General features: G+C 48.3%; 2 protein-coding genes across 5 annotated transcripts in view; both read right to left on the bottom strand.

Moving 5' to 3' along the window:
* Nucleotides 1-10,093: 10,093 nt before the first annotated feature.
* ACTN4 (actinin alpha 4) lies at nucleotides 10,094-46,451 on the bottom strand. 4 transcript variants are annotated; one of them, XM_029913218.1, is made up of 21 exons: nucleotides 46,328-46,442; nucleotides 44,761-44,880; nucleotides 39,727-39,813; nucleotides 38,775-38,862; nucleotides 38,158-38,236; nucleotides 37,639-37,720; nucleotides 36,596-36,681; nucleotides 30,021-30,113; nucleotides 29,530-29,760; nucleotides 27,770-27,917; nucleotides 23,414-23,564; nucleotides 21,094-21,202; nucleotides 20,809-20,949; nucleotides 20,179-20,361; nucleotides 19,077-19,211; nucleotides 17,746-17,925; nucleotides 17,085-17,231; nucleotides 15,774-15,854; nucleotides 15,374-15,439; nucleotides 13,911-14,069; nucleotides 10,094-12,838 (listed from the first exon to the last, which is right to left on the bottom strand). In XM_029913218.1, exons 1-21 carry the CDS (start codon nucleotides 46,350-46,352, stop codon nucleotides 12,680-12,682), a joined length of 2,550 nt encoding a protein of 849 aa, XP_029769078.1. In that variant the 5' UTR covers nucleotides 46,353-46,442; the 3' UTR covers nucleotides 10,094-12,679. The 4 variants fall into 4 exon arrangements, with proteins under 4 accessions (XP_029769078.1, XP_029769076.1, XP_029769077.1 ...); XM_029913216.1 differs by lacking the exons at nucleotides 15,374-15,439; nucleotides 36,596-36,681 and adding an exon at nucleotides 35,934-36,019 and having other exon boundaries at nucleotides 46,328-46,451; XM_029913217.1 differs by lacking the exon at nucleotides 15,374-15,439.
* Nucleotides 46,452-70,216: 23,765 nt separating this feature from the next.
* RYR1 (ryanodine receptor 1) overlaps nucleotides 70,217-70,373 on the bottom strand; it is a 187,254-nt gene continuing 187,097 nt past the window's right edge. Inside the window, 1 exon segment of the mRNA XM_029913199.1 lies at nucleotides 70,217-70,279. Coding sequence (XP_029769059.1) covers nucleotides 70,217-70,279 — 63 coding nt within the window.

Here is a 70,373-nt window from a genome sequence, read left to right as displayed (position 1 = left end):
GGGGAAAGGAATCCTCATGGTAATCTGTGCAAGCAGTTCCCTGCAACTGAAGGGTGTGAGAGTGATTTAATCAAGGAAGTTTCAGTTCCTAGCAGCCAAAAATTGTCTGTTGTGAATGGATCCACTGACTTTCCTTTCGAAAGATCCAGTGTGGGTAGCTTTGAGAAAGTCTCAGGTGGAGTAAGAGCTGTTAAGAAAGTTGAGCAGCCCTATAACCAAGTGGCTGTGTGTGGCCAGCTTGTTGGGAAGACAATGGTGTTGGGACAGGACTGTCTCCATGCTAATTCGTTAAGTGAGCAGTCTGTGCTTCAGGGTCTGAGGACAGATTTGGTTACTGGTGTTTCAAAGCAGAACAGTTTTATGGCCGAATGCTTGAGGATGCAGGGGAGAGCAAGCAAACGCTCACCCTCAGACTCTTTAGATTTGTGTGGTATCTCTGTAAGACAGAGTCCAGCCTTGGAAATGATAGCAGTTAAGGATATGAAAACTGGTGGACTGGCTCTGGTCTGGGGTAGTGCAAATTACTTGCCTGGCTGGGAGAGGAAGGACTTGCTAATAGCTGTTAGCACAGAGAGCCCACCCCATCAGCCAGTAAATTCTGTTAAGCAAGAGAAATCCGGGTTTGATCCTGCAGGACAAGGAGGAAAGAGAAAACTGAATTTTGCAAAGGGAAGCCACAGATTAACCCTAAAATGCCCAAATTCCAATGGTATTGAGCCAAAGCTGTGGCATGACAAACATGATTGTAGATGGACACTTGCAATGAATTTGTTGTTAATGCTAATGGTGATTTTTGTAACAAATGTGTTGCTATTACCACAAACTGTAAAAATGTACAATGTGCCTAATCTTTTGGAGAATCCCTTGAACATGTTCAAACGACTACATGAGAACACACTTTATGTTAAAAGGCCTGGTTATACTGATGTTTCACAGTTAATGCCTGTAAACAATATTGGAACTTTTCACAGGGGAAAAGACATTCCAGACCTAATGTGCTGTGTGAAAAGGAAGACTGAGGCACACTACCATATTGCTTTCATGGCTAAAGGCCAAGATTCCTGTACTGTAAACAACCTTAATATCTGCATTTATTTGATGATAATTAGGTTCCAAACATTTGCCCAAGCTTGTGTGGATAAAGTAGCTGTTTGCTTTAGCTCTTGGCAAGATCACGTGAGACATACAGAAATCCTGCTGCAAGAGCAGATCCAATCCACTATTGTTCTAACTAAGTTTTACCTTGAGTTTGTAAAGAGATTCAATCATGTTATTGAACATGACTTTGATAAACCATTTCTGTTGTACATTGGTATGGCTTCTAACCCAATACTAGATGTAGTGAGACAGACCCAAGGATGGGGAGCTCTTGGGATGCAGTCAGTGATGTTTGTGTCATCCCTTCCTGCATCAATTTTGCATTGGGGGTGTGACGTTATTGATATAATTTGGGACCATATAGATCATTGTTGCAACCAAGGTCCTGTAGTGGCACCCAAATCTTGTATAAAGGGGGTCAAATGGGGTGTCTAAGACAAGGTTATGGTTTACTGGTTATGATTATGCTGTCTATATGTGTGTATCAGTTTTATAGTTGAAGTTATGAATATTGGCTCTATACTGTCTGTATTGCAAACTTATGCTATGCTTCTGGGTGACATCCCAGACAAGCTGGTGTTAGCTCTGCCTAGCCTGCTTGATGGCCCATTAAGGACCATCAGCTATACAATTGACCCATGGAGACAAGGCAAATATGCCTTGAGACTCAGCAAAGTATGCAGGGACTGGCCCATGTGACTCCAGACTCCATTTTGCTGTAATTTTCCACAGTAAGAACAAAGAGGTGTTCTTACACCTGGAAAAGACTATATAAGGCTGATGCCTCATCTCCATTTGGTCTTCAATCCTGCTTCATACCTCTGGAGGGACTTTGCTACAAGCTGAAGCTTTGAACAAAGGACTGAGGACCCATCCCAGCGGGGGATGTATTCCAGAGACTTGATTTGAACCTGCAGTTTATTCTATCGCAGCTGCAAGCCTGAACCAAGAACTTTGCCATTACTGTATGGAATTGATTCCATTTAACCAATTCTAACTCTCATCTCTATCTTTTTCCTTTTATGAATAAACCTTTAGATTTTAGATTCTAAAGGATTGGCAAGAGTGAGATTTGTGGGTAAGATCTGATTTGTATATTGACCTGGGTCTGGGGCTTGGTCCTTTGGGATCAGGAGAACCTTTTTCTTCTACTTGGGTATTGGTTTTCATAACCATTCGTCCCCATAATGAGTGGCACTGGTGGTGATACTGGGAAACTGGAGTGTCTAAGGAGATTGCTTGTGAGACTTGCGGTTAGCCAGTGGGGTGAGACCGAAGTGCTCTTAGTCTGGCTGGTTTGGTTTGCCTTAGAGGTGGAAAAACCCCAGCCTTGGGCTGTAACTGCCCTGTTTGAGCAATTTGTCCTGAGTTGGCGCTCTCAGTTGGGTTCCGCCAGAACCGCATTGTCACGTAAGGAGACAGGCCTTGCACGATGTCTTTGGCGCTGGCTGTTCTCCACAAGCCTGGTCCCCAAACATCTCCCCCTGAATAGGACTCTCGCATGATTTGTCCTGGGCCCTGTCCCCGAGGAGCGCTGTTTTCTCTGGGTTGCGGATGGCAAGCCCGTCCCTAATATATCTGGGGGCTGAAACGTTAATGGCTCTGGAATTCAGGACCAAGGCCTTGCACAGGCATCAGATCAGAACTTGGAGCCAGGGCAGAGCGCAGGAGGGATGTGCTCTTGGCTGTTCATCCCACTGAGGAACTGGAGACTTGTTGGCTACCCTCTTCAATCACCTTAAGCCACGTGGCACAAACACCTCCCATCTCCTGTTCTGAAATGTCACCATTTCAGGGGCAGAGAGCCTGGAGCCCAGCGGGGCATATGACATCATAGATCCCTGGACAGCAAGGGTGGGCCAGCAATTAGGGCACTAGCCAGAGACTTGGGTTTAAGTCCCAGCTCTGCCACAGACTCCCTGTATGTCCTCAATCTAGTCCCTTAAACTCTCTGTGCCTCAGTACAATGGGGACGATAGCCCTGCCCTGCCTCTTAGGGTGGTTGTGAGGAAAAAGGCACTAAATATCGCAAAGGGCTCAGAGACTAAAGTGATGGGCACCATGCAAGTCCCATAGAGAGCTCCACAGAACCAGCTGTTGGAACAGGGCATTGATCAGACAGTGCAACAGCCCAGGCAAGCATCAGACTGTCAAACCCGCAGGGTTTGTGGGGATTCCAACAGTGAATAGTAACTCCACCCACCTCAGAGCCAACTAGCTGAAGGACAAAGGGCTACAAGGGGAGAAGGAGCTGCCTGGGTCTGAATCTTCTTCCCCGTCAGTCCAAGAGGAGCTGCAGCAGGAGTGGGGCTGTGGCTCCCTATGCAGCGTGGAGCCTGACCGTTCAGTGCCATGAGGAAACCCTACTGGCCACTGCTTTCGGGGAGCTCTGGCCTTGCATCTCAGGAGCCTCCAGCGTCTCTGCTGTCGAGTTAACATTTGGTACCGGGTCCTTGGGGTGAAAGGTGCTCGGGGTGCGGATGAGTGAATTATTAACATGGCCCAGATTTTTGAAAGTATCTACGCGTTGCTGCACTCCGCTTTGCACCACTTAAACAGTTTAGAAGCCTGAGGCCAGGCCTACCCCAAGAAATTACGTCTCTACCACTACGTTGCTCAGCAATGTGAAAAATCCACACCCCTGAGCAATGGAGTTAAACTGACCTAACTCCCGGTGTAGACATGGTATGTCAGTGGGAGGGCTTCTCCTGTCCACATAGCTTTCGTCTCTTGTGGAGGTGGAGTACCTACGCTGATGGGAGAAGGACTCCCATCAGCATAGGTAGCATTCTAAGTGTAGACCTGCCTTAAGTCTCATTTTCAAAAGGGATTTAGATACTAGGAACCAAAATCCCACTGGAAGCTCTAGCCTGGCCATTGGCAGCTGGTTATGGGAGGGTGGGAATGTACCTTAGGCAGAAACACCTCACTGAGGGTATGTCTACACTAAAGTGAAGGTTTGGTTGTAGCATGGGTAGGTGTACCTGTGCTAGCTTCAATCTAGCTAGCGCTGGTAACAACAGTAGTGTAGACACGGCAGCATGGGCGTCAGCACAGGCTAGCAACCAGAGTACAAGCCTTTTGGGGAGCAAGGGCACATACTCTATTTGCTAGCCTATGCCACCACGTCTACACTGCTACTGTCACCTGTGCAAGTGAGATTACATGCCAACCTGTGCTACAGTCACATCTTCACTTGCAGTGTAGACGTACCCCGAGTCAGAGCTCGATTAATCTCTCTGCAGTTCCTGGAGCAGAAGCACGTGACCCAGAGGAGGAGGCGGCTCACTTCTCCATCATGTAGCCCCTTTCCAATATGAGAAGAAGAAGGACATTACAAAGTGATTTAAACTCCATGGGGACTAGCTCATCATTCTCACCACATACCATCCGGCTGAAGAAGCTGAATTCATCCTCCGGGTGTTCATAGAGAAGACTCATCCCTTTCAGTGAGTTCTGCTTTCCTACAATTAGCATGTATATCGCCCTCTGAAATAGAGCCAGGTTGCTTTACAAACAGGAATTGATCCTTGAATCCTAAAAACTACAAGCCAAAAGCTAAAATTTTCCAATTTAGCTATCTCAAGGTCAGATCCTAAACCCCAAATATAGGCACCTAAATAAAAATGGCCTGGTTTGATCTGTGGGTGTTCAGCACCTCTCAAAAGCCAGCCACTTTTATTGATGCCTAAATATGGTTTGGAAATTTGGGCCACGGAGCTTTCGCACGCTCCCTTGTGATTATTTCTCTGTGAAGTCAGTCCGGTGTGGCCGAGTGCCTTGAGAGCTCACATCCAGCAGTGGGATGCACTGTAATTCTTCTTCTTCACTAGCAGGTACAGAGCTAGTTGATTTTTTGGAGGGATTTGAGGCCTGGAGAAAAACTTAGTGTTCCAGCAGCTGTGATTGAATATTGATCCCCTTGGAGCTGAACTCACCTCGTGAGTTTGTGAATCCCTGGCACCCATAATGCCAGAGGATCTGAAAAAAATGTAGCAAGCAAAAGGACATTGTAGCCTGCTCCTCTTGCTTCTCACCGGTGCTCAGACAACTTTATCTGTTCTAGTCTAGCTGAGGTATTTTTAGTGTGTCTAAGAGCCAAATACAAGCCTAGAATTGCTCTGAAAATGTCCAGAAAGGAGTCTCCTCTCCTCTATGACTTGCTTTGGCCATTGTTACTTAGAGTGTTTGTTTCTCCTTTTCTTGTTCTTCTCCCCTTCTTACTTCTTCACTGCATCCTTTTCATTATCTGTCCATTTGAAACAATACCAGTTCCTTTTAAGCCTCTGTTATCAGGGAAGGCTTCTGACAAAAGCTGGTTCTGGTACCTTATTTTGAAAGTGGCCAGGATAAAGTTCACCCCAATTCTCATCTTATTTCATTTTAAATACTTGGCTACATCTGGTGCCTATCCTAGACTCTAAACATCTCACATTAATTTAAACAAAACGATCCCACAACCATCCAGTAATTCATCAGATTTCCAGCCACACAATACCACTAGCAGACTCTTCTTCCCCCCACCCAACCACGAAAACAAAACAAAACAAACTCTCCTAAAGCCTAAGACTCCAACAACTTGATCATCTGTAAACTTATTAGTGACTTTTGTGCCTCTCGCCGCATTTCTCTTCTCTTGTTCAGTAATAGATTTTAACATTTCCAGCTTCACTCTTGCTGTCTGTGCAGGTGGAAAGCAGACACTGCCCTATGCAACAGCACCATCTGCTAAAAACCCAGGGAACTGCATCAGCATCAATGTCCAATTAAGATGCCCAGATACACTGTGGATCTCTGTAACTAACTTATTTCAGAAATTGATTTTTTTTAATTGACAAGAGAAATGATAAATAAAGGTGGTGTGTGTGTGGGGGGGGGAATTAAGGGTAAGGAAAGGGTAGACCGAATGCCCCAGGAATAGTCAGTTTTTAAAATTACTCTGCAATTTCCTTCTGTCTTCTAGTGAAATTGACAATGAAATCAGCGCAGATCTGGAAGCCCTTCAGGTAACAGTTCTGTAACAAATGTATATTGTAGGAGTGTCCATTTCACCCTCTTTGGAAGGGAGCAGCTGGCAGTGCATCTAGGCAGGACAAAGCTTTGGAGAACCGGCTGTAGGGAACAATTTTGGACTGGCCACAGTTGGAGAGATGGTCTAGATTAGCTGATAGGTCTCCAGCATTGATTTCTAGAATTCCTTCCCTATGATCTGTATCTGTCAGATTCCTGACACGCTTCACTGCAAAGTCCACTATAGGCAGGGGCACAATCCTGAATTCCAGTGGAGTTCGGGTGTTTCATTTTTATGTTTTTAGAGCTCTTGGTATCTAATTGCTGCAGAGGGCTGTTTCCCTAGTCAAGCTAATGTAGGGACAACATCTGGAATGTGAAGTGTTGGAAGTGTTCCAGCTACAGAACCGCTGAAGTAGCAAAATAGACTCCTGCTACTGGAGGAGACAAACACTTGAATGCCCCAGAAGCCGCCATATTCATTCTACAACCACGTCAGGCTGCAATTCCGCCTGCTACAGCCTGTGTGAATGTGACAGTGGAGCAAAGGGACACGCCCTAGGCCACGCAATCCTCTTGAAACAGGAGAGGACTCTAATCCAGGGAGCACTTATCGCACCTGTTAGTCAAGGATCTCAAAGCACGTTACGAAGGTGGGGCGGTGTTATCGTCATCCCCGTTTGACAGCCAGGGATCACAGCAGAGCAGAAGAGCCAAGAACAGAACACGGATGCTGAAAGTAAAGGGTGACCCGAAGCAGAACACCGGATCGGAACGTTAGGGAAGTTCAGATCTAATCCAGAGTGTGTGACTGTCCAGCTAGACGAAACGAGTAAACCACAGCTGAAAGGCCGACGGCTGTGGGATGGGAGAGAGGCGGTGAATCACAGCTTCCGCCGCCTCTCAAAAAAGCCAACAATGTTGGGAATCATTAGGAAAGGGATAGATAATAGGACATTTGGGGCCACAATCATCAAGAGCTCAGCACCCAGGATGCACTCAACATGCTGAGCTGTGCCTGACTGGGGGGTGCTGAGCTCCTTGGACATTTCTTACCTTGGAGTTGAGCTGACCTGGACTGTAAAAGGCGCAGGATGGACCCCTCCTTTGGACACCTCAGACTGTTTGACTCTGACAGGTCTGTGCAGTCATTGAAACAACGATGGGATCATAAATATGACCCGTAAGGAGATGAGCAATGGGATTCGTTTCTCCCCCTGAGAATGCTGCTTAGGGTGACCAGATGTCCCGATTTTATAGGGACAGCGCCGATTTTTGGGTCTTTTTCCTATATAGGCTCCTATTATCCCCCACCCCGTCCCGACTTTTCACACTTGCTGTCTGGTCACCCTAACGCTGCTCTAAAGCCTCAGCTCCAGCCACAAGTAGGAAACTCCCTCCACTGAGGGCAACTTGCGCTCTCGCTTCAGCGGGTCGGACTCTGCTGCTGTCAGTTACGCTGTGAGCAGGGAGCGACCCCGCCGCAGGCAGTGGAGTTACACCGGGACAGGAGCAGCCTGGCCCAAAGCACTGGCCACCCACTGACCTGGTTAACTCTTTGCTTTTGAGTGGCTGGAACTCATCACCGTCACTTAATGGGAGGAAGCTGCATCGTCCCCAGAGCGAGGCCTGACGCATAGAGCACACACCAATCCAGCCCTATGGCACAGAATCAGAGCGAAGAGCAGGGACAGCTCCTTAGGAGCTCCCCTGGATGTTTAGTCAGCACTGATTATTTGTGAAAATAGCTTGTTTTGACCACTGCACTGCTCTGGTTTGCACTTGCACCAGGGCAGAATGTTCAGGATGGGGTGTTGAGATCACAGTGGATATATGCAGTAGCTCCAATTTCAAATAATGGAAACCATAGATCTAGTCTTGGCCTTGACAGCCCTGGAGCCTGAAGCCTTTGTGATCGGGAGCGCGTTGAGCCCAGGAGGCAGCAGAGTACGCGTCCTACACTCACTCCACCAATACTTTCAACCCTGTCCCAGAGGGACCCTCTTCTCTCAGGCTCCACGGCCCATTCAGGGCCTCCTCGCTGAGGAGCTGTAATTGCATTAGAACAGTCACTTGGCCAACCTGGGTTTGGCTCATACCAACCCCCTGGAGCATCAAGACTCCATGACAGGCCCCTTAGAAGGAAACTGGGCTGAAGAGGCTGAGGGCCACGGGGAGGCTGTGAACAGTCACCACCACCGCTTCAGTTACAATCTTTGATTGAAGCCTAATCATGCAATGCAGATTGGATTTGGGATCCCAGCGATTCAGAAATCATTTGGAGCACAGTAGATAACAGGTAGCCACCTTGAAAAGCTGGAGCCTAGCTTGGGATTGTTCCCAACAATCCATTTTGCCTGGTTCCAAGTGGGCTAAAAGATGGCACTTTTATAGGGCTGGCAGGGGGCTAGTCTGCTGCCCCGTGCTTAGCACCGGTAGCAAATGTTTCCTGACATAGCAGGTTTTCCTATTGCTGGTCTCTGAAGAATAAATTGTTAGCACGGTGATGCCAGCTGTCGTATTACTGAGTACAGACCACACAAGTGGAGTATTTGGGTGCCTCATTCCTGTCCTGCCTGCAGTTTAGCCTCTGAAGGGATTTTACAGCAGCGCACACTCCTCGGTGGAGAAATGAGTCGCCTTCAGAATAGGGATGACCTAAATCCAGATACAGGGACAAGTGTCATAGAAAAAAAAACCCATGGACGTAAAACTACTTCCAATTTCAGAGCAGTCAGATCTGACTCCCCGCATCAGAACCTGCCCACAGTGCTAGAGCCGCTCCAGACTCAGCAGGAGCTTGGTTTCCTGTCCCTCATTCAAGTTTGGATTCTGCCCAAATTTACGAGGGCAAATGAAATTAAATGTCCCCCCATGTGGGCAGTACGCCAATGAGATTTTGGCACCACTGAATCAAACTAGATTTTCTCCAGCTTCCTCTCTTCTAACATGAACCCTCCAACACAATCCCATTCCAGCCACTTCTTCCAGAGGGCCAGGCAGACACTGGAAACAAGGCATTTGCATCTGGTTTTTCACAAAGCATTTAAAGGTCCCAGCTCTGAGAGGTCCCCTAGCCTCATGCAAAGGACCCTAGATGTGATGGATCCAATACATGGGAACGAATTAATCTCACTTAGGCCTGGTCTACACTACGACTTTAATTCGGATTTAGCTGTGTTAATCCGAATTAATCCTTAACCCATCCACACAACGGAGCCAGTTACTTCGAATTAAAGGGCGCGTAAAATCGATTTCTGTACTCCACCCCGACGAGCAGAGTAGCACCAAAATCGATTTTGTAAATTCGAATTAGGGGCAGTGTGGCCGCACACCACCGAATTAATGTGGTTAAAAACTGAATTAATGTGCTTAGTGTGGCCGCGCACAATCGAATTTATACAATTTGTTTCCCAAATTCGAATTATCTAAATTCGAATTAATCTTGTAGTGTAGACGTACCCTTAGAAGACATTGAATACCCATGAGATGATGGAGCAGCTTAGAGTCAATGTGAATCTGGATCAGACTTGCACCAGGGAGAGGTGTGGTATAGACCCGAGTACAGGACATAACGGCCATACTGGGTCAGACCAAAGGTCCATCTAGCCCAGTATCCTGTCTTCCGACAGTGGCCACTGCCAGGGGATGACCAGAACAGGTAATCATCAAGTGATCCATCCTGTCACCCATTCCCAGCTTTTGGCAAAATCAGGAACCTGGTTCTGCTCCCAGCTCACTGCATGGACTTCCCTTCCGCACCTCGGTTTCCCCGCCTGCAACACAGGGAGAACACTGTTCCAGCCCCCATGCAGGGGGAGGGGAGAGCAGTGTTTGAAAGATGCTTTGAAGACTCAAAGTGATTATCACTGGTTAGAAAATTCAATCCGTGTCAATACTTGCAATTCTCCTATGGCTTTGAATAGAGTGACCAACAGGGAGTGTAAAGTGTACTTAGGAGGAAGAGGAGAAAGGATACATATGATCATCCTTAAAAATATTACACATTTTATTGTCCTGTCCCAAGAGGGAGGAGGGCTGGTTTCCCAGAAACCTCAAAGCTTTTTTAGAACATAACAGAGGCAGATAAAAGCTGACTACTGCCTATTGCTGTCTTCCTACCTGCGGACATTTGCATCCCCCCCAGCCGTTGAAGGACATTCAGTAGCGAACACAATAAAATGCTTCCATGACTACCGTTCTCCGATGCCAAGGGGAGGGGGGGGAGAGAGAGGATGAATGACAAAGGCATGGAATGTTACAGTTTCCATTGTTACAATAATCAGCAATATTTTAATTACATGACAAAGAAAAACTGTAATATACGATGCTAGGTGAATATATATTTATATAATAAATCCGTAAGTTAATAAAGTAAATAGGAACCCTATGAATTTTTTTAATTTTAAAAAAAAAAAAGGTTGATTTTTTTGGTCCTCAGAAAATCCTGCTCCAAGACAGTTGTGAAAAAGCGTGTCAGGAGATGCCCCAGTAGTGAACTGGCAAGGGTGCTTGCTCTGATAGCCGAACAGACTGGGGGTGCTAGCATTCCTGCTCTTCAAAGAAGATGCTAAGAGCCTTTGAAACCCTTATTTCCTATATGCTTTGAGTTCCTGGCTTCCCTCCCTCTGACTGGAAAGCTCTGGCCCTCCGACTTGGCTGGGTAAGGCTGCTGGTGTACAGGGTGCAGAGAGGTTCCCAGCTCTGCGAACTGAGAGCGTGGTTAGTTTAGCAGGCCTGTGTCTGACATGCATGCAGCCAAGTGTGCTTAGCTGCCTTTTCCCAGGATCCTCTTGCTAAACAGCTCACTTGCCAATATGTGCAATGGGGATCCGACGGCAGCAACTGACTCCGTGGCTAAGGGTGGCTGAGATCCAAGGGCTAGCAGACAGCAGCAGGGGTGTGTAGATCCATAAACTGCTTTGAAAACTAATGCTGTCATCATTTCCTCCTCCGCCCAAAGTCTCCAGCTCACTCCAGTGTGCTAAAGGATCCCGAAGAGCCAGAAAACCGCGGGAAGGGGAAAAGCACTTTCCATTATGTGTAAATATAGCTCCTGGCAAGCCCACACCAGCTCTGTGCCTCACCCTAATGGGAAAACCGCCACTAAGTCGCAGTAGCCTTCAATAGAGTTGGGTCAACATGGCTGCGATAACAAACAGTGAAGTTTTATGGCTTGGTATGAAGTTGACTACAGTGGATTTGTGACAAGCGTTGAGTGATGTGAATACAAAATGACTCCACTTGGACCACCCCAATCCCCTCCCCCACACACATGCTTGTTCAGAATGTAAAACCCCAACCCTTGAGGGTCTCCCTACCTGACAGCCAGAGGTCACTTGAGTATGTACAATGCAAACAGGATTACAGTTCAGTGATAAAGTAGGTTGTCTCTTTATACCTTATTGCTTTGTTCTTGCTAAATGTTGCCGGTTAATTAAAAGCCACCGCACAAGATTTCCTAGGAAAGGCACAGAGTTCTCTGCCTCCAGATCTCAGAGAATTTGGTCTGTGTAACAGCAATTCAAAACGCTTCCCCACAAAGTCCAAAAAACGGTAGCACCGAATTTTTTAAAAAGGGAATGTTACAATTTTGTGAGTAGCAAAGATTAAACCACAAAAAGCCCAAGGCTACTAGACAACTAGTACTGTGTTAGCCGCCAACACAGACACCGCTGCAGGCTGGCTCAACAGAGCAACATCAGCACTCAGACGGAACTGAAGTCCCTTGGGAGTCTAGTTAGTTTCACCAAGGAAATAACCATGAAGCAGCAGCAGGGAGTGGCTTTTCATGCATGCACACTGTCTGGGAGTGGAGGGAAGGCATTGCTGATACCTACGTTAAAGGGATACTACATCACGTCACCCTATCCCACATACTGCCTAGCCCAGGTAACTGGAGATTTGCTAGATACCATCACTGCTATTGAAATTAAGGGGAAGAGGAAGAGACTGGATTGAGGTGCAGGAGATCTGGATTGAGGCAGGTTTAAGAAAAGAGGGAATTCCCTGATGGATTTTGCTGGGGTGATTGACAAAGACAAACCGCTTCGGATTTCTGCTACACAGTGGCATAAATTAAAAGGGCAGAGAGACAGAGACAAAGGGAAAAGGTTCAATTTCAAAAACATACCAGTCGACAGATTTTTTTTTTTTTAAGCTCAGTTGAAAAAATAGACCGGGATATATTTAACAAAAATAACCATCTGAACCAGAGCCACTTGCATGTTTTCAGACTCTCCCTTTTTTCCCCCCTTGCCAAGAAATCCCAAAGCAATTAAATGTGAGAAAAAAAAAACCATTTCAAGCCCGCCCTCCCAACATGTTTAACAGAGCAAAGTGAAAAAAAAAAATCATTGCATAGGTACATGGTTCATATAATATGCAATAATAACCGGAATGTAGGCTAACTCCCAGGCTCCCCCAGTGCGAACGTGGCTTTCCATCCTCTGGAGGCGAGGAGGGGCGATCCTACCACTGCGGGACAGTTTGTGTGTGTAAATGCAGAGCAGAGAATCAGGCCTTCGCTCCTGCCGTCAAAGCGCCAGCGCTTGCTGCCGCCGCCACCAGCTCACAGGTCGCTCTCGCCGTACAGTGCCGTGGAGAAGGACTTGTAGTCCAGGGCTCCGGAGACGGCGTCGGGACCCTGGTATGGTGCCATGCGAGCGATGCAGTACTCCGCTTGGTCTGGGGGCAGCTCTCGCCTCAGCTCCTCCGCTGTGATGTAGTTCTGGGGTGGAAGGAGATAAATAGCCCTTGAATGCCTGTGCTCTTCCCAGACTGACAGCTGCTCTCTCAATCTAGGCTGAGCCAGAAGCCCCAGGTAGTGATGTAGTGCAGGGGCTGCTGCTTTGCCAGCCCACCCTGTGCACAGGCCCTCCAGGAAAGAGAAGGCTGAAGCTAGTCCCTGCCGATGTCCTCAAACTGGCATTGAAATGCATTTCAAAACAGCACAATCAAGTCACCTTGATCCTCAACCAGCTCCTCTGTTTCCAGATCCAAAGCCGCCTGCCTTGTTTTTAAACATGCTCACTGCTCTGGCTATGGGCTCACTTGGCACTAGCCTCTCCTGTTCTCCGGAAGAGCCTTCCTGATAAATTTCCAGGGCAGAGCTCAGATGAAACGGCTTTACTCCCTTCCATTTAACATCGCAGCATTTGGGGTGTGCAGTGTCGGTAAGGAAGTCTGAGCAATACAAAGCGGCACTCAATTTAACGACAGCTCCAGCGACAGCAGAGAAAGGGTCATTGGAACTGCTTACAGGGTTTATTTTAACAGGCTGTAACAGCCACCACTCTGAGCAGCTTCCCACTCCCCAGGACAGACACAGATCTTCGGCTAAGTGACCATCTCTCCACAGACCCTTCCCAGACACATTGCTCCTCTGTCCCCGCCTAAACGCCCGTGCTGGGACAGAGATGGCTGCGTTGACGTGTGTGGGTAAATTAGCACAGCAGACGCTAGATTTGGAAATCCACCCAGGCTCGTGGGAATTCCCGGTGGACTGTGTGTGTGAGCACACTGGTCTCTCCCAACGCCTGATGCCTTAAGCTATGCTTGGGGATGGCAGCGAGAGGCTCGTAACTAGGCACTCAGTTTTGCTACCAAGGAGAGGGTTTAGGAGCTGCCAGAGGTCTTCCCTGCCCCCAGCTTAGCTTCTGTACCCCCTCAAGGATACAACCGTCCCCAACCCTCCACTCTCCCACTCCAGTGCCGGCCTCAGGACAGCAGCAGGAAGGCCATGGCTTGGAGCACACACCCGGAGCGCACACCCCCAGCTGTCTCCCGTGGCCACAGCTCACCTTGTCTCCGGCCAGGACCTTGAAGGAGGCAATGACCTGGTCAGCTGTGTCTGTGTCAGTCGTCTCTCGGGACATGAAGTCGATGAAGGCCTGGAAGGTCACAATCCCGCTGTTGTTGGGATCCACAACACTCATTATCCGGTTGAACTCGGCGTCTCCCTACACAGGCGGGAGGAGAAGCTTTAATGGACATTCACAGACCAGTTCAGGCACAGCTGCAGGAGAGGGGCTTGAAAGGGTGAAGCCGAACACACCCGGTGGGGGCGAAAACAGCAGACCCTCGAGCCTCCTGCAGCCCCCAGAGCTCCTATGCCTGGGCAGCAAGACCAGCTCCAACGGCATTCATCTTTCCAGGCACAGAACGACCGGAGAGTCGCTATCTGCACCCCGGCTCCTTTTCCAGCTGGAATCATTTGGCCCCAACTCCCCGACTAGCAATGGGAAGCACATGCCCGTCTGTTATCTGCTTTTACAGGCCTCACAGCTTTCTCTGGCGAGACCCCCTTCTTCATACAGAGGCACTTAAATGCCACTGCGATTCTCTGCTCCACGCTAGCGCGCACTGGCTAATAGAGGCAGAAGCAGTGCCCTCATGGGAGTCTGCTTTGAACTCATCACGGGGTGCGTGCTCTGCTCTCACACCCGCTCTGACCACCACCGTCAGGACTAGAGTCCTCGGGGCTAGGAAAATGGTTGGCAGTTTATACATGCGTTGCACAGCTCGCCAGGGGCAGATCCTTGACAACTGTACGCAGGAGATCTTAGGCAAGGAACGGCTGGCAGTGAGCCAGTCCCACTTTGGCAGAGGGGCTCAGCTGGGCCTGCACCCCAGGGACCAGGACTCTCCCACCCATCTAATGAGATAGCAGAAGTTTGGCCAGGATCTGCTGCATAGCACGCATGACTGGGAGGAGCAGTTCCAGTCAAGTGCCTATCCTCAATGCATGGGAAGATGGGAGCATCAGTTCCCCCCAGCAGAGAGACCTTAAACCCTAGATCAGAGCGTGACCAAGCTGCAGCGTGGGCTCTCATGTGGATTCCCTGAGTAAAGCAGCTCAGTTTACGAGAGGATTTTCCTAACTTGGGGATGCTGCCAGCTCCACCTGGGATCTGAAAACCTAGCTGGGCTCTCCTCGTCCATCACTAGGAAACACAGATCTCTCAACAGGAGACTTTGCCGCTGAGCATCGTGCTGCGCAAGGCAGCGGGAGGCTCCAGATTGGCTCTACAGTAGTTGCAGAGCAGTGAAAACTTATTTCAGCGGGTGAAAGTGGGAGACCCAGGGAGCAGGGCCTTTGGTCACCTCTCAGCAGAACTGCCTTTTAAACGGACAATGCCCCCGGAAGCAAGTCTGTCACCGCTGAGTGTATCAGCGCCGCACTTCGGCAAGAGCACGGCTTGAGGTTCATGCCATAAAGAGAAGATCAGAGAGAAAGAAGGGAACAAGTTAGTGGATAGCATACCAGGCTGTATCCTGTGGAGATAAGGAGAGCTCGGAAGTCATCTGTGTCCATGCTTCCTGTGCGCTTCTATTCCGAGGGCATGACAGAGGAGGAGAGGGCCAGCCCCGAGAGGGGCAGATGGACGGTGCATGCAAAGACACGAAGGCAGGGGGTGGGGAGAGAAGAAAGGGCGCCATGGAGGGAGAGAGAGGCAGAGAGAAGTTTAGTTTAAGAAGGCATTGTGGAAATTGCCGCACGTGACCAGGCGATGGAGGAGTGGAGATTGAACGTCAGAATTGAACACACAGAAATGGTTGGAGGAGCGGAGGAGAGGAGCGAGGAATGTGGTGAAGAAAGAGAGAAAGGAGATCATGTTAATTGAATTATCAGTAGCAGGCTGTGCAGTAATGACGCTCGGTACCTGTCTGTCATTTTCCACATCGTATCCCAAGCTGATGAGGCAGGCTTTGAACTCCTCGGGTCCCAGGGTACCGCCGTGGTCCTACCGTCGGGGAACCACACAACATGCAGGATGAAGGGGGGGTCAGAGCGTGGCGAGGTGGCCGCACCGGGATTCACAGAGACGATGGCATGCACATTGGGGTGGAGAGGAACAACATGCACATGAGAGGGGCAGGGAGAAGGGAAAAAATACGCCGTTAGTTGAATTGAAATCAACTCTCTGCTTCAGAAGGGAAGGGGTTTAAGACCGAACTTGTTTCTAATTTGTAACCCCGGATGCAGCCTGCCTCGTGCAGAAGGAGCGTGCTACATCCTTAGGCATTATGCCCAAGACAGGCCTACCCCAGGAGGGGGCAGCCACATGCCAACAGCTACGAAAGCAATGGATAAAATGCTCAATGAGCTCCAACGCACGCTCTCCTCCTGAGAGCCTCGCCCCATTTGGCTCTGCATTGCACTGACGGGGCCCAACGAGAACAAAACCCTCAGGAGACGGTAGCCGTGCTGAGATTGATTCAGCAGCCTTGGCATTTGGGAGAATGGTTTCAAAAGTGCCAAGGTGGCTTAGGAACCTAAGTCTCATTAAAACTCAGTTGGGCTCATGCTCCTAAAGTTACTCCTGGAAAGCGGATTTAGGCGCTTTTGCAACATTGACCCTTGCTCTCTAGTTGGACAATTGGAGCTCTCGTAATACGCCCGGCTCCTGGGGAGGAAAGCTCTAAAGCCACTTCCTTATGAACAAGTCTCCTTCACTTGTACTCGGGCACCTCCAAAATCAGTCTGGCTGGGGGCGGGTAGGGGCTGAATCAGCTGCTGGAGCAATTAAAGCTGGCTCCATGACTCTGTTTAGAGAGGACGAAGGGTATTTTAAGTGGGACAGTTCTTTGCCTGGCCTCCCTTCCAAGCCAATGGCCCCTCCCACTTTTCTCTTTCATGGAAGAACAGCTGCCCACGGCTCCATCTCTCCTGCACAGCTGGGACTCCCCCTCTGCGAGAAAGCAGTTCATTTTTTTCCACTTTTTTTTTTCTTCATATAAACAAAACCCCCAATCTAACCTTCCTTCCTGCTGAAGTACTAGAGGTGGTCAGTGAGTAAGTGGGAGGGGTCTGTTCTTTTTCCTGGGACAACGTGGCAAAAAGGAAGCACTAGGCTAGCACGTAAGAGGGGAGGACGTGACACCAAACCCTGCAGCTATCACCAGCATTAGCACCCTAGTTGCCTTTGGCCCCACACCCATCTGGGAGTCATGTCTGAGGGGCCCTTGGCTACCTTGTCGAAGTGGTTAAAGGAAGCCCGGAATTCCTGCATCTGCTCCTGGCTGATTCCCTTGGCATCGCGGGTTAGGATCTGGTTCTCCACTTCGTTGATGGTGCGGGCGATGGTGGTGAGGAGCTGCTCCCAGCCAACGCGAATATGCTGAGGTCACCAGGAGAGAGGCAGTTAATAGGGTACCGAGCTCCAGGAGACTGGACAATACCCCAGAGAAGTTGGGAGCCTCTTCAAAGGGGCACCAGTTACACAGCTCTAAAAGGGCCGATTCATGCTGGCAGTGATGGAAGCACGTTACACACTGGCTCCAATGCCTAAAGAAAGATCCCCCCTCTAGCTAAGAGCACCTGATGTGCCAGGTTAACGCAGATACTTTGCCGTTATATGGAGCTTTTTACACTTAAACTTATATGCAACATATAAAGATCACACAGACGGGAAGGAGAATATTGGATCAATGCAGAACTGCCGGCAGAAGGCGGTCACCCAAACTGGATCTGGCTTAACACCCTGATCTTTAAAGCAGACTGCTGTGGGCTTTCCCTGAGCGATGGTTCCTGTGGCATGTAGCACGGCATGCTAGCTAACAAACCACTCCCATGGTCCTGGCAAAGGCTAGCTGTGCCGGGTGGTCTGGCTGCAGGCGAAGCACTGACCCTACCTCCATGGTGTAGTTGGTGTGCTTGTTATCGAAGATCAGCGCCTCCTGGATGAGCTGGTGCTGCTGCTCTAGCAGGTCGATGTTGGGCTTGTAGTCCACAATGCTCTGCTCATACTGCTTGAGGTGATTCAGTTGGTCCTCCAGCGTGCCGTTCATCTCGATGGAGATGCGCCCTATTTCCTGGGGAGGGGAAGGAAAACAGCTGGTCATTTTCCATGATGGGACATCTCTGAGCTCCGCACCATGGTGTACTCATCAATGCCCTTGCAGGGCTGGCCCTGCAGACTCAGCCTGGCACCCCCCAAGAACCAAGCTGGGTTCCTGCCTGCTCTCGTACCAGTAACGAAGGGCTTGCAAGCCTAATTCTGCCCTCTGTGGCACCTGTGCAGCCCTTCTGCCTTCGAGCCCTGACAAAGCCCTGGCTGGGATGATTTAGTTGGGGTTGGTCCTGCTTTGAGCAGGGGTTTGGACTAGATACCTCCTGAGGTCTCTTCCAACCCTGACATTCTGTGATTCTAAGGAGCATGCAGAGGTGTATCTGACTGGAAATCAGGAAGCAATCCAGCTGAGGGAACAGGAAGAAAATCCAGTTCAGTCGTAGATGGGCTGGCTCTGCAGGACTCACGGGAATATGAACTTGTTTGTACGAACACGGACTACAGGGAGCTGATTATCGAGTAGGATGCCAGTTGCACATACTGTCCCTTCTCAGAGCACTGTAAGGCCAGGAAATAACTTGCATTTATATGGCACCTCAAGGCACTACCGGAAGTTTAGGGGACTGAAGTATAAAAAGAGCTAACCCAGGTCAGGTTTAGGGCTTCGCTATATGGGGAAATCGACCAGAACAGCTATCATGAAATAACCCCAGGGTGGACTCTCATTCTGGAATAGCTATAGTGGTTTAAATACACACCCTATTTTATATTGGAATAGGTGTGCCCTAAATGCGCAGTATAAGGGAAAGCAGCTGTGCTATCGCAAGCGGGGACATTTCTTCCTAGCACAGTTGGGATGAGGCAGCACAGAACTGGCTATCTGCAGTGAAGAGGACGTTTTAGCTTTCTCTGCAGCAGGATGCTGCCAGAGGCAGGTGGGCAAGGTCAGTATGGTTTGCTCCAGCGGGGTGACAATGGTTCTGAATGCTGCTGTTTGGACACTAGGTGGCACTTTAACCCCAGTGTTGAGAGGATGCAAATCGATGATCAGCTGGGTCATTCTCCTGTTCAAGTGCCGGCTCCATGGCCTAATAAGCCCGCACTCAGGAATCCGAGGTTGGAGTTTCTGGTTGCCCCGCAGCTGGAAGCAGTTCTTGCAGACTGAGCTCTTACCTCCATTTTGGTCTGTATCCAGGGCCCAACGATGTTGGCCTGGCTGGCAAACTGCCGACGCAAGTGCTCATTGGACTGCTGCTTGCTCTGCTCATCCTGCAGAGCATGGTCCCTCTTGGGCACCAGCTGCTGAACCTGTGAGGAACAAGGAACGCCCGTGAAACCAATCCATCTCTGCACTGGTCAGTGCTGGAGAAGCAGCATTTGCCAAGTGCCCAGGCCATGGCCTAGGGATGTGCCCAGGCCATGGCCTCTTCCCAGCCCTGTGGATCCAAGTTTCAATTGCAGAAGAGCAGACTGATTGTCAGCAGGGAGAAGTTCAGCTGTAACAGCCACTGAAGGCCAGGCCCAGGCAGTCGCCACGTGAAGCATCTGAAATGCCGCTCACAGGGCAACTGTTTGAATTGTGCAGCAAGATCCTGACAAAGCACCTGCTCCCAACCTGCCCACTGCTCTACAGCAAAGCTTCATGGGCACCTCTGCTGTTCCCAGTCACACCTGTCTTCCTGCTCGCGGCCGTGATCCGCTGGCCACAACAGCCATTGTGCGCATGGCACAGTAGCGTTAGAGACACGTCGGGGGTCTCAAAGGCAGTGCAGCTGCTAGCCACGAGGCGGCAGAGCCAGCAGTGAGAGTCACCCCTGCGCTGTGATCCTCAGACCACCGTTTGAAAACTGCTGCTCCACAGCAAGGGTATCGCTGCTTCTAAATCAGCCACGATAAGCGCCGAACCGTGCTCAGGCACCCCTAGCTGGAAATATGGCTGCCATCAAGAGGGACAGGAAGTTTTAGAAGAACCATTTGAGGATGAATGTTCATAGCACTCCCCATGTGAGAAGGATCAAGCTGGGGGGGGGGGGGGGGGGGGGGGGTCAATTTTAGTCTGAATTCCTTGGACATCCCCAGAAGCCTGTTTTACCTGGTCACTTTTCCAAGGCAGCTGCTACACCCGCAGCTCTGGCCATTTCCAAACAGGCAGCCTGGGACAATTGCAGCCTCTTACAAACAAAGTCAATAATGACCCATATATGTCAACAGCGGATTGTAAAGCCGGGCATTTCCAGGCGACCCTGGCAGCTATCGCCCCGCAGCATGCACCCACCCTTTCCCACTTGGAGTTGATGATCTGCGGGGTAACCGAAGTGTACGGGTTGTTCCCAGACAGCTTGATGTTGTTGTAGTCCGCAATCCGCTGAGCCTCGTTCTGGATGCCCAGGATGGCCTCGCGCTCTTTGTCTGCATCCGGCAGGGTGGATTTGAACTGATCGTGAGCTGCAATCAGGCCCTGGAAGACACAGTTAGACAAAGGGCTGAAAACCAAGAAGATGGAGAGAGAATTTTTGTGAGCCCAACCCCACCTGGTGCGGTGAGCCCCTGCCGCCTGGCAAAGCGCTGAGCTTGCATTCACACGTGTCTGGGAGTTTGGGACCAACACAAGCTTTGGGCGAGATGATTTTACCCAAGCTCAAATGTCTGAATCTCTTTTCCATGAAAACCGATGCTCCGGATTCCAGCGACCCAGCCTAACTGCAGCAGCGTGAGGCTGGGGCCCGAGAACCTGGCAGTGAAACCGAGTGGCAACAAAACCCCAAAGTGCCTCTCCAAAAGGAAGCACGTGCTCTTCACAGCCAGACAGACCAGCCTTCTAGACCTGGGGAGAAAACTGCAGAGTGCAGCATCTCTGCTTTCACTGGACCACCAGCTCATCTACGGCAAGCCTGGCCTCTCCTACCTCGATCTCCTCTATGGTGTGGACGATGAACATGTCCTGGAGGTCTTCCATGGCACTCTCCATCCAGTTGTTGAACGGCGCTGCCCTCTTGGCGTATTCCAGGTGCAGCTGGTCGATGGTCTCCAGCTGTTTCTCTGTTTTCTGCAGGGGTGACACGCAGGGCACAGCTAAGTTAGGAACAGATACCGATGAATTTCCCCCCAGGAGGTCTCAGGAGCACCATTTCCTCCTCTCTGCCTCTGGGATGTCGAGCACAGAGCCAGCATGCGGCAGACATTTGCTTACCTCAAGGGCTTCTCTCCTACTGTGGGTCAGGGACCCCAGAGCATCCCACTGGTCACAGATCTTCTGGCACCGAGCGTTCACGCTGGGGGAGTCGTAGTAATCCAGCTCACTGGGGTGGAGGGGGAAGGACACAGGTATTAAGTGACTCTGGACATGGCCAAGTACAGATCAGAATTGATGTGGGGCTGCATAAAGTGCAGTAATTTGCATGCTAAAATAGTTTGACATTCCCCAGTGGCTCATTCCTTCATAGACCTTTGTATGGCTTGGCTCCTCTCCAACTCCAGCCTCTTAGTCAGGGCACTGCAAAACCTAGTTGGCTGGGGAATCTGGGGGAAGGTTACAGGGATGTGTCTAAGGATGGCACAGGCAGCAACCCCCACCAGCTACCTTCCTCTCGCAAAGAGATCCCACTGCAGCGGCCTTGTCTACACTGGCAACAGCACATAGGATACGAGTAGCCACACACCACGGTGACGAGCAGGCTGCGTCCACACTGCCATGTGCAGCTACACGCAGCAGTGAAGGCTCTGGCCGGGGAGGCAGCAGCGGAGAGCTACCGAAGCCTTTCTCTGCTGTCTTTCTGCTGGAGCCTCTCTCTGGCAGGGAAGCCGTGGGACATTGCTAAAAACAGCAGCGTAGACGGGAGAGAGAGCTCAGGCGTGGAGAGAGCCCCATTGGGAACATGACGCGGCTATTTATACCCGTGCTGGGAGCACGCAGCGCATGTGTTCTATGCCCTGCCGTGAGCGGGTGGCGGTGTGTAGACGTACCCAGCGACTGCTCTTTGGAAGCAGGCTGCACCGCAGCCGCTTTCAGCATGGCCAGTTAGTAAACGGGAGGTTAAGCCGTACGACAACCTAGCAGCTTTGCTGGTTCAAAGTCCCCCAACTCCCCACAGAGGAGTTAGCCTGGGCCGTGCCCTGCCCCCACGATGGTACAGACTCAACCTGCCCATACATTAAGTTCGAAAAGCGCCGCTGGAAGGCTACAAGTTGCTGCATGTCCAGGATGCTTCAAAGGCAGGGCCGGAGGAGAGATTAAAGCTGCATGAGAAATGGGGAGTGGAACGTCCTGGAGACCGAGGGATGGTGGCAGGGCTAGCAGAGAGAGCTTTGTTTTTAAAAGCAGCCCTGAGAGAGTGACTAAAGGCCAGCTGAAAGGGGAGGACATGCAAGTCACTCCAGAGCGCTCCCACTTTCCGATGAGCCGCGCGTTACAGAAAGCGGCCCGGTGGCTTGTCCAAGGAGCCCAACATGCATGGGAATAGACTGTGCTCCAGGACACACAGCCGCCTCTGCTCTCTCCCCCCTCCGCGGGCTCTGCACTGGGGGGCTCTCTCCATTAAGTAATGCTCCAAGCCACACATCTCCGTTTCCAGGTTCTCTGCCACTCGGGCCGCTGGAATAAGGGCTCCATTCATGGCTTCGCCCTGCCTTCGACTCTCAGTGTACTAATTGTGTGCAAGTTTATCTGGCTGGAAAAAGAGACCGCAGCTCGCTGGAATCTCTTACAATAACTGCATTCTTACAGAGGGGGAGGGGACGGGGACAGAACAATGGGGGTACTGTGTGTATTTTGGGGAGAACAACCCTATTAGAACCCCATTCAAACAGAGGTGCTCCCAACAGTCCAGTTGGAAAGCCAGGTCCCTCTTGGAAAAAAAGATCATGACATAAGCTATAAAAACTACTTTAACTCCGCCAAAAATATCGTACAGTGTTTCTTTGTCCCGGCCCCTCGCTGGAGGAGGGTACTGCTCGTGTCAATGTTGTGCCAGTGCAAGATGGGTACACAGCAAACAACCAAGAGGGCTTGAAAGCCTGAGCCAGAGTGGCTGCAGATGGGGTACAGGCGGCCTGTTCGGAGCACAAAGGCTCTCAGGGCAACACTGCCGGGGCTAAGTAAGATCACACTCTAGGATCAACAAAGGGGGAAGTGGAGCAGATTAGATCGGGGTGGGACAGGCAGAACAAGATCCGTGCACTGGACTGTGTGGGGGTTATTGTGGTGAGATCGATGTGACAGCTCCTGACAGCGCTATCTGGACAAACCCCCCACAGGACACCAAGAGCTGGGGTTTGTCTTTGTGCGCTGTCTGCAGGGTACTGTTGTCTTCCACCCCGAGGTGGCTACACTGGAGTTTGATGGTGCTGTGCGGACACTGTTGTAGGAGTAAGGAAGGCTACGTACTAAGGCCCAGATCCTCAGAGGTGGACTCAGTGGCAGTTAGGAGCTGTAACACCCTGAGGATTGGGCCGAAGGGGGCAGGGTCTCTGGCGTCCCCGCCGTGGAATACCGGGGAGAAAGGCTGGCGTACTTGAGCTCCTGTGCAATGGCCGCGATCTGCTCCACGCGGTCCTGGTGAGCTGCCAGATCGCTCTCGAAGGCCTCGTGCTTCCGGATCAGGGCTTTGATGTCTGACAGGGTGGCGGTTTCGTAGTCCTTCTGCCTCAGCATGGCTTCTTTCCCTGGGGGTGGAGAGGAGCACAGCCAGTTACACCCCGGATCCACAGCACAGAAGCAGGGCGTGGCGGCCGGGCAAGCACCAGAGACACCGGGAACGGGGTCGGTACTAAACAAGCAGCAGCACATGCTGTTCGAGAGACATCACGGGCGTGGGGGAGGGAGGGATGCAGCAGGGTTTCAGAGGCAGGTCTGCTGCCCAGACGCATTGCATCATTTTAATGAGACGTGGAGCTGCCTGTGGTCAGACACTAGGAGGAGGAATAATTCTGCTTTGCGGTCCTGACCCCTCCCCCTTCCATCTTCAGGATGAGGAGCTTGCAGAAGAGGCTGGGAGATGGGCAGTAGTTTCCCACCCCACACGGCTTTTCCCTGGTTCAGCGGGCTCTAGCACTGACACAGCATCCCGCCATCTGCACCACCTTTGCCTGAAGAGATTTTGTCCCTACGTGCTCTAGCCCCACCCACTCGCATTTCACGATGAAGCGCTCACCCATTTTAGGGCAGGGCCACTGCCGGATATTAACGGAGCAGACGCAGCCACGCAGCGTTGCGGCCCCTGCCCTGAAAAGTTTACAGCCTTGACAGATGCAACCCAGGATAACAGAGTGATGTACAGACGACGGGGAGACTGGCCAGGAAGTCAGCGAAGTGCAGTTCTGCAGCACAGCGACTGCGAGGCGAGGGAGTGAAGATGAAGGGTCACTAACATGGGACCCTGCCTCACTTTGGTTAGTGCTCACGGGGACACTGCAGTTCAGTGCTTAGGGTAAGACACCCATGGCCAGTAGAAGGAGCTGAAATCCCCAGTTTCTCCTTCCATAGCCCCTGTCAAAGAGAAGCCTGTGGCATGAAGCCAGACGCAGGAAGTGTGCTCCAAATTGCCTGCCTGCACAAGGACGAATCAGACTGGGGTGTAATTAAAGTGCCATGAACTAAGACAATGGAGCTGATTACATATTCTTAATGCTCTTTATTCCTCCTGGCACATTTTGGAGCTGGAGAGAGAGCCTGCCCTGGAAGGCAAGCTTCCATCCACCCCCCCCACCCCAGCATCAGGGTCTGGCTAGCAAGCCACGTTTGTTGACAACCTACCACATAATTGGTGTTTTTGTGTTAATCTAAAAGCTATTTGAGTTGGGAGTGCCGAGTCTGTTCAGCTTGAAATGCCTTTTGGTTCCAGTCAGCTGTTCCCCAAGATGTTCTGCTTGGGAGGTGCTGCCAGCAGCCGGCCTGGGCCCTCTGGCAGTGGCCGGGGTCTGCGTTCTGCTAATGGCTCCCAGACTGCTCTCTGCACAGAACTGCTTATTAGCGTAACCAGCATCTGCAGGAGAGGCAGTGCCTCCAGTGGCGAGGGCACAATGGGGACTTGAGTCCTGAGTTTGATTCTTGGCTCTGCCACTGACTTTCTAGGCGCCCAGGACCAAATCAAGACCCTCTCTGTGCCTCAGTTTCCCCCAACACCATCTGTCCATCTCGCCTATTTAAACTAAGCTCTTAGGGGTAGGGATTATCTCACTATGTGCATGTACAGCACTGCGCACAATGGGGTCCTGGTCTTGGTTGAGGCTTCCAGAGAACACTAATGTAATTATAATTTAGTTTGCGTCCTCCTCTGATCCCTAAAGGAGGGGCACCTACCCTCCAAACAGTGCCCCATTTTCAGAGCTTGACTGCTTTCCGGAGAGCACATATCAGGCCCCAGTCCACGAGAGAAGGCATCTAGGTCTCCTGTCTTCCAAAGGGACATGTTACTTCTCATGCTCCCAGCATACAACACTGCATTAAGGAAGGGGACAAATGATCTATGGGATCCTGCAAGGATCTTTACAGCGGGGAACAAGGACTTTAGGCAGAGTCCGGTGACATGAATGGGATTACATTCTGAGCTCCCCAAACACTACTGAGCACTGACAGCTTTATTCTGGAGTCAAGGTGGGATCTGAAAATGGCATCTCTAGCACCAAGCCCCACTGCTTGTGGACTTCAAAGAACCATCCCCCTTAGAGCTGCCATTCGAGGACTCGGTACCTCATGGTAACTTAGCTCCTGGGTCTCCACTTTGATGGATGAGGTAGCAGGGTGTGGCTGGTAATTGACTAGCCCCCTATCCTTTGCTGCAGCAAAACAGGCTACCCAGCTGCTGATCAGGAATCTGCGGTGAGGCTGACAAACACCTCCTGGGCCCTCACCCGGGATGGTGACAAAGGACAAGACCAAATATAAGCCCAGCTGTGGAGGAGACAGACAGCTTGTTGGAAGCTTGAGCCATCAGACAAACTGACGCACAGCATGTGCCTTCTCAGCCAGGTTTTGGAGACTTGCAGTAGCCCCAGCTGTCTTCATTTGACTGGCAGAAGAGGGGAACCTAAATTTTCTCCTGGCTCACATCCGCCCCCGCCCATCCCCCACAAGATGACAAAGTGAGGGAAATATAATCAGAACTTTTTCCATGTGCTCCTCCCCACCCAAACTGCCAGCTTCCACTTGAGCCCTCTCACCAATCCACAGAGCGGAACGGCTGTTTTCAACCACAGATCAACCAGATACTAGAAGGGGTCTGCAGCATGCGGAGCACCTCGCTGCTGCTGCCCTCAACCCCAGAGCTGGCTGCATTTCAGCAGTGCTCTGCATAGCATGCAAAGCTGTTTTCGGACGAGGGACCGCTAGGCACTAGGGTCTCCGTTGTCCAAGCAGTCGAGGACTAGTGTGGGGGGAAGGGTGGTGGACTTGAGCTCCTGTGAACTGGCAGGACGCAGCACGGTCACAATAAGGAAAGTTACTACAGGTAACAGAAAACCCACTTCACAGTGCTGAGGACCAAGGGGCAAGTTAGTCATCATGGAGGCCAGTTCCTCCACAGGAACAGAGCCCAAATCATCTAGCGGCTTGTCTGCCCCCGCCCATGCCAGCTTCTCCAGGGGAGGTGGAGTTTAATAGCAACTTACAGGAAGCTTCGGTGCCAGTCAGATACCACTTTGGCACAACACTGCCGTTAACCGCCACACCCTTAAAGCAGCATTTCAGCTGTCCTGCACCCTCCCGTCAGCACCTCTCCAAAAAGCAGACCCCTGCCTGATGCATCAGTCCTGTTCCTCCCACCCCAGGGTCCCCCCCGTCTCTGCCCATAGGGACCTCAGCACCACATGGATCCGTTCTACGAATTCAGTTATTGCAACCACGTTTTTAAGAAGGGAAAAGCAAAACCAGATTGAGTAGCTGCAAGCACCGCTCCCAAAGACAGAGCAAGCCCCTTTCTCCCCTTAATGCTCCATGTGGTATTCTCCCAGCCTGGGCGATGAGAACATTCCTTCTCATACGGAGAGGGGATTACTGTATTTTCTATGGAATCAGATGCAGCTGCCATATTGGAAGGCTCGGAGGGTTAGCCGTCACGTTTAGCCATCTGGCTAGAGAGGGGAGACAAAAACGCCTGAGCAAACCGTAAACAAGCCACAGTGACTGCGTCAAAGGGCACGGCCTCTGAGGAGGAGGACGACAGCTAACCTGATTGCATTCGCTTACGGGACTGGCTAGGGGACCATTTAAACAGACACAGCTTCTGCTGGTCCCATCTGAAAACGCCTGCACAAAACCACAAAGCTGTCAAGAATAGCACTGCCTATGCATTTGGGGACCTGTCAGCTTTAATCCAGGGTCCAGCCACACCTGCAGGGCTCATTCAGAGTTCAAAACACAGGACAAATGTTTTCCTGGCCTTGCCTGTGGTGAGGAATTGAGTACAGAGCAGTAGCTTCTATTCTTAAACTACTCCCACGCGCACACACCCAATGCCCAGAGAGTTGTTTGGAAACACGGCCAAGCTGCAGTAGAGTACAACGGCTCCATAATGCTGGCAGCTGGAAGGCACAAAGTGACTTGCTAATGCAGCTAGTTCCATTCCATCTCCAGACCTCAAAGCTACCAAAAGGTAGCCAAGGATCCATTTCCCTATTCTAGAAATGGTGGGTTGAGTGCCGAGTGACTTGCCCAGGGAGCGACATGCAGAGTCAGCGGCACAGAATCAGAATTCACATCTCCCAACCCCTGCTGGGGATCAGGCCTCTGTCTCCTGGGCAATGCTATCAGAGGCAGAGGAGCAACTGTTTTCAGCCATTCCGCCTGCTTTAAAAGGTTACTCTAGCTTTCCTCTGCCAGATCTAGCTCGCCCGCCCTCACCCATTCCCTGGCCTCAGAAAGAGGGGACTACCTTCAGTCCAGGACTCGTGGATGGAGGCTTTCTGTCTGAACTTCTCAGCCAAGTGGTCCAGTCGCTCTAGCCTCCTGATCTCATTCAGCAGCCATTCTTCATAGCCTTTCTCCGCCTGTTCCAAGTGCTGCCAGCCATTATTAATGTCCTGGGGGGTGAGCATAGGAAATAAGGCATTTAGAGCAAGAAAGGGCTGTGTCAGACTGCCAGCAAGATTATGAGGCACCTAAGGGGAATCTCAACGATGGGGAACATATTTGGGGAACAAATATTTAATGGGCTCTTCAATCTAGCAGAGAAAGATCTAACAGTCCAATGGCTGGAAGCTGAAGCTGGACAAATTCAGCCCGGAAATAAGAGGTACACTTTTAACCGTACGAGTAATTAACCATCACTGACAATTTTTAAATCAAGATGGGATGTTTTTCTAAAAGCTCGGCTCTAGGAATTCTTTTGGGGGCAGTTCTCTGTGTGCTATACAGGAGGTCAGACTAGGTGATCACAATGGTTCCATCTGGCCTTAGAATCTATGAATGGCCCACACTTCCAGGGTGACAGCATCAGGTTTTCCCTTTCCCATACTGGATGTTAACACCCTCTCCGTTACAATATTTGCTTTTTCCATGCCATATGCATGTGTATATGTAATAACTAACACTTGGGAGGATGGCAGCCCAGCAACACCACTAGCCACTGGGGGAAGTTAAATGCCACAAAATATTTGCTACCAGGAACAAAGGAGCATACGCATCTCTGGCACATACAGCTGAGAAATGGGGCTGAGACCTCACTGCTTAGGGCCAGGGTTCTCAACCTTCAGCTGCAGCCCCAGGGGTTTCAGTCCCAGGCGGTGGGGCTTTGGCTTTCTGCCCTGGGTCCAGCGAGTTAACACCGGCCCTGCTTGGCGGCTCCCCCGAAACCTGCTCATGGACTCCAAGGGGCCCCGGACCCGTGGTTGAGAACCACCGGCTTAGGGTACGACTACATGGTGAAAGCAGTGCCAGAGCCAGCCCACTCGAGCTCGCCTGAATCCGACTAGCAGAGAGAACGAGGAGAGGGAGGCCAGAGCCGCGCAGGTTTCAGAGCGAGCAGAGTCTGCACTCAGGGCATATGCTGGGATTGTTCTACCTGTGCTGTCTTCACTGCTGTTAGCCACACTAGCAGGATTCACACTAGCTCGGGTGGGCTAACCCATCCACACACTGTTCTTGCTGTGCCGACGTACCCTTCGTTACCCAGGTATAGGCAAGGAGCATGCAGTAAGGTCAGTTACGCTGCAGGCCTTGAGGAGACACTAGGCTCTGAAATAGTAGCAGACGCAAACGAAGGGAGACGCTGACTGCTGAGGGCCCTCACTTACACCCATGCACTCCCACGAAGGGTTTTGTAGGTGTGAGCGAGATTTGGATTTGGCCCTCAATCTCCCAGCATGAGCACACAAGTCCTCCCCCTCCAGGCACTCGTGTTAGCACTGCCAGGAAGCATGCAGACTACGGAGGGACCACCCACAAGGAGTCCAACACTTGGCTGCAGTACCCCGCAAGCAGGTCACCCAAGAGGAAGTTGCTTCTGGACTGTTAATAGGAGCTAGTAAGCGGACTCAAGTCAGCTTTCGGTACAGACCGCTCCCTCCTCATCTCTGCCAAATTCAGTTCTGCTCACTCCGCTGCGCTAAAGGCCTCACTCTGCTTTGCCCTTCCCCCTCAAGCGTCTTCCCTGCCCTCAGAGCCTCACTGCTTCAGACAAACACAGTTACTCACCGAGACCATCTTGCCCTCCGAGGGCATGAAGGCAGGCCTGTTGCTCAGCCGGAGTTTAGTCTGCAAGGTGTTGAAGTTTATCTCCAGCTGACACTTCTCCTGCACTTTGGGAGGCTTATGGACGCGCCTGTAGTCACGGAAATCTTCCAGTTTTTGCTGCATCTCTTGAATGGTCTTCTGTGGGTCACGGTCCTCCAGCCAGGGGATAGTGCGTTTAATCCACTCCAGCAGCTGCGGGGGGAGCAGACTCAGGTTAAGCGGAGCATGAGGAGCAGCAGCAATATACCTGTCATTGGCCCTTCAAGGGGGAAGTCGCAGTCAGGTTGGGGAATGTGCCAGGGAGCCATGTCTCTCTGGCTATTGACATCCCTGATCTCTCACATCCCAAAAGGGTAGGCCACCCTCCCCAATAAACCGCCAGGCTTCCTGTCGGCTTCCAGCTCAGAGCTCCCCTCCACGCAGGAGAGGGGCCGGAAGGCAGGGGGACTCACATCAGACGCCAGTTTCTCGTAGTCCTCCATCAGGTGCTCATTCTCCTGGTTCACAGCCAGCACTTTGCAAATCCGGTTAGCTGCTGTCTCAGCCTGGGGGGAGGCAAAAGGGGAAGGGGGGGGATTTTAGAGCCATTTGCAGCACAGCAGCAAGGCCAATGCATGAAAGGAGAAGCCAGCAATGTTACGATCCATCCAGCCCCACCCAGAGGAAAGGAAAGCCACTCTGAAGCTAGACCAGTCCCCTCAGAGGGACTTGCTGACGGGTTTAATCAGCACTTGCCATGTCATATGGAAGATTTACCCCGAGGCCTCATCAGCTAGAAGATGCCCCTTGCATAACTCGCCATGACAGTGCACCTCACCCACCAGGGAAGCCCCCGGAGCTCCGGCTCCCAAAGCCCAGACCGGCGTTGCCTCTGCTAGTGGGGCTAATTGGGAAGTAGGTGCCATCTTACAGATGTGCCCCTGCTTCCTGAGCTGCCCCGGTGTGTTTTACCAACACCAGATCTTTCCTCCAGCGGCTGAGGCTCGTGGCTTCCGAACGTCTGCTCCACAGAGCAGGGAGCCTCCAACGGCGCTTGGGAATTCGGGCTCGGATGGATCCGACCGATCAAAGCTTTTTTCCAAGCTCAGCATAAGCAGGTGATATCTGAATGGCTATCGGCCAGAGCCTCTCCACTGCCTTGAGGGGAAGATTAAGCCCTCTGCATGTTCATGTGCACCTGAGCACCCCAGTCAGGTAGGCATGTGCCCATTTTACAGACTGGGAAACGGAAGCGACATGCCACTGAGCCTGGGGCAAAGCAAGGAGTAAGACCTAGATCTCAGGGCTGCTCCTCATGTGCCTGTATCTCCAAGGCCACCCATCTCCAGGGCCTTGCGAAAGCCCAACTTGCTAGCTCCCGGAATGAGGATCTGCCCACCACCGCCAGCCTACACCAATTCTGAAAGAGTCTCTGACACGGCACCTTCCCACTGTTGCGCCCAGATCCCCTCCCCAACATCTGAGACTCCCATATCTTCCCCTAGGCACCGCACCGGGCTCTCTGGTTTAGAAGAATGGAGCACATGGTCAGTTGCACCCTACAACGGTACAAGACCAGATTGCTACATTCTCACCTGGAGTGTTAACTGGCTGGACTAACAGAGTTCGTAAACTAGTATTTTACCAAGTAAGTGTGTTTGTGGTAGTGTCAGAATCTCTCCACTTTGTGTATTCCACTTCTTATTCAACACCCGTTGACTCCTCATGCTTAACGAACTCAGGATTTAGCTCCAGAATTCGCTATTTGTCAAGGCACTCAGCATTTCAGCCGCTGCATTCTGGGTTACTGTCTTTCCAGAACTACGGCACTGAGGCCATAAGCATCCATGATCAATCGTTTCTCATTGTCAATGAGAACAAGCCCCTGTTCCCTGACTGGGATTTCACTGCAGCCTTCAGTACTGTACACACGCCTTCCTTCTGCGAGGCAGGTGGGGAAAGGTGAAATTCCTCTGTGGATCAGATAGGAGAGTGGGATACGTGGATGCAAAGAAGGAAAGTCAAGAGATCAAGTACCTTGTAGGCAGCACAGAAAGAGTCCAAGAGGAGGAGTTGAAAGCCAGACATCAACAGAAATAGTGAAGAGGGTCTATAGGAGGATGGGGAGAGGAAAACAGAGCTGGGGAAACGAATTGCCAAAAAGACTAGACAGCAGAAGTTTGATTCCCTTTAGCAACAAAACAAGCGACAAGCAGTCTGGATTCTAGGCTGTATTCTCCTCCTCACACTGCTGGGTACCACTTAAACGTATTAGACATGCTCACATGCAGCACACATCCGTTGCCACCTCAGACTTGGGATTGGAATTAGAGCACGACACACAAGAACACTGGAAAAACCACCGCATGCTACGAGAAGCTAATAAATACCAGCTGATGCAGAGAACATGCCAGCTGTGCTGCTAAAGATTGGGATCAGACAAAGAACAATAAAACACACTGGCCAGGCCAGAATTTCACACATTACATCCACCCAGGGAGCGCCTGGGAGAAGTGCTAGCTAATACACGCAAGTTCAGACTTTAATAGAAAAATTTCAGTCCAGATGGGATACGTATCCAGTATGTGTGTTTTTTCAAACATTGGCTAACAAACAAGGTTAATGCTTCCAGCCTATAAAAGTTTTACACTTTACTAACCAAGTTAATCCTGATCTTTAATAATCACATCCTATAGCTGAACAGGATCTAGCGCTGACAAAAGTATGCAGCATGTGAAAAATGTTAGGCCATAATCCTAGATCAACTCTAGGAATTATTATAGGGAAGTTCTAGGGCAGGGGTGGGCAAACTTGTTGGCCAGAGGGCCATATCTGGGTATGGAAATTGTATGTTGCGCCATGAATGCTCACGAAATTGGGGGTTGGAGTGTGGGAGAGGGTGAGGGCTCTGGCTGGGGGTGCGGGCTCTGGGGTGGGGCCAGAAGTGAGGAGTTCAGGGTGTGGGAGGGGGCTCCAGGCTGGGGCAGGGTGTTGGTGCGGGGGTGAGAGAAAGGGCTCTGGGGTAGGGCTGTGGATGAGGGGTTGGGGGTGCAGGAGGGTGCTCTGCACTGGAGGGGTTCAGAGGGCAGGAGGGGGATCAGGGCTGGGGCAGGGGAGGAAGAGGGGGCTCAGGCTCCAGGCAGTGCTTACCGTGGTTCCTGGCCAATCGGTGCTGCAGGGGCGGCGCTTGGGGTGGGGGCAGCATATGGAGCCCCCTGGCTGCCCTTATGCGTAGGAGCCGGAGCATGCCACTGCTTCCAGGAGCCGTGCAGAGTGGGGCAAGCCCCTGACCCCATTCCCCGGCTGGAGCACCAGAGCAGGACAAGCTCCGGACCCTGCTCCCCGGCGGGAGCTTGAGGGCCAGATTAAAACGTCTGAAGGGCCAGATACTGCCCCCAGGCTGTAGTTTGCCCATCCCTGTTCTATGGCCTGCGTTACACAGGTCAGACGAGATGGTCACAAAGGTCCCTTCTGGCCTCAGAATCTATGAGCCGTAAAACACCAGTCAGCGGAGTGCCTGTGGCTGAGGTAATTTACGGATTAGGTACAGCTATGCCATTCTGCCTTCAGCTGAGTAAAACTACTTCAAAACTCATAGGCAGTCAAGATGCAGGCTACTCCTCTCTGCATAAAATAGCCCTTGTAAGCATCCCCAGCTCATCCCTAGACTATACAACAGATTAGACCAATATCTGCTACTATGGGCAACTCAATTCCTAACAAAGGGAACAGCCATTCAAATCCAGAATGCAGTTCAAGGAAGCCATGATGCCTGCAAAACAGGAGAACGGTTAGGCTACTCGTGTGCTTTGACCCACTGCCCATCCCGCTGACTAATACTGTCGTCGTTTCCTTGCACTCCGCCAGGTGTCTGTATTCAGCCGCTGTCTCAGGCTGTTAGCTCTTCAGGGCGCAGCCTTTCATTTTTGTTCTGTGTCTGTACAGTGCCCAGCACAATGGGGCTCTTCCGAACTAGGGTAACAAGCAAGAAAGGAAGCTACTCCCCATCTTTGGTCCAAGAACTTTGGGCAGGTGTAGCACGTCTGGTGCCTCGCATTTGAAATGGAATGCGTCCAGTTCTGCCTGAGCCCCGGTTGGACCCTCAGAGCCTGATGCTCTGTTCCCCTGTACTGCATGGAATCATTCACACCAGTGAAAAGGTGGGAAGAAACACTACCAAGCTAGACTAGTGCCATTTTACATGGGCGTAATGGCCAGGCACTTAATCTGGATCTTGGGCCTCAGTTACTGATGAACGATCGGAGACTAGTTTCAGCCTTGCTCCAATACTGGTTTAACAAGTAATCCAGATGCTACAGTACAGCTTGGTTCAGTAGCATCAAAAGGTCCCAGTGGTGCTGGCTCCTGTACAAGCCTATAGGGCAATCATGGTCCCTGCCCCAAAGAGTTTACTCAACAGTTCTCCTTAAAAATCAAAGCCGGACAGACACCTTTGGTCTGCAGCAAGGCATATAAATGGCTCATTTATCCCCTGAAGCCCAGTTAGCACTAAAATGGCATTTAAAGTGAATCAGCAATTAAAGATGCATCTCAAACTTCCAAACTACAGCAGCTACACAAGCAATTAAAGACAATCCGACTGACCTGGATTTGCGTTCTAAATGCGAACAAAAGTTGCAAGCATTTAGTGTGGTAAGGGAAGGAAGGGAAAACCACAGTTTAAGAACAACACGAAGAGCGGAAGCAGCACAGAAATTCCTGCTTGTAATCTAGTTTCAGATTTTAGTCAGCAGAGTCCCAGCAAGACTGTAACCATAGTAGATTTGATATTAACAGGGGGGCTTGATTCCGAGAACCAGAGGTGTAATGACTTACCCCAATCGAGATCATAGTGAGTCAGGGCAATGCTAGAGTCTAAGGTAAAGATTTTCCAGAGAGCACAAGTCCCATTTCCAAAAATGACTTGGGAGACAGTCTGTTTGAAAGTTAATAGGCACGTCGGGGCCTCACAACCAAGTCACTTTTGAAAATGGGACTTAGACGCTCTTGAAAATGGTATGATAGTAAAAGTCATCTAGTGGCAGTATCTAGCTGCCATTGAAGGATGTTCTTCCCAATCAGTTGTCTACATAAAGAGCCATATTGGTTTCAGAAAATCTCTGTCCTTTCCCCTACGATAGCAGAGGGTAACAGCAAGGCTAACCTATTATGGATTTGGGCATTGTCAGGTACGCTCTTCAAAGAGCTGAGTGTTTAAGCAATGTCTGATTGATAGAACTCTAACAAGTCTGTTTTCCTAAACCCAATCTTCCTAGTGATATTCTCCACTGCCAAAGAAACAGAACCACCCCAAAATGGCAATATTTAAGATGAAATGGGGCTGAGAAGGATATTCTAGCTAAACGAGGGAAACCAGCACTTAATAGAAATGCTGATGCCAATCTCATTTGGCACTATTTTGCTGCAGAGCCTAGTATGAGAAGCATATTAAGAGCAGCGATAAGGGTTCTGGATAAGAATTGTAATCGCACATAAGACAGAGCTCAGGAAGGGGATGAGAAAGCAAACAGGATATACACAAGGTTAAACTGTCATCACCAAGACTTTCAAATGATTTTGGTGCTGCTGTTATCCTACGTGCCAATCAACTGACAGCAGTGCCATTTGCACAGACATGGCATTTTCATGGGAAATGAAAAGCCTAATGCAGAATCAAATTTGATTAAGTCAGCGGAGTCATCCAGATTTGTGCTCATTATGCCAGTGATCCAAGAGTCCCGCTGCGATCATAAATACTTGCATGCTAATTTCAGATGAGCACTCTGTCAGCGACCTTCCTGCACCATAACAGCCACTGGGGGCTGTTATTTGGGCACTTAATTATGCCTCTTCCCCACATCCCCAGCTGGAATAATTTTTTTTAGTTTCTATTGGGCCAGCAATGAGTTTAGACATCTTTGTATCAAGCGTGTTAAACGAGCCTCAGCCAGGGGATCATGGCAAGCAGAGAATGGCTTGTCATAATGTAAGCTAGCTTACTCCTCTCCAGCTCCATCAGATGTTACTGTGAAGATCTCCCATCTAACACCAGTGTTTGGAGGACAGTGAAAAGATCAATTAAAAACTGGGTGATTACTTCCAGCAGCCAGTGGGGGTGAGAGAGGAGAAGTAGTGACCCTTCAGCGGACAGCGCTACGTACCAACCACCCCAGATTTTTATTATTGCCGGGGGCGACGCGTTTGTTTCTCCACCAATCTCAGTGGCTAGCGATCATTCCAGCCGTTTTCACTCATCACATTTCTCATACGCCCTTAATGCCAGTGTAACAAGCCTCAGTGAGTTGCTTAGTGTGCAAGATTAGTGGCAGCTGAACCAGACAAGACATGCGTAGACGCAGAAGCAATTCCACCTGCCAAAAGCTCACCTTTTGAGCCCCCGAGAAAGCATGGTAGAAGCAGGAAACATATGTCATGATCGCCTTCTCATCGGGCCTGAGAGTGCCTACAATATCTGCGCAGAAAGAAAGGAAGGAGAGTGAAGAGAGCAGCGTGAGAACCTCCCAGCCCCTCTGGCATGCAGCTGAGAGGGAACAAGCGCTTGCTTCAGACTGGAATCCAAACCTAAGCTGGAGCGTGACTCAGCCAAATGGGCTGTTTTGCTGCTTTAAATCTTTTCCACTCCGTTCAGAGTTCCTGTCCCTTAAAGTCTGAGGCTCACCCAAGACGACTAGCTCTACTCCGCTAGCAGCCCTTGATTTGAGACACTGGCTAGGAGTCTTGGGATTCAGCTTCACAACGCTCTAGGTTGAAAAGTTGATTTCTCCTACTGTTTATTGCTACATAGTTTTCCCCTCACGAATGATATACCTCAGTCACCTACTCTATAAAGATGATTTTTCTGGTCCCTCTAGTGTTACATAATAGCTGGAGCCATGGAAGCTGGACAGCTCCCTGAGCATGTATGAACTAGCTGAGGTTTGCTTTCCAGTCAGCAAGAGACCACTGCCATCTGCAAGAAAAACTGGGTCAGTGTAGGATGCCGCAGTTCGAAGAGTTATAGCGAGATGGACACAGCTGCCTCCGGTACCTTCTGCGCGCCAGAAAATGCATGGTAGAAGCTGGATACATAGGTCATGATGGCCTTCTCATCAGGGCGAGCTGTGTTGACAATGTCTGCAAGCGAACAATAAGTGTTAATGCCCTCACGGGGAGAGCCTGGTTTCACACTGAGTCAGACTTGATGGCCAAGGCACGTCCTGCGCATCATCTCAAGAAACCCGCTCTTCACCATTCTGTAGTCCTGTAGATAAGCAGCTCTCTAAAAAAATAAGTGCCAGAATATCTGGGTGGGCAGAAGAGGCCATCAAAATTCTCCTGGATATACTACAGACCGTGAAAGATAAGCTTGTCAACCAAGACTGAACACAAGCCATTTGCAGCTACTGGTACTGAATGAATCATTTTACCTAGGGCAGCTGCTACGGTTTCTGCGACTGTTTTGAAAAGGGAATGTTGGCCCCAGAATTTAGTGGTGGAGACAGTCTAGTGAGAATACCACCACACAAAACAGGAAGTGGGGTGCACTTTTACCCAAAGTAATCAACACGTGGTTCCTCAATTCCGGTCTCACTTCTCGTTCAGTACACACCATGGCCCTACCCAGGAAAGGTCACTACGTTCTGTGAGCATTACATTTACAAATGGGAGTGAATATCTGGAGACAGCCCAGGTATCAGAGGACAATTAGTTCCAGTTGGGACAGCTTCACTACTAGTGAAAACAGAGTATGGCAAGATGCATTTGACAACAAATTGCTGATCCGTCATGCGCTTACAAAGCTGCAGGATTAGCCTTAGGTGGCCTTTCAAAGACAAGCCTAGTCATGGAAAGGGTGGGAGATGTGAATGCTGTATGGAAGGCCAAGTCTGGCTTTTAAACACAAGCCAGGCTGGTTGCCCTGTCAGGTCAGACCACCCGAGGCCCAGTCCTGTGTGACGCAGCAATGGAGGAAATGCACTTTCCTCTTGCCTTGACAAGCAAGTTGTTCATGGGACTGGGTCATCTCCACTGCAATGGCAGAAACTTCCACTGACCCAGGTGGTTACTGCAGCGAGCGTCTGGAAAGCTTACCCTCGGCATCCAACATCTTGGGGATGTCCAGGTATTTCTCGGCCACCTCAAAGGCGTTGTTCAGGTTCGTCACAGGATCATCCTGGGAAAAGGACAGTTGTAAGAAGGGGTTATGGACCTGAGTTGCTGAAAGCTCCCTCTAACACAGGTGGCACTGCTGCCCCAAGGGCTGCCTGACATCCCCCCATTTCCTCTTGAATGCTACAGCAAGTCTGCCTTCATGTCTAATCTTTTCCACCAATGACCCAAATGTTCCTCAGTCACCTGCTCCCATTAGCCAACCATTCCCTGCCAGACTCCAATTCCCGTCTCACTGAACGGAACAGAGACTAACATGTGACAGGAAGTTCTTTTCATATCCTGCCTTCTAGCATTGACTTCACCTTCTAACAAGACACACAGCTAGCAGCTACAATGGGGGTCGGAGTTTAAGTGGGACGCGTGTTTCCCTGGGGCGCATTCAGCAGCACAGAACTTGGCTTCTGAAGAGAGGATAACATGGCCACTGCAGAGATGTACCTTTCTGAGCTTGTCGTATTCAATGAGCTCTGGTCTGTGTCTGTGGATCAAGGCATTGAAAGCAAGACCGTCCTTCCAGCTACGAAAGAGATCAGAGAGTTAGATGGCTTTGGTGTGTGGGGTTAAATACATGTATTTGTATAACACACTATAGAAAATGATCACCAATACATACTAGAGTCCAACAGATTTTTTTTTTTTTCCAGTTCACCTTGATTTAATACCTCTAGAAGTAGCAGGACTGAGTACTATGCACAGTTAACTGCATGCTTCCTTTAGATCGGGCATTTCAGGTTCTTTCACCCCCGCTGGGCCCTCCTGAGAATAACAGCCCAGATAAGAGGCAGCAATGGCTGGAATTGCAGATTAAACGAGAGCGAAACATGCATGAATTTGGGGGTTTTGTTCCGGCCAAGCTGCGCTAAAAGCATCACTTCCCTAATGGCAGGCCCATTGAATATTTCATGGAGATGCCTCTGAGGCCGAGGGAATGGGCTATTTCTTGCTGTCTTCAAGACATGCAGCACTGCCTGCCAACACGGAGAGCTCTTTCTGAAGCGTGTAAAGGAGCAGACAGAGTTGAGCACTCGCGAAGAGGGGGTCTGACAAGCAGTTACCTGATGTGGAAATTTTGTACATTGACGTTCTTGTAGGGCGCCGTCTTCCTCTGACACCACAGCAGTAGGCCTTCCTTGGCAGAGGTCTCTGCAAAAGGCACAGGGCAATTAAGGGACTGTGCCCAGGAGCGTGTCTCTCCTGGTAGAGTTTTAGACCAAGAACATGAGACAAGAGTGCAACAGATGACAGAGACTTATCCACAGACAGTAAAGGGTGTAACCTGCCCCCTGTTTAATGTTAGTGTTGCAGTATGTGTTTCAGAGTAGCAGCCGTGTTAGTCTGTATCCCCCAAAAGAACAGGAGTACTTGTGGCACCTTAGAGACTAAGAAATTTATTTGAGCATAAGCTTTCGTGGTCTATAGCCCACTTCTTCGGATGTGTCTGAGTCACAAGCCAACCTGGTCAAAAACATGCAAATCAAGTACTGCAATTCATATTCAGGGTGATCTCAGGGTAGTTTATTTTCCATCGTGGTTGTTTCCAACTAGGAAGGACAGTCTCCAGTTGGTGTGTTGAGTCAGGACAGCTGCAAGTATGGGGTAAAAAAGCTCATCTTCCTTCTATTACCACTAGGTGGCTGGAGGGATTACCCCCAAATCTGGATCAACACAGGGGAAGAACAGTGTAGAAAAGAACACCGACCTCCCACCACGCAGTCCCAGATTCACATGGGTCAGGTATTTAGCACTTACGGCCAACAGAGCAAGTGAAGTAGAAGCACAGTAAGTGATTTACTGAAACAGACAGCTATGCAAAAAGTGTGCATTGGAAACGTGACTTGCAGATGCATGAGCTGTCCTGGATTACCATAAAACTGCATCAATTCACTGCACCAGTTTTATCTTCCCCATCGTACATTCTTTGTGCTGTAGTTACACAGATCTCTCTAATGTGCTGGAGAGCAATGAAGCAGAAGGTAAGGACACAGCTTGCACACGCCTGGCTCTTACCTTCCACCGAAATGTCCTGAATGGCAAATCGAAGGATAATTGTCCAGATCATGCCCAATGTCATCTTTGCATTGCCATCTACAATCTCTGAAAGCAATAGAGGAGAGAAGAACATTGACATTAAACTCACCAGGGATGGAGGAAAACCTCGTTTTCTTAATACAGACACATCAGCAAACAACTTCCAGGTGCAAGCAAGCTAGGAGAAGGATTTCAAGAGGCACTACAGTAAATAGCCATTAACACCTAGAATTTTCCTGGGGTCCACTTGAAAGCCAAATACTAGGCCGACTGCACCGTCTGCACATCCAGAAAGAGTTTATTGCTTTCTGACTCAAACACTTCAGGATTTTAAGTTCTGGTGTGTCCTTAACCAGTTTACATTTTACTCTATAGAGGACAGAGGGACAACACTTCAATAAAGGATATATGGAGGCTAATCTTTTCATTCAAAGTAGGAGCTCACATCTGAGGACTCAAATCTCTGAAGGACAAGTAAGGAGCAATGAGAGAAGGTCTCCAGTCTGCATTCTGATACTAGACAGTGAAGCAGAGGTACCAGACCAGTGCTCAAAGTTTCATTAGCAACACTCGTGGAGTTTCTGGAATCCAGACTTTACACTGTGTCTCTTTAGTATACCCGGGTACATTTGGCAATTTTGAAAGAGAGTCGGATAGCACTGGACCAGCCCGACGGCACAAGCTTCCCACACATAGCTCATCCCCAATCCCCCTCTATCCAAATTCCACTCCCAGATCCCATGAGCGGACAAGGCGAATGGCTACAAAACTGACAACTGGGCATCATCCTGCAAGGACACATGATATTTCATTAATGACCTCACTGCAAACTTATATTTAAACCCAGTTCTCTAGAGTAATAGGCTGCAACACCCACTGCCATGTGGACAAAGCCAACTACATCTGCACTCAGCCTGTGACAATGCTAGCTAGTCACAGCGCAGGAGCCATCTAGATCAGCGGCTCTCAAACATTTGTACTGGTGACGCTTTCACACAGCGAGCCCCTGAGTGCGACCCCCCTTATCAATTCAAAACACCTTTTTATATATTTAACACCATTAGAAATGCTGGAGGCGAAGTGGGGTTTGGGGTGGAGGCTGACAGCTCGCGACCCCCCATGTAATAACCTCGCAACCCCCTGAGGGGTCCCGATCCCCAGTTTGAGACCCCCTGATCTAGATACATCAAGAAAGCCTCTTTCAATCCCCCTCAAAATGATGAGTTTGCATCTATTAGTTTCAATTGCATGAAATAAAGGAGAGTGGGAAACTTATGTGATTACGGAGATTAAGGGACCCTATCTTAGTTAAACCGTGATAGCAAGAAGATTTCTTTGAACAACTAGACATGGAATTTCCAACGTCTCTTGAGCAGCTAAAAGCCTCTTCCAAACCAAATAAACCCTTGGAAGCATGAAGAATTAAGTCTGGGTACCAAGAGGGCTGTTGAACAGTCACAGCACCAGCTGATATCTAGGAGGAGAGCTCGGTGGATAAATTGGCTTTCGTAAATCAGATACCCCATCCCTGCATCCTGAATTGTAATGTGGCACTAGTTGGAACGGGCACTGGTTTCAGGTATAGTCAGGAGAAAAGACACCAGTCACTAGATTTAGAGATGCAACCTCAGTGCAAGCCATGTTACTTGATTAATTCAAACTGGCTTTGCAAGGTAGCCTAGAGCCAAGTGACGTCCTAGCAATAGCCCTCGGTGTCTAAGCAACAGTGAGAGTTTCACAAGTCCAAGGAACAGGTCATGGTTCTTGTGAGCAAGGACAGGTTCTATGAAGAGACGGTTGCTGCAGCTTGTATTTCTGGGGAACAAACTGTCATATCAGATCAGCTCAGCATCCTATCCAATAGTGGCCAGTGCCAGATGCTTTAGAGGGAGGAAATAGGCAGAGGTTTCTTGCTCCAAGGGAAGTTTCTTTCGAACCCCCACCACTCAGTGGTTTGCTTATGCCCTGAGGCATAAGGGATTCAAATACGCTAATAAAATATTTCTGTCTAACGTAACTATATTCCTGGGTGGGTAATTTAACCAAATTTATTCCCACATTCTAAACTCCAACCAAAATATCAAGGGAAAAAATGTGTTTAAAAATGCAGTAGGCTGGACAATCTAAGGGTAGAGAACTATAAATAGACGAGTACTGATGCACATACAGAAATCACCAATAAGGAGACGGAAGAATTTAGTTCTCTTCTAGACTATCCTCCTTGGGAAGGAAGAGAGGAGAAATACTTTGCATTCAAACTAGTTATCTTAAACGGCAAGATTTTAAGTTATTTGCAATAGTGAGAGAAAATATAGTAAGTACTTCTCCCTCACATCCAGGGGCGGCTCTATGTATTTTGCCGCCCCAGTGAGGCAGCCTTCGGCGGCACGCCTGCGGGAGGTCCGCCGGTAACTCGGATTCGGCGGCATGCCTGCGGGAGGTCCCGCGCCTTCGGTGTACCCGCCACCGAATTGCCGCCAAAGTCGCGGGACCGGCGGAGCTCCCGCAGACATGCCGCCGAAGGCAGCCTGACTGCCGCTCTCACGGCGACCGGCAGGCTGCCGCCCGCGGCTTGCCACCTCAGGCACGCGCTTGGTGCGCTGGTGCCTGGAGCCGCCCCTGCTCACATCAACTTCTCATTTAGGAACCCCAGAGAGACAGACGCAAATGTTAAAAAAAAATCAGGATAAAAACTATTTTGTTTTTCATGCTATTAGGCTTTATTGTAAAGTTTCATTATGGAAATAGCCAAAAAACCCTGATATCTGTGTAAATGGAGAAATAGTTTTCCAAAGTGAACTCACCATTAATAGCATTTTAATGGACCAGCTATCTGGATATTCTCACTATTCTGCAATTCTGTGAAGGTCCTCTGGGGTCTGTTTAACCAGGGTGTTTTTCTTTGGACAGATTAAATAAATGCAGCTAGGAGAGGCAGAGCCAGGAGTGGGTCCAGCCAGGGCCGGCTCCAGCTTTTCTGCCGCCCCAAGCAGCCAAAAAATAAAAATAAAATAAAAAAGACGAGCGGCAGCACTTCGGCGGCAGCTCAGTTGCGCTGCTTCTTCAGCCGCAGCTCCCCCCCCCTCCTCTTCAGCGGAAATTCGGCGGCAGCTCAAAGAGGAAGAGAGGGAATGAGGGACCCGCCACCGAATTGCCACCAGAGACCCGGACGTGCCACCCCAATACCGAACGGAGTGCCGCCCCTTTGAATTGGCCGCCCCAAGCAACTGCTTCCTACGCTGGTGCCTGGAGCCGGCCCTGGGTCCAGCTGTAAAGAACCACTAAAGAAAATCTGAGGTTCTGATCTGAGAGCAGGAATTTTGCTTTTTAAATCATAACCAGTTGACTGCCAGCATATATGTTTGGCAAAGCTCAAAGAAATACCAGGCCTGGAGACTTGGAACAATGCAAATACAAATATTTTGCTTTTCTGGACACATTCTTTGATCCACGCACTAATGGCAATTAGTTTTAAAAAATAGCAGCATGCCGCCATCCAACTGACCATGGAGAAAGAATCATGCCTTGAACTAACTGTTCAAACGGCTTTATAGGCAGTCACCAGGGTTCAATATTAATTTCCAAGCTCCCAAAAAGCTTTTAAATTGCCTTAAGGATACTTGGCTTCCCTTGGATGGAGCTAATGGTGGAGAAGAGGAGATGCTTACAAGCCTTGTTCAGAGCAAGACATTCTTCACACAGGGCCAAGACCACGTGCATTACGCTCAGATACTCTAAGCCAACATTGCTGCTGATTCCACTGACACTTGACTGCATAACAGTTCCCAGGAGGAGCCATAGGTTTATGGTTTTTTCCTTTCCCACCCCCGTAGCATTCAGACAACAGTAAGGTGGGATCCAGTGTCTCTTCAGTATTTCTATGGCAGGTATCAACACTGATGATATTTATGGTTATCATGTGGCCATGGCTGTCTGTAAAGCCCCATGCACGCTGTATTCATCTATTAAAGAGTGGTACTTCCAACTGTGGTAATAACTCCTGATAAACGTCCCCTCCCTCACCAAATATGCTCTTGTACATACAACAGAAGGATAGATATTTTACCTAGGGGGTGACTTTTAGCTTAATCCACAATAGAGGGAGGAGAGAAGTAACTCCATCACTGATGAGATGGATGAGCCCATGCCAGAACTGACATTCACTGGTGATTTGGCTACTAAAGGTCTGGACACCCAGACTTCGGAATTGACCGTGGCTGTCTATAACTCTTACTCTCCAAGTGTTATTCTTGCCATCTAAGAACCAGGCATGGTGAGTATAAAGTTACATTTTAGAAATGAACGAGTTCTATTAAAGTGTTTACCCTGCATGTTAGCACAACTACAGCAATGGCAACCAACGATCGTCGTTTGAATGCAGTTAGGCTCCCAGTAATATGAACCTCTGGCCCAATTTCTCTCTATTGACTGAATTATAGGCATTTGGTGTCGTTCAAGTTATTTGCATAATCCAGTCTCCTCTTAGTGCCTGACGGAGAGGAGGGCTGAAATGATCCAACACCTTACTGTATAGAGAAAATAACTCTTCCAATTAGATGGTATGACCGAAGACTCCTAATACAGTAGGAGCTCAGAGTTACGAACTGACCGATAAACCATACACCTCATTTGGAACCGGGATTACGCAATCAGGCAGCAGCAAACACAAAAAAAGGCAAATACAGTACCGTTCTGTGTTAAATATAAGCTACTAAAAAACCCTTTCCCTTTAAAAAAAAGATTTGACAAGGTAAGGAAACTCTTTCTGTGCTTGTTGCATTTAAATTAAGGTGGTTAAAAGGAGCATTTTTTCTTCAGCATCGTCAAGTTTCAAAGCTGTAAGTCAATGTTCAGTTGTAAACTTTTGAAAGAACAACCCTAACGTTTTGTTCAGAGTTACAAATATTTTAGAGTTACGAACTACCTCCATTTCCGAGGTGTTGTAACGGAGGTTCTACTGTAGTCACGAGTTGAGGCTGGCTGTTGATACATTCAGAAGCCTAAATTACATACCTTCAGCTCCTATAGAGACCAGCTTAACTCCTTTGCTAGCGATGAAGTCTAGAGCTTTATTCACATTGTTGATTTTATGCACTCTCATTTTTCCTCGCTCTGGTTTGGGTAATCGCTCTCCTAAAGAGAAACAGAAGAGTTACAGTTTTTCTTTACAGTCTCAGGTGAGAGCTAAAATCACTGGATGCAAAGACAAGTGAAGAAGTTTAATACGAAACAAGTCCCTTTACCATGATGTCAAGGGCAGAAGATCTGTTTCTAGATAGCTGAAAAGGTTACTCATACTTGAATCATTTGTTAAAACACGCATTATGAATCCAACTAGTGGGGAAGGGACTGTCTCTTTGTTCTGTCTTTGTACAATGCCTGGCACAAAGGGGTCCTGATTCCATTACTAGAGCTCCTAGGCCCTACAGCAGGGGTGGGCAAACTACAGCCCAGGGGCTGCATTCGGCCCTCCAGACGTTTTAATCCGGCCCTTGAGCTCCTGCCGGGGAACAGGGTCTGGGGCATGTCCCGCTCTGGCGATCCAGCCGGGGAGTGGGGTCGAGGGCTTGCGCGTGCCGTGGCTTTGCGTGGCTCCTGGAAGCAGTGGCATGTCCCCGCTCCAGCTACTACGCGTAGGGGCAGCCAGGGGGCTCCACACTTTGCCCCTGTCCCAAGCACTGCCCCCACAACTCCCATTGCCCAGGAACCACAGCCAAAGGGAACTGCAGGGGCAGCACCTGCGGACGGAGCAGCACAGAGCCACCTGGCCGCACCTCCACTTAGGAGCCGGAGGGAGGATATGCTGCTGCTTTCGGGAGCTGCTTGAGGTAAGCACTGCCCGGAGCCTGCACCCCTCCTGCGCCCCAACCCCCTGCCCCAGCCCTGATTCCCCTCTCTCCCTCCGAACCCCTCTATCCCAGCGCAGATCACCCTCCTGCACTCCAAACCCCTCATCCCCAACCCCACCCCAGAGCCCTCACCACCACCCACCCCAACACCCTGCCCCAGCCCGGAGCCCCCTCCCACACCCTGAACTCCTCATTTCTGGCTCCCCCAGCCAGAGCCCTCACCCCCAATTTTGTGAGCATTCATGGCCCAACATACAATTTCCATACCCAGATGTGGCCCTCGGGTCAAAAAGTTTGCCAACCCCTGCCCTACAGTAATACAAATATTTAGAAAGACAGCATTATACTTGACCTACATTGTGATAGGTACCTTTATTATTTGTCTTGTGGTAATACCTAAACACCTTAAGGGTACGTCTGCACCTCAATTAAACACCCATAGCTCGCAGGGCTCAGGCTGCAGGACCCCAGCCTGAGCCCGAACATACATCCCTGCAATTTTATAGTCCCACAACCCGAGTCAGCTGATAGGGGCCAGCCACGGGTGTTTAACTGCAAAGTAGACATACCCTAAGAGGAGATCAGAGCCCCATTTTGCACACAAAACAAGGTGACAGGTCCTAGGCCAAAAAACTTATAACCCAAGTGTAAGTGACAGATTGGGAGGGAGCACAAGGTCCAGGGATTCTTTAAGTACCAGGTACAGTAGCAGTAGAGAGACAGGGACGCACCTGAAATGACCTCCAAGAGCAACATGAGTTTGAGCCCATCGCGGAAATCTTCATCTATGTTCTCGATCTGCGTGCCAGCTTTCCGCAGGTGAGAATTGCACCACGCCGTAAAAGTCTGGAGGAATAAGATAAGGAGGGTGTGATATTGCAGCGTTCAGTCTAGAAATGAACAGACAGGCCATCCAGATTTACACGAACTAGCCTATTTGGATCCAATACACCGAAACGTGGTGCAGTTCTCATCAATGCACATGTACATTAATTCACTCTTTGGTGATTATATTCATTGTGCTCACTCATCTCTAGGTCAGCTCACCCCCTTACAGTATCAGAACCATCTTACAGAGATTTTAGCTCTGCTATCATTTCCCGAAACTTATTCCAAGAACCACCGTTTTATTCTGTTTTGTGGCAAGACTAACTGGCTGCAGTAGAACAATGCAGCCTGACCCAACCTTTTAGACTTGACCAAATCCCAATATGGGGTTTGTAGAACCAGGGGGAGCTCAAGCGGTTTTCAAGCATTTAGCGGACACTGCTAAATATGGTGAGCATTTTTAAATACATACGAACAGGTCCTTGTTATGCTGCAGAGCTATGTGGTTAACAGGGACCAGAAAAACTGCTGCAGAGCGCCCAAGCAATTCTTGCACTGAGCGACAAAGATCATTCTGGCTCTAGCCGGACGCCTTCGGTCTATTCTTGGCTTCCTGTGGCCTCCTCGCTATGGCAAACAATTAAACACTGAGCTACGGAGCTTAAAATTGCACAAGCTTATTTGTGTCACATACCAAAACTCCGATGTGAAAACCACCACACGCTAAATGGCACAGCGTGGCTTAGCTCCTGCACTGTAGGAGTTCGATCCCTCCAATTGAGTGTCAATTTAAGCAGCCCCCACACAAACATCACAACGACCCTCGCTACGGGGAACAATATTAAACACATGCAATATTGCAAGCTGTTGTTCAGATGGGAGACACTCTGGAGTGAAGACGTTACGATCTGTCACTCTAGAAACACTATATTAACAATTCCACACATCCAAAAAAACACAAGATTAGTGCCACCAGACGAACACAATGAACAGCTGCAAAGTCGGAAGCAGTATGGAAAAGTGCGTTCAAGCCAGACACCATTTGTTTTGGCAACTGTTACTAACCCTGCTCATTCAAAAACTCCTAGACAGTAGCTGCTGAACTGATACTCCACCCTACACACAGCCGTCAGAGAGCAAATATGGTACGGTTAAAACGTGAAACACTAAGGATTTAGATGTGCCCATTTCAAGAGCTGCCACAGATTTACCCTCTTTATCTGATGAAGAGCACTTGGAAAGAGGACAGTGACAAGACTATACAGCAAAGGAAGTGAGACTGCAAGGATGAAGAATGATCTTTGGCAAGTCTGAGAACTAAAATCGCCATCTGTCTTGATTGTGTGTGTGTGCGCGCGCGCTCGGAAACAATAGTGTAATGGCACCAGTGGTAGAAATTTACACCAATCTAGAAATGGCAATTCACTCTTAACAGCCCTCCTCCATTCATCCAGAGGACAGCATGCCCAATGCGTAGGGCAGGACAGAAGAAGATGAATTAGGAATTAGTAGAGTCTACTGGGGGGGGAAGGGAAGGGAAGGATTTGGTCATTTTGCGCACTCGCACAATCAAAGTAAAATGAATGTTCCATTCCTCCCCACTGTCTATGCAAGATTGTTGGCCATATGTCATTCTTTGTCCAGGAATTAGATACTCAGCATCATGAAACATTCTTCAGAGGGTAAAATGAAAATTACGTGAAACACTGAACATGGAGCGTGTTTCACATTCTCGTAGCTTTAGGTATCAGCTACATGCTTTAGATATAAGTGTGCATTTCCTGAAGCAACCAGGTAACTGAATAGAAAGAGACTCCGCTTTACCAGCAGTTAGAGAGACTCCACGCAGTTTCACAAGCATCAAGTATTTTTAGTTTAGATACACAGCATTCCGATCATAGCTGAAAGCTGTAGTTCTAGAGAATTAGTGCAGTAAAGATCCGCACGTATCACGAACGGAGGCACAGGAAGCTCTAGTGCTTGAGATGTAATTTCTTCTTAATATGCAGCCATTTCCCATGTTACTACAGCGTGGCCTACAATTTAGACCCCTTGCCATGGGTTTTGCCCTGTTTTAGTCTGACCCTCGGCCTGATACAAAGGGCGCCTCTGCAGCCCAACTCCCAGCTCGCCTAAATACCCAGCCCATGTCTAATGTAAGAAACAGATATTTCCTGCTGCTTAGTCTAAACTCAATAGTGCTGCCTTTTACCCAAATGAATTATGGTCTGAACTTATAGTTTTTATTACAAGTGTAAAAAACTAACCTCAGACTCTGTTCCTAGTAGTCAAGGCTGCTAAAGGCCAGGGTAGGGCACATGGGCTACACTTCCTGGAACACTAAGGAAAGGCAATTAAGCAAGTGGCAAATTGTGTGTCATGCAACTACACCCATCCCCAGCCTGCCTCCTCAGCCGGGGGGATGAGCTGTAGTCACAGGAAGCCGCTGTCTCATTGTAGTTTATTAATATTTGTTGAACTCCACTGTGTTTGAGGCTATAAAAAGCCCTCCCTGTCCTCCAGGAAGTTTACTCTCTGATTTAACGGCAAATATCATTTTAGTTGTAATACAGAAATTACACAAACTGCTCTGCCTTCTCAGGAAGTGAGTAGCACAGAACTTATTCAGAGCAGTTGAAAAGTGATGCCCTAAAGACTTTTCAGAATAACCCACTAGTTATGCTGGTTTGGAGAAAGTTACTTCCAAAGTGGAAAAGTTAAGAGGGCACTGATCACTTGTTTCCTTCAAGGGACATTCTATTCGGCCTCCCTGCAGATCAATTACAACTCCCCCATACCCTTTCCTTAACCCTACCACTTAAACCTGCATCCAAGGACAAGGTTTAAAAAACCCATGAGTCATAACAGACCGCCTACCACCATTCTTCCACACACATTGTCCTGGAAGGGAGGGAAAGTTACAGGCTAGAATCACCTTTCAAAGACCTGTTGCATTCACAAGCAATTGAACCTCTTGTTCCAGCTATGGGCAGCTGTGCCTTTTATGATTAACTTTCACAACCCCACACATCTGTGCTCTCAGACCAAGGCAGAGTCCATGGCTGCTGGGAAGGGATGAGGAACAAAATCCAGCCATGTGTGTGTCAGCACAGGCCCTCCTAAAACTGCTGTGTGGCACCTCTGTAGAGCCAGGAAGCAGAATGAATGAACGGAGAGTATTGTTCCACCCCAAACATTGCTGGCCAATCCTTGGTGGCTTTGGTGAGCTCACTGCTGGGGAATGTTTCAATGACAGTTTTTAATGAGCCATTCATCTGATAAGGTTGAGAGGAAAAAATGTTCCCCCCCACTTCAATGAGAGAATTAGAGGATAAGCTTTTAAAAGAACTCCCAGAACTAGATTAGCGCTGTTTTCCCACTTGATCAATTGGCACCAGATTTCAAACGTTGCCACTCACTGAAATACAGTTTACCAAGAATTTTACATGTTAAGTGCCTTCGCCCCACACACACACCCCTTACTCTTGTGAAACATGTGCTTAATGACCTCAAAGGAGGAGAGGAAGGTAAATCAGCATCTCATAAGGATCTTGCCTCTTCAAAGCGATGGGGGGAGGTGAAGGGAGGAAAGGACTTTCAAAGACAGAAATCAAAGGTTGCGCTACGTCATGAGGAAGCAATCCTGTAACTAAGCTCTCAACAATGGAAGTTTATTTCACCAAACAGCAGGGGGACAGCGTCTGGGAACACAGTGTGCTCCAATTCAGGTAGGAGAGGCCAGACCTTCAAAGCCACTGCACCACAGCTGCAGCTCTGAAAGCATTCACAGTGTCTGAGAGGGGTCTCCTCGGTTGTGTAACTAAACAGAACCGAAGATACACTTCCAATTTGGGGACAATAAGGAAATGGTAAGCAAGCCAAGTTCACGGATGCAGATTCTGATGCTGCACATGCAAAAGGGTAGACCCAATGCTAGTGGTTTTTTGTTTTTTTTAATGTATTCCCAAAACACTGCAAGTATCAAGGGAAGTTACACAGGACTGCATTGAAGAGGGACACTTTATGCCACACAGTGAAGGTACAGAGCCATTTGGTTTTGCACTGAATTTCTAGAGATTTTAGCATGGCCACTGAGGACAGACAAGTAAACAATTACTATACTACTTCCATGTTCAGTGGAATCCATGTTTAATTCAATGTTAGAGTCTAGGGCAGGGGTGGGCAAACTTTTTGGCCCGAGGGCCACATCTGGGAATAGACATTGTATGGCAGGTCATGAATGTTCACAAAATTGGGGTTGGGGTGCAGGAGGGAGGGAGGGCTCTGGTTGGGGGGGTGGGCTCCGGCGTGGGGCCAGAAATGAGGAGTCCAGGGTGCGGGAGGGGGCTCCCGGCTGGGGCAGGGGAGTGGGGGGAGGGAATGGGTGTAGGCTCCGGCTATGGGTTCTGGGTTGGGGCTGGGGATGAGGGATTTGGGGTGTAGGAGGGTGCTTTGGGCTGGGATTGAGGGGTTCGGAGGGCTGGGGCAGGGGGTTGGGGCACGGGGAGAGGCTCAGGGGTGCAGGCTCTGGGCGGCGCTTACCACAAGTGGCTCCTGGAAGCAGCGGCATGGCCCTCTCCGGCTCCTAAGTGAAAGCGTGGCCAGGCGGCTCTGCACGCTGCCCTGTCTGCAGGCACGGCCCCTGCAACTCCCATTGACTGCTGCTGAGGGGGGGGAGTCAGAGCCCAAGCCCCGCTGCCCGGGGGGGGGGGGAGAGGGGGCTGCAGGCCGAGCCCCACTGCCCTGGGTGGGGGTAGCGCTTGGGCTTCAGCTTCCGCCCTGGGTCCCAGCAAGTGTAAAATGGGGTTGTGACCCACTTTAGGGCCCTGACCCAGTTTGAGAACCGCTGACTAAGCTATTTATAAACACCAAGCCACACAACCCTTCTAATGTACATATTGCCCAGTTTTCCGGGGGGGTGAATAGAACCCCGCTCTGCACACAGGTGATTAACAGGAGAGCACAGCACGTCAGCTGTACAGCCTGGAACAGCACCCGTGAATTCTGACTCAGTCCCTTGCTCCTAATGACTAAATTGCATTTCCTGTTATAGCAATGAAAAGGAGGATATGAAAGCCAGCTTCAGAACCATCTGGTCTTCACATGATTATCTGAATAGACAAACTTTAGCCAATCTGTGTTCCATTCAAGCGTCCTCCTCCCACATTTTGTAACCTTGGGATCCGCAGGAGAGGGGATGTTTCCATTCTTTGACATTCCTCTACCAACCACGGGACTGATTTACCCTTTCCTGCCAACAGATGGAGACAAACTGATGTCAGAATTTCTTCAGTAGTAACTATAAACTAATTAGTGCCAACCAAGTCACAAGAGCCTATGGATAATGTCGTCAGGGATAACCTCTGATAGGGTCAGCCAAAATACTCTGCATGGAGGGAAGTGGATCTGGTTATCCTCACTAATGCATACTATTCTGGCAACAATGGATAAATAATTAACATGCTTTGTCCTAAAAGTGGCCAAGAATACAAGCTGGATTTCTTGATGTGAAATGACAGCTTAGTCTAGTAAGTAGACTTCCAAGGAGTGCCATGAGTCCAGACAGGAGTTCCCACAGTAGAACATCCTCATAGCACAATCACAGGGCATTAATTCAATTTTGACTCGAGGGCAGAGCACCACCATTCACAGCTCCTTGGAAATCATGGCACCAAGTACAGTACAACAGAACTACTGCAAGTAACTATGCGTGTTAAAATTGGTTACAGAAAACTTTGGGTAGTTGTTCCACCAACCGTTACTTCTAATCACTTATAGTTGTCGTATAGATGGGGTCTCAACAGCACTGAGTGTATTGTGAGGTCAGCTGTGAAAAATATTTTAGAGTGCAGTCCATCAGGACTTGGCTAGGTGCTGTACAAAAGGCATGATACTAGCTTCTCTTAGGATACCACCACCTCATGCTTGAACATGGAGTCTGTTGGGAATTTGCATTTTCCCTAATGGTCATTTTTGTCCACAGTACAAAACTACTGTATGACTCTCAGTCCTCAGCTAGGCAGTGCTAGGACTGAAATAGCAAGGCGTCCGGTTCCCTGGCAGTGCTGTGGAAAGTTTTGCATGGTACTTGCTCAGACTAGGTCTGGCTGTAACCAGTGCTGCTTAATTTGTTCCCTCACTTTCGTAAATGCCAAATACACTCGTTTGTGTGGGGAGTTGGGTTCCTAATGGGAAATGATGCAATTCTACAGCTTGACTTTACAACACTGTTTGCTTGGGAACAAATTAGCCTCGAACATTGGTCCTAGTTTGACTATTCTTAAGGATCAAAGTTTAAACCAGTCTTTAACCTGTCCCCAAAAAGGTATAGGCCATAAGGGGTGGCTTGTACAGGTCCAGCTAAAAGCACTGACGGGGGTGTGACAAAATACATTGAACAGACAAAACCAAATACAGTGGGGGAGTAGAGTAAGGGCAAGTGTTCAATAAAAGAAGCTCTCGGTGCTTCGCCTGTGCTACCAAAACACAGAAATATGTAGAACTGCCTATCTGATGCAGACCAAGCCATGCCTGTCTTCATTTCTTTCTGAAAACTTCTGCTTGAGGAACTTGGGCATATAGGAGGCATTTTGCTTTCTCCATCTTTTGTCCATATCCAGAATAAATACATCACTATGCAAACTAACAGCACAGCACATGAGAAACTTGCAGTACAAGAAATTGAAAGGATCTTAAAGCATTAGATGGGGCATGAAGATACTTTAAACCTATATAATCTCCTTTAGCTCGGGATTCTGCATAAATGCAATGGTGGCCATAACTCATTACCTTCTAAATATATATGGAATATCACTGTTCCTTGGACTGGTAGCTTCAGTAGCATTTTATATTTTCACAGCAGGATTATTACTTAAAACACTATCATGAAAGTAACTTTGTGGAAATTAGAGGTTAATTGAGTGAAACAAAAATGTTTGGAGTGCAAACTGGAGGCTTTCCAGATGCAATACAACTGAACTCTACACCACTGCGCCTTTCAAGGTATTTGCCTTTTACCTACCCAAACACCGGAGCTTTTTCTTGTGTGTAGGAATGATGGAGTAAGAAAACAGGATTCTACTTCTAGGTGCTAGAATTTGGGAGCAGTTTGAGTGAATCACACTAATTTATGCCAAGACTAGGGACTAAAAATCAACAAGAGGAAGTGTTATCTAGTGGTTAGAGCAGAGAACTGGGAATAGTCTTCTGAGTTCTGTTCACAACTCTGCTGCCAATCCAGTGTTGGGGATTAGGGTAAATTGCTTCCCTTTCCTGTGCCTCAGTTTACTAATTCACAACATGACTGGAGTGGGAGGGAAAGGGCAGAGAGCAGAAGAAAGCAACTCCCTATTGATATTGAGTCTTAATGTATGTGAATCATGTTGGGATTTTTGAGACTAACATGCACTGCTATAGTAATTAACCTGCAGTGAGAGTCCCTGGGTCTCTTGTAGGGCCCATTTTTCTTTGCTTTGTCTAGTGAGTCAAGCCAATTCAACTAGAAGCGTAGAATCCAGGTGTCACTGAGTTGCTGCTGCATCGTGAGTCTCTAGTCAATGTTCCATGACACCCTGGAGAATAAATTGCTCTTGGCCTCAGGAGCTAAAACCTCACTCAATATGCTTATGTCAAGAGACCCTGAAGCATATCATAACCGTTACTTATGCATGGCCTTCTTAATCTCCCATGAGCAGTAACCCTTTGAGCGTTCAGGTTTTACTTTGGTAATGCCTGGATTCAGACCACTGCCCAGAAAGAAGTGCTGAGTCAGTGGAATCTACCAATGGAGATTTTTCTTATAACTCAGATTTAATCAGTTTTGTTGCTGTGCATAAAGTCTGTTTCAGAGGCACATTGACTCAAGTTGTAGTGGAACCCTGTAAAGAGCCTTTGCACCTGTATTTGCTTAATGCTACCAATGAATCTGAAGCTAAGAGACACAAGGGCAGGAACCAAACCCCCTGATTGGTCATAGTGCCCCATCATTACACTACAACTACAGTTACATATCCAACGGGCAGCGACACCGGTCTCCATTGGCCACTGATTACATTTTCAAACAAGCACCTTCCTGCTTTCTCCCATGCTGACCTCGGCCCTTGGGAGGAGCTCCCCATAAACATCTTCAAAGCGATTTCATCAGCATCCTTGACACTGGCTAGGCCGCTGACAGGCTGAGACCACTGCCTATCATGCTGACAAGTACTGTCTGTTTCCTTATACACCTCTACCCCGATATAACGCTGTCCTCGGGAGCCAAAAAAAACCTTACCACCTTATAGGTGAAACTGCGTTATATCGAACTTGCTTTGATCCGCCAGAGCGCGCAGCCCCGCCCCCCCGGAGCGCTGCTTTATCGCGTTCTATTCGAATTCATGTCACGATATATTGGGGTAGAGGTGTACTCCCCATCTGTTGGCTCTTGTGTTTAGACTGTAAACTCTTTGGGGCAGGGAGCGCGTTTCGTGCACGCTTAGCGCGGTGCGGTTCTGGCCCATGACTAGTGCTCCTAGGCTCTACAGCGGAGGCAGGATCACTCCATTAGCGAACTTCTGAAGTGGGAAACAACATCCCTTTCTTCCTGCACATGAATGCTGCCACCTTCCTCCCAGCAGCGAGTAGGAAGCTCGCCATTTGCTGCTCTTTGCATGTGCCCCATGCCATTTTCACTGCAGAAACACAAATAAGCCAGGGCTGACCTTAAATGGGAATCTAGCTGGGTCACCTTCAAAGGTGACGTGTCAAAGTAACATTTACACTGGTAAAGTACCACTCTGTAGTCTAATGAGTCAGTCTCCTTGAGGAGAGAGAGCGGGTAAAGACTGGAGACTGCTGAATGACAGGGTCACAAGTAACATGGGCTCCCCAGCACCATGCGAGTGAAGCCTGCAGATAAGTTAGGGAGGCCACAGCAGGGACGGCCCTCCACAGAATTTGTGAAAGACCTGCCTAATCTGTTGCTGTTTACAAACAGCCATGCTACCCGAATACTAATCCTGCAGGCTGCTGGTTTGGAATCGCCTTGTAACAGTTCAGAACTTGACTGACAGCCAAGTGTAATATAAACCTAACTAGAGTAGACTTGGGACTCTAGACAGAGTAGCTCTCGCCTTGCTTTGTTACCGTCGTTCTCCCAACCCTGCTAAATGCTTATGTTCTATGCCCACATTTCAACCCTAAACTGGTAATAAAAACACAGGTTTCAGAGTAGCAGCCGTGTTAGTCTGTATCCGCAAAAAGAACAGGAGTACTTGTGGCACCTTAGAGACTAACAAATTTATTAGAGCATAAGCTTTCGTGGGCTACAACCCACTTCTTCGAAGGAATTTATCCTATGGGTTATGGAGATGGGTGGCATTTCACTTCTGTACTTTAAGTTTTACCTAGTACCTCACAGGTAATCAGTATTTGCATGAGCGTCTTAGTTCAGTTTTTATACAGCAGGTAACTTGTTCGTGTTTGGCTCTAGTTTGACAGGTTAAACACCTGAAGTTCTCAGAACAAAGAAAAACTCAACAGAATTAAACTCTGTAAGCCACTATGTGCTACACTGTCCTAGCGATGAAGCCTCACAAAACTAAGTGATTGGGCAACAAAATGGCAAATGAAATTTAATGTGGATAAATGTAAAGTAATGCACATTGGGAAAAATAACCCCAGCTATACATACAATATGATGGGGGCTAATTTAGCTACAACAAATCAGGAAAAAGATCTTGGAGTCATCGTGGATAGTTCTCTGAAGACGTCCACGCAGTGTTCAGTGGCGGTCAAAAAAGCAAACAGGATGTTAGGAATCATTAAAAAGGGGATAGAGAAGAAGACAGAGAATATATTATTGCCCTTATATAAATCAATGGTACGCCCACATCCCGAATACTGTGTACAGATGTGGTCTCCTCATCTCAAAAAAGATATACTGGCACTAGAAAAGGTTCAGAGAAGGGCAACTAAAATGATTAGGGGTTTGGAACGGGTCCCATATGAGAAGAGATTAAAGAGGCTAGGACTTTTCAGCTTGGAAAAGAGGAGACTAAGGGGGGATATGATAGAGGTATATAAAAATCATGAGTGGTGTGGAGAAAGTAGATAAGGAAAAGTTATTTACTTATTCCCATAATACAAGAACTAGGGGTCACCGAATGAAATTAATGGGCAGCAGGTTTAAAACAAATAAAAGGAAGTTGTTCTTCACACAGCGCACAGTCAACTTGTGGAACTCCTTGCCTGAGGAGGTTGTGAAGGCTAGGACTATAACAGCGTTTAAAAGAGAACTGGATAAATTCATGGAGGTTAAGTCTATTAATGGCTATTAGCCAGGATGGGTAAAGAATGGTGTCCCTAGCCTCTGTTTGTCAGAGGGTGGAGATGGATGGCAGGAGAGAGATCACTTGATGATTACCTGTTAGGTTCACTCCTTCTGGGGCATCTGGCATTGGCCACTGTCGGTAGACAGGATACTGGGCTAGATGGACTTTGGTCTGACCCAATGCGGCTGTTCTTATGTTAAGCCTCACAGAAACACTGTCACCCACTGAACTGGGGAAGACAGAGAGGTTTGTGCAGTAGATTTAGTTATCCACACTGTCTTCACTCCTACTCTGAACCAGAACAAGAGGAGCAACACATTCATCTCAGCCCTTTCCTGCTGCCATGACTCACACACTCTCTCTGCCCTGAAGTTTGCTGGATGAAGGCCCAGCGAGGATGTGCAGTATGGCACTACCCTGCCTGGTTTAAGAACAGAATTTCGAGCAGCAGCTATGGAGAAGAAAGAAAACCCAGACAGTGAAGCCTATGCTACTTAGTGCTGACGTTATTCAAGTGTCATTAACCTGATGGGTCAGAACAGGAGCTTGAAGATAATCAGCTCAGGTTTCCCAGCAACCTCACACACCTTTAAGATTATCTGACGTACAGAATGGCAGTAAACTACAATCCATATTCTGATTCCTTGGTCCTTAGTATCAAATTAAGGTGTAACACTAAACAAATACAAGTACTGTGTACTCAAGAGGGGGACAATATTAAGGAAACTTAAGTCCTCCTCCCTCCTGCAACATTGCTTAGTGCAATTATAGGATGGGAGGAGCAAGAGGACTGGAACGTCTGACTCAATTGCTCCACAAGGGCTTGGCCTGGCACAGGAACAGGTGTGCCGTGCCACTTGGATTAGCTCTACCTTTTTTTGCACTAGCCTCTTGCCAAGCCATACAAGCAGCTGTAAAGGTTAGGTGTTCTCCTTCAACATGGGATCAAGCCAATGCAAAAAACCTGGAAGAGTGTGATTCAGGAAGTTTTAATTTTACACATTCACATTAAAATTGTCAATCTGAAGAGCAACTGCAACACAGGATGTGTGGGGGCAGAGAGTTATAACTGCACCTTTCGTAGCCAGCAAACGATGGACTGTTACTGGTATTCCAAAACTGATGCAATCAGAAAGCTGTAAGACTTTAGAGTGAAGCTTTTCAATTCTCTGCCTCCCTCCACCAAAAACCACACAAAAAATCTGAATTGTAATGCTGCTGAGAAGTGCCAAGTTGTCGGCCCTGGAGAGTGAAGGCCCAGAACAGGGAAGGCAGTGCCAGAACAAGCTTCCTCCATACGGTAAACCCCTGCCAGTGCGCCTCAAAACCTGACCTGGAAGGACTCTGGGCTTGCAGGGGCAGTTCCATCTCCAGGCACAGTCAAACCTTGGTGTCTCTGCCAGCAAGGGGGTCAATGAGTGCCAGTCGTGGTCTGATCACAATCTGTTTTTAAAAAAAATGTTATGCCATGTATGCAAATTTCATAAAGGTATTGAATCGCAGAGAAAGACAGTGATTGGTATTTATTTAGTTCTTAATAAAGAACTAAACACTACAAAACAATGCGCCTTATTTTATGGCAGTTAATACAAGACTTTTACTGAACTAAGTTAGCTCATCGGGACAAAGTGGGAATTTTCTGTAATATTTTTTATGAATCCTGTGCCTCAGTTTCTCTGTACTTTCCATTGCTACCCAGTGGAAGCAAAAGAGTGAAGTCTGCTCTTGGGGCAGTGCAGGCCATGAGGTGTGGGTGATCACCTTGCTGTCTGGGCTGCAATGAATAGGCTCATTAAGGAACTGATTTAAAACAGAGTCTAGAGAGACAATGGAAGCTGTAACAACTGAACACTTGATACTTAAGAGCGGGTAGCTCCAGCAGGTGGAGCGGTGAGCTCAGGGGATAAAGAGTTGGCTTTTGGAAGAAGCTGGCTGCTCTCAGCCAGGACTAAGGAGTCAGAGAGAAAGGGCATAACATGGAATCCGCTACAACGTGGCTGATGGATTCCTTTGGCTTGATCAGATGGACTATGTTTTAATCTTCATTCTCTGTGCTAACGTAAGGACTAACAATGCTGCGTTCCTGTTTTTTATTTTTTAAAATGGAGATATCCTATCTCCTAGAACTGGAAGGGACCTTGAAAGGTCATCGAGTCCAGCCCCCTGCCTTCACTAGCACGACCAAGTACTGATTTTGCCCCAGATCCCTAAGTGGCCCCCTCAAGGATTGAACTCACAACCCTGGGTTTAGCAGGCCAATGCTCAAACCACTGAGCTATCCCTCCCCCCAATGACTAATGAATCACTGTTTCGAAACTGTTGCTTGGTGTCACTGCAAACACAAACTTGCTGAGGTGCATTAGTCACTGAAGAGTGTACAAGTCGCTAACGAGGAGTCTATTTCAACTGGACTTGCTAGGCAGAGTTCACGGTGTGATGCAGGAGTGCTGGAGTCCAGAGGATCAGGCTCGGAGGTGAGACTGTGTGGCCCACCCTGAAAGAAGAGCAAGACCCCTTCCGGTGGTCTGGAGCAGGGGTCCCTCCAAGAGACTGTTTACAAGTCGGGATGTAGCACCGATCCTGTGGATCCATGACACTCCTAGCATATACGCTGAGAAAAATGAACTTGTGATGTGTGTCCACACCAAAGCAGCAACATGCTAACCATCGCCCCAATGCAATGAGATGCCGAGTGCCTCCTCAAAGGTGCTGCGCACCCTCTACTTCCATTGAAGTCAGTGAGAGGAACACATTCCTGAATTGCTCAGCATTTGCAGGATCAAGCCCCAAATTCCTAAGGGTAAGGTGGAGAGTGAAACTGTAGCTGATCTGTCAACATGCTGAAACATTTCTAAGCCACGTGACTAGCTCCTGTGTTGAGGAGGAGGAGGAGGAGGAGAATGGGTTACGTTGAGGCAGTCGCATTACCTTGACATTCCTGCCACTGTGCCAACAGAAAGGAACTCAGAGATTACCTTATATGGACAGGATGACGGATTTCAAGAGAATCAATTACAAAGGTGGAATAAGCTGTTCCAGTACTGCGCGAAAGTCATCCGATAACCAGATTCTGACTGCCTATGGAAGGATATAGGTTATTGCCCATCATAAATTCCATTTCATGATACAGACAGCTTTCAGGCTAAACTTGAGCTACAGCCAAGTCTTGGAGATTCATGCAGGAAGTAAAATATTTTCTATTCAGAGCTCCACTAGAGAAAGCTGCCTGAAGTTTGCTAGAAATACCATTCCACCCTTACCTAAATTTCATCACCAAACAAGGTGGGAACTAAAAGCAGTCTTGCACCAGAGCCTGCCAAGTCATCGTATGTGTGGCCATCAAAAAAACCCTAAGTGCTCTCACCAAGACATCTCCAATTAAATTATTCCGAGCCCATGGAAAAGGAGAGTCAAAATCTGAATCAGACCTGAAGACAGGGAACTACTGCCCATCAAAAACCTCTACGAAAAGTACAAGAAAAGAGTAAGATTCAAAATGCAAACAGATTTTTCCATGTAATATTCTGACTAATTCAAGCTGTATTTGGCACATGGGTTAAAATACACTTGGGACTTCAGAATTCTAGCCCTGCTGTCCAACTCGAGGGTTAGTCTTATTACTCGGGTTCACTACAATGATAGTTTGTCTTGTTACAGTTTTACCAAACACACAACACTGCAAAGACTATTCCATGTATGATATTAGTTCTCAGAGCGGCTACTTCTCCAACTGCTGTGTTACACATTAGACTGGCTTTCTGCTCCAAGTAACTGTCAAACTGTTGTACAGAAAAGGCTCTCTGATCAGCGTCAGTTGTCCTCACGATAGTCTTTGTTCCCTTCATGCTTTTAAGGCTGCTGATTACCAAAGTAGATGTACAAGAGCCAGCTAGCTTGGCCATACCTTTTGAGCAATGTTTTAACTGCCTTCAGAGGAAGCCCACCCTTACTGCAATAGGCTGACAAGCTAGACTTACCCTCTGGCAGGACTCACCCAGTGCTCATTATAGAAATACTATGAAAACAGCCAGCAAGATTTAGCAATTGTTATAAAGAGCAGGAGCTGAGTAATTAAAAGCCTACGAGTTCTCTAAAAGAGAACTCCACTATAAGCTTATTTCCTCCAGAGACGCCAGCTCTGGTCTAAGCCGTTTGGGATCGCTTTCCCTGTTGCCACCAGGCAGGCTTGAGAGAAACCCACAGATACTCCTTAACACCATGTTATACCAAGTCATGGGACCGGTTTTTACATGGGTCAGGGTCTACACCTAATATTTACTCAAGAGTCCTCTTACATGGGTGAAAGCCTTTGTCAGTCCATGGTTAGATCCCAACTACACTACGATTTTTACTGTAATAACTGTGTCGGTCCCTTAACCCAGTCCTAATTGTATTCCAGACGGCCCACGGCAGAAGCAGGAGGGAGAAGGGAGAATAGCTATGAGGTGAAAATCCTTGCTGCCTAGGTCCCGGATCCTAGCTCCCTGTGCCACCTACTACGTAACAGGAGGAAGCAAGATCTCCACAAGTGGAGCGGAGGCTTTGGTGGTGAGAGCATACCACTTCGGATACATTTACCGAAACTCCATTACACCTAGTGCATGCTTCATTTCCTTTTTCAATCTTGCCGATTACCAAAATCTCTTAACAGAAGCACTCCCTTTTCTAAGCACACTACTGTTGAGCGGCTGCCCGCCCTCCCTCCCTCCTTCCACGTGAACTGGCTGGTCAGACCATCAGCCACTTTTAGACAGAAAACCAGCCAAGCAGGTACTGAGCCAGCCCTCTGAAGGGAGGGGAGCACGCAGAGGCTGATAAAGTCTCTGACTTTGGATCACAGCCCAGCGGCCAGTTTCTTCTGTGTGGAAACGTACCAAGGCCTGACGTTACATTCAGTTAACAGGGGAGTGACGGATGCCAAGAACACCACCTTCTGACAGTTACTGACTGGATCAGATAGATAAGTGGAGAAAGCCATTTAGACAGTTAGCCTGATAATTAGCAGTGACGGTAGAGAGATAAGGTGCATGACTAAAGGCAACTCCCATCTTTTCATGGGCTGTAATAGATATCCTGCTTACTGTATTTGTCACTCCATGCATCTGATGAAGTGGGTTTTAGCCCACGAGAGCTTATGGCCAGTGGTGAGCTGGAGCTGGTTCGCAAGAACCGGTTGTTAAATTTAGAAGCTGGTGTAGAACCGGTTCCTAAAGGGGCGGGCGGGCGAGCAAACTCCGGCCCGCGGGACTGTCCTGCCCGAGCTCCCAGCTGGGGAGGCTCCCCCGGCCCCTCCCCTGCTTCCCCCCCCCCTTGCAGAACCCCAGCGCGCCGCACTGCCGGCGCCAGCGCTCTGGGCAGCTCTGCAGCTCCTGCCGCTTTGAGCGGCATGGTAAGGGGGTGGGGCTGCGAGCTCCAGCGGCCGCGCGGCATCCTTACACAGCAGCATGGTAAGGGGGCTGGGCCAGAAGGAGGGGTTGGATAAGGGGCAGGGAGCGATTGGAGGGGGCAGAGGCTCGGGGGGGGGCGGTCAGGGGACAGGGGATTGGGTAGGCGTGGGAGTTCCTGGGGTCTGTCAGGGTGGTGGTGGATGGGGTCGGGGCAGTCAGGGGACAAGGAGCGGGGCGAGTTGGGTAGGGGGTGAGATTCTGGGGGACAGTTAGGGTGGGGGGGGTCTCAGAAGGGGGTGGTCAGGGGACAAGGAATGGGGGGGGTTTGATGGGTTGCAGGTTCTGAGGGGGGCAGTCGGGGGCAGGATGTGGGTTGGGGTCGGGTGTGTGTGTGGGAAAACGGGCACGTGGGGCTTGTACTCACAGTGTGGTTCCCTATCAGGTCTTCGGCGGCGGGGGGAGGGAGGGGTCTTCACTCGCTCCGGGTGAAGTACTTGCCGCCGAAATCCCAGAGCGAGTGAAGACACACACCCCGCCCCCGTTAGGGAACCAGTTCTTAGGATTTTGGGAGCTCATCACTGCTTATACCCAAATAAATTTGTTAGTCTCTAAAGGTGCCACAAGGACTCCTCATTGTTTTTGCTGATACAGACAAATACGGCTACCACTCTGAAACCTAATGGCAGTAAGATTCCCAGCTTCCATTTAATCAGTACAGTCAAGGCCCTAAACCCCACTCAAAGTATCTGAGGCACATTAAGATGCATGGGTGCATCCTTTATACCAAAAGCCCATGCCTCTCCTACTCTCAGCCCTAGCGTTCCTTCTGCCAATTGCTGCTGAAGGTTAAAGTGCCTTTGGTAACTTGTCTATTTGCAGCATGTAGCCCTCAAGGTCCTTTAGTGCTGGTGTGGTGCAAAATGAGGCAGCTGCCACCACCTATACTGCTCTAAGGTAATCAAGAGTTCTTTCCATTTCAATCCCCTGACCCTGAACTCTGTTTACTTCTTCACTCAGTTATTGTTACCGTCTTCTCTTACCCGTTAAAGGCTGTTAGAACAAATGTTATGTCTTAAAAGGCTCCTGATTGCACTGCTAGTGGGTCTGCTGCCTCTGTTGAACAAGTTGTGTTTCCCTCTTCCCACCCCCAAACCACACATGCAACAACATTAACAAGGCTGCATTTGAAAGGAAAAGGCCTCTAATTGTGTCTATTTTTGCCTCCGGAGGAGAGCAGGCCTTTGGGGTTAGGGCTGGTTTGTGCAGAGGCTGTGCGGACACATGAACTGGGATGGTAGCCAGTTATCCAATGTATCGCTCATGCCGTTCACTAAGAGCTTTTGCTTCAAAAACAGGCTCTGCCACATCCAAGTGCAAACTGGAGTGAGAGAATCTAAAAGTAGAGGCATTTGTTTAACCCTTCCTTTACCATCACTAGACAACGCAGATTCACTATCCAAACCAGTGACATCCAAATCAGCCAGCCAGCCAACTGCTTTTACTCAAGTCACTGATGCAATCCATCGCCAGATGTGCTTCGTCAGCGAAGCAGGCCAAAAGCCTGCTCCAGCACAGACAAGCGAGAGAAGAAAGCCATGCAGAATCCAAGTACAAATAGAATCACATTAAGGCTGAGGAAAAAAGGGAAGACCAGTCTTAGCAACAACGCAGGCACTATACATGGAAACAACTCAAAGACAGGAACCCCTAGTTCTAATATTAGTTTTAAGATCCACTCCCTTTATGGCCTGGGGCAAGTCACAGATGAAGAAATGGACACAGGTAATGAAGAGAACACTTGCTTCACAGGAGCATTAGGGGGATGTGTTAGTGGGTGTACGGGGAGATGTATTGTATGAGAAACGAATCCTGAGGCCTAACCCAATATAAGCCAACCCTTTAAACGACACAGGAGTCGGCTTAGCTTCGGTTATTGGTTTATGGTTACCGAAACAGAGATTTCCTCAAGGCTGCATGTGTCCTCACAACTAATACAAGAGAAGCTGGAAGTTCAGTTTGCACAAGTAACAGCAAACATGGTTAACAGCATGCCAGTATCTTGCAGGCAATAGCTTTGGATCTTCAAAGAGTTGCACGGTGGCCTTTCCAATTGACTCAAGCCTTTCTTAGGAGCAGGGGAGCCATGTCATTCTACATCTAAGTCAGTCTGGCTACAAAGCTTTCAAGTAACAGTCATTTCATAGGAAACAGTGAGGCCATTAAGCCTTCCAAGATGAAAGGGGCCACAATTGTAGCACTTCCAGGCTCGGTAATGGCACAGGACAAAAACTGTTTACTTTATATATCCTGCAGTACAATCTGCTACCAGTCTGAAATACTTTTGTAATGAGCTAGGATACTAGTTTTGAAAGATATTTATCGTCACAATCTGCAATCAACAGAAGGTTTCACCACACCAGTTTCTCTAAACAGGAATTCCCTGCTCGGTCACTGTTGGCATACCCAGAACCCCAAAGGTCTGCTTTCTTCAAGATTAGCATTTTCCTACTACACTATTCAAAGTTTAGCATTCACTTTGTTACATTCCCCGCAGTCTGACAGAAGGTAACCTTTACTCTCAAAAACGGCACCGGCTCTTTTCATTCAGCTTAATGGGCACACTGGCTTTGATGTGTAGTTAATGTTAAACTTAACGTTGTCACAACATGTAGCCAAAGAACAGTTAATAGGGTTTTGTTTGTTTTGAGGAGGAGAACAAGTGTGTTAGAACATGTTAGCAAATATATTTTAAATCTCTAATGTAGACAAAGCAGTGTCTGCTTTAACGTGTACAAAGCTGAATGAATTCAAGCCCACTTGACCAGCTTGTCACGTTTTAAACATACTGCCTTGCCCACACTAGACTTTTACAAAGTGTTATAATGTGTTACGGTACCTTTAAATTCTAATCTAGACAAAGAATTAAATTAAGTTTCAAATTAAAGGGCCAGACTCAATTACCATATCACTGCTGTAAATCAAAGTTACAAGCTTCCAGCTAAAACAGGATTCAACCAAAGTTTGCCAGACTGGTTTAAAACCCAATTCAGGCTAATCTGGTTTGGACATTTGGCCTAAGTGATTGGACGGGGCCCAACTGTGCATAAAATGAGTTTTAGAAGCTCCAGTGTAGACCGGGACCATGCAAGATTCTCTATTTAAACCCAAAATGTTCTCGAACCAGAGCAGAAAGGTAGCAACACCGAGGGTAAGGTGCTGCAACATCCATGAAGTTTGGAGACAACTTCTCCCCAAAGTTAAGTCATCTTCATGAGCGGTCTAGCACCACTAGAATGTGTAGAATATCACTGAATTGTCCACCTGAGAAGTTTTAACAGTAACATGCATGGGAAGTGTGAGAAGTCGGCCGTATGTGCTGTGTGAGAAGAGTGAAGACCTTTAACAGAAATGCGTGGCTGAGAACTAAGGCGTTAGCCACTTTATTACAGTAGACACACGGTAGCAATATGAATTCCAGCCCTCATGCTGTGAGAAGTTCCAGACAGATAAACCACTGAGAAGCAGAAGCCACACGCATGCTCATCAATGTATTTATTACTGCTTCCGGTTTTTTGAAACCAACAAAACCAGGACACCTCAGCACAGGTTGAGGATCTGGGAAAGTACTTTCTATTCAGACATTAATAACTCAACTTCTTGTTCTTGCTTGTCTGAAGAGGAGTGTAGTTAGGAACACCCACAAGGCGGTACCGGTCACTAAATATATGTAGTGAGTAAACACTATTTTCCCTGTCAGGGTTTCAACAGAGATCCACATATACAAATATGCTCCTTCACAGTTCGGGGGTGTAGCTGGGGCATTTAGTGACCGAAAACTCTAACCCTAAGGAATTAAGGTTTCATTAGCTACCCTAACGTAAACAAGGTTCAAGACACCATTGATCGCTTTACAAACAGCAGCAAACTGGGCAAGTATTTGGACTTTGGTAGAGTTCATAAAGGTGTGAACTAGCCAATAACCATTAAAACAATTTGAAAACACCAACCTCAAAGTAACTATACGTTTCTGCCAGTTGCAACAATATTCAAATTACCAATATTGAAGGTGGCCAGACACTACTGAGCATGCACAATAAGATTTAATATAATATCTAAATTCACAGAGCAGCACTTTGTGGACAAAAGAGCAGCCACACGAACGCTATGTTGTGACTAAACGTTAGTGGAACTGCAGAGTCTACATGTGCTCCTAGAATTTCCCTCCCACTGAGGCCCTGGAGAAGTGCTTTCCAGGCATTGTATCAAAGGTGCCTTTGTTCTGGGGCAGGAGGTGGCTATGGAATTAACAGTAGTTTGTGCAGTGTGAACTGAGTACACTAAATCACAGGTTCTCAACCTGAGGAGTTACCAGGTTTCAGGGATTCATAATCGCCCTCTTTATAGCTAGATGGAAGGCGGTCCCACAACTCTTCTGTTGTAGCGTAGTCACAGTATTAAGAGGTTGAGAAACACCGGAAGCATTCCCATGGATGCTAGAAGAGCTTATAACCTAATCTGATCTAAAACAGTGGTGCTACAACAAACATTGGCTGGGTTAACTCAAAACAAGTCTTGGCCCCACAGTGCATTGATGTGGCAGCGGCAGTTGTGTCTCAGCTATTTGATACACATTTCTCTTTGTCAAGTGACAAGATGACATCCAAGGTTTAAAGGTAGCAACAAAAACCAGAAGACACAAAACTGGCACTGAGTTTGGTTTTAGAGACAGTGCCAGTGACACATGCAGAAACTCAATGTTGTTTGAATTCCAGAAAGTGCTATAAAGACAGCTGTGAAATTTAGAGACCATTCAAATATGCAGGAGATGGAAACATGGATCCATTTATAAACTGCACCTTTTGGTTTATGAGAGACTTCAAAGGAACCTTTTTAAAATAAAAAATCTTTGTTCTCTTCCAAATTAAAAAGGTTTTAAAGTGAGTCAAGTTGTATCTGCTTCTTACAGGTTTTCAGGGTGTCTCCTATGCAGTGGAATTTACTTCACCTGGCAATCCAAAGCTCTAAATTTGAGCTTTGAAATAAGACACTGTGATAGCCAAGTATTTGCCGGACAACCAATTATGTTTAGGGAAAACTTTATGGTGTGTTGGGGAGGCCCATGAAAAGTTTGCAGCGTGTGGATACGTCAAAGGCCACAGAGTCAGGGATGCCAACACTTCTTTGCAACAGACTTTATCCCCATTTTTCACATGGGCAAATAGAGTCAGAAGTTAAGTGTCTGATATGCAGGTTGCTCAGCGACCTCAACTGACATTGTTTTCAATGTAAATTGTGGATACTAGGTAGCTTTCATTAAGAGTCAAACCATAAGGTACTTACCACCCAAAGTCATAGAGGGACGCAGTAAGACGAGGGATTAGCTCTCAAGAGTTCTTGGCTTCTAGTCTTGGACTCTGATCATGCCACTTGCTTGTAAAATCTAGTGATTTGGATCAAGTCTGTATGCATACTAACAACTCTTGGCATAAAAAGTAGACAGAGCTGATATGCAGATGAAAAGCCATCATTTTCCATGGAGTTTGTTTAGAGGGAATTTGAATTTGTTTAGCTATTGATTGTACGCATACCACGTTGCATCAGTTTTGCTTATTTTATGTGGACACAAGACATGAATAGTTTTTTTCCATATTTTTGTAACCTTCCTTTTAAGGCAAGTGTGTTTGAGAGCAGACTTTATGCTGGCTTCTTGAAGACAGAAGAATTCATGCAAACTAAGATCCATTTATATACTTAAAGGCTGAGCCTCTCTACACTGAGAAACTGACCAGCTGCTGAATAATTATACTGTTACAGCCAAACCATATAACTCCCTGTGTAGAGACACTACTCTATAATAAATTACTTCAACATATACAAAAAAAAATCTTTTATTCCAAAACAGTGTCAACATGGGAAATTCTACAGTGGTACAGGTCTGCTGATCAATTTCCTGATGTAGACAAGTCGTTACAAGCTTTGGGAAGCAGATGGGAAACTGAGGGATAAGCAGGCTCTGATGAATGTTGTCATATGGGTGTTCTTCCAGAGTGGTTCCTATGAAAAATGCAAATGTATAACCCTGCTATACCAGTATTTCGTCTGTTTCCCCATCATCTCCATCTGACTGAGCAAACCACCCTTTTAGCTGAAATATTCTAACTAATTATACCTAAAGTTCTGTCCAGTGATAGTAAGAGTGCAAGTAAACAGTCACCTAAGGTGAAGTCAAACTGGTAGGCCACACTGAACTCACTGAGGCAGGACGATGACCATGCTGTATTTGAGACAATTCCTGCTTTAAGAAGTGCCCAGATCGGTCTGGTATGAAAGTGCCACCAATTTGTAGTCTGTCACATACACAGGCTGAGTGAGCTGTTAAGAACATCCTCAACTTTCTTACTACATTTGCAGCTCAGGCACATAATGACATCCCCACCCATGATGCCTGTACGCCCCATTCTTCTACGGTGGCAGGAAACGGACATTTATAAGAATTTTGCTTCAAACATTTCATTCTTGTGAAATTTTCAACAGGCAGAGCCTGGAGGTAGAGAAGATTCTACACAAGCGTGCTGTAATTATTGTAGGGTTCCAGCCAATACCAGAGAATGTGTGGAAGAGGGGCAGTGACAGTACCTCACCCACATTCCCTCCCAAAACTGTATCCCTCTTTTATATTAGTTTATTGATCTCTCTTCAGAATCTCACCTCCTCATGGGTCTCACCTCATCAAGATCAGCTAATGTTTTGTCTGTGCTTTTCCTTCAGCCAACTCATTCCAAAAACTGAGCTGTGGGAAATTTTCAAAGGCACAAAGGGCAACTGGGTGAAAGTCAATGGGAGTTGGACACAACTCATTTGTGCCTTTAAAAACCCCTTCCCCAGATACCAATGGAACCAATCTGACACCTCCAGTTTTTTTGCACTTACAGCAAGCAAGAATTCGCTAAAGCTCTTAAACTGGCCTATAGTCATTAGAACAGGGACACTGACAAAGCAGTAGGGATGTGTCCCATTGAAAGGTCTCTTAGAAAGGGGTCCATGGAGCGAAGAGTTGGAGAACCAATGCTCTAGAACATTAAAAGACCTGTCTAGGCACCTATACCACATTCACTGTAGTATTCGAGTGCCCTTTGACTTCATGACACATTATCCACTACGGTATTTTAAAAGACCCAATGTAAACAGTAGGAAGCTCATTGTGGGGTCAAAACACTGTCAACAGGTTTTTAATCCATGACAGACTACTAGTTTGACCACTAAGTCTTATCAAGTGAGACATGTTTCAAATATCTTTGGATTCCAGCTCAGTGATGGCCTTGCAGTCAGGCAGAAGCCATGAATTCGGTGCTTTAAGATCTCTCCGTTTGGGAGATATCAGGAGGGGATAAAGAGGATTTTCCATGTAGTCTGATTATAGATCAGAAACCCACCCAGTGCAGTAAGGCGTGCAAGTGACAGGATTAGGAATCAGTGATACATTCAGAGGCAAGATTTGAGAGGATGGGTTACCAGTTCACGAGACAATTTCAGATCATAATTAATGGAAGGTTAGCCGAAGTGATTAATGGTAAAACTGGATTACCAAACAGGCTTTACAAACCCTGTAGCCAAGCTCTTGGTCTAACATACTAGTGCTACAGCTGCTGCTTCAAAAAATGAGATCTCCTCCCCTTTGGCAGGGTCACCGACATTATATTTAACAAACTTCCTGTGCAAGCTCTTAAGACAGGAAACTGCTCCTGTGCTTCAAGTTATCAGTCTGTTTGTAGATGTCTCAGCAATATTAATCAGAGGCCTTAAAATAAGCGTAAGACATTTTTCAACATATTCCTTAACTGCACAGCTGAAAAATCAAGTTACACATTACCTCACTCTTCACTGATAATTAGCAATTAATTTACATAACAGTCCCACCAAGACCGTTATTACAAGACATGGCCTTCCAGATAAACAGGTAGCTGAGGGAAACACTACTTGGATAATGAGATTAATTTAGGGCATCAGTTTCATGCTATTGGGCATCATAGTTTTCTTACAACTTTGCAACCAATTGGAAAATGCACACTCAATGTACCAACTTCTGCAAGTTGGCTTAAGAGGAACTGGACTCCTGAGAACTGTTTATCCTCATGTCTGAGGAAGGAGGATCTTGTGACTAAAGAATAGGACGGGGAGTCAGGAGACCCAAGGTTTATCTCGGGTTGTAGAGAAAGTGATGTTTAGTAGTTAGAACAGTAGCCTAGGAAGAG

The sequence above is a fragment of the Terrapene carolina genome, unplaced genomic scaffold, assembly GCF_002925995.2.
Source record: "Terrapene carolina triunguis isolate 2854851 unplaced genomic scaffold, T_m_triunguis-2.0 Scaffold517, whole genome shotgun sequence".
Taxonomy (NCBI): Eukaryota; Metazoa; Chordata; order Testudines; family Emydidae; genus Terrapene; species Terrapene triunguis.
This window is presented reverse-complemented; position numbering and strand designations above follow the sequence as displayed.

Coding starts and splice junctions, on each gene's coding strand:
- ACTN4 (XM_029913218.1), bottom strand. CDS start 46,352: ATGTTGCTCTTGGAGGTCATTTCAG. Junction 44,881..46,327: donor GCTCTTGGAGGTCATTTCAG/GTGCGTCCCTGT, acceptor GTTTCTCTTTAG/GAGAGCGATTACCCAAACCA. Junction 36,682..37,638: donor CAAGATGTTGGATGCCGAGG/GTAAGCTTTCCA, acceptor GTTCGCTTGCAG/ACATTGTCAACACAGCTCGC.